This window comes from Macrobrachium rosenbergii, chromosome 51, assembly GCF_040412425.1.
Source record: "Macrobrachium rosenbergii isolate ZJJX-2024 chromosome 51, ASM4041242v1, whole genome shotgun sequence".
NCBI classification, from domain to species: Eukaryota; Metazoa; Arthropoda; class Malacostraca; order Decapoda; family Palaemonidae; genus Macrobrachium; species Macrobrachium rosenbergii.
The window spans coordinates 45,428,575-45,497,382 of record NC_089791.1 but is presented as its reverse complement, the minus strand read 5'-3'; the positions used below and the strand labels follow the sequence as shown (position 1 = coordinate 45,497,382).

The window sequence follows — 68,808 nt, the reverse complement described above, 5'->3', positions numbered from 1 at the left end:
TACTTTCTAACTTGGGGTTAAGCAATAGCCTGGGCGTATTAATTTGCTTATGTGCCCAGTTTAAATTCGCCCCGCTGACCCCGATGAAAAATAAGCCACGCCAAAAATGTGCGGTTTAAAAAGAGCCTCATCTCGTTCACTTAACCCTGTCTCCTAATAGGAACAAACTCTATTCACGAAAGAGGCCTTTGGTAAAAGGATTTGAACAGAAGAAGAAGAAGAAGAAGAAGAAGAAGAAGAAGAAGAAGAAGAAGAAGAAGAAGAAGGGGAGGAGGAGGAAGAGGAAAGGGTGTTGTTGGGCAGAGCATGATCCTTAAAGTCAGGAAGATAAGAAACGCGACCGCAAGAGCAGGAGTGGAGAACGGACCCCCATAGACAATAACTGGAGTTGGAAAGAGAAGGGGAGGAGAAGGGGAAGGGGAGAAGGGGGAGGGGAAGACGAGGAGGTCACTGTCTTGCAAGGAGGAGGCAAGAGATTTCCTAATGAGACAGCTGGACTTAACAATGAGTTGGACCTGTCTTGATGTTGCACGATAACGCACCTCCCCCTCCCTCCCTCCCTCTATGGCATGGCAGGGGCGAGGAAGGAAGGGTGTGTATTTTGTGTGTGTGTGTGTGTGTGTGTGTGTGTGTGTGTGCATGCGTGTGTTCGTGGGGTAGGGGGAGGAGAGGGGGACCTCCCTTCTTGCCCTCTTCGTTATCTTCCCTTAACCCCTACCTCCAACCCGTTAAAGGAGTGTTAAAGATCTGACCTTATTTTGACCTCCCGTCGTTGACCCCATTGTCGAAATTTAAAAGTGATGACCTGGTCCTAGCTAATGGGTTTCCTTTAAGAAGTTATGGGGAAAAAAGGCTTTGAAAGTTCTGGTGTCTCCTCGTCAGTGATTTTTTTTTTTTTTTTTTTTTTTTTTTTTTTTCAAGTCACAACAATGGCCCCTTGCGTTGGCCAATGGCTCTCTAAAGTTTCTCATTCGAAAACTATACCCTGGTTTTGCAATCGAGGCGGTTCCCTTTTGGTTATAACCGTTTTCCTAAAGAGGATGAAGTTTCAACAATCGGAGCGATACATCAACAGCAAGAGATTGATTCATTCCTTCAGACTACGAAGTAAGCCATAAATGCTGATATCTACAATAGAATTCTTTTTCTTCTATTATGTCTGTCAAGGGAGTTTTAGATGATGCTACGATTACGAAATCCTTCAAAGATTCAGGGTAGTCAAAAGAGCTACATTTCTACTCACACAGTAAAATTGATAGGGAATAGGCTTTCCGACAGCAAAACAGAAATCTTTCATTAGTTCATATTTAAGAATTCAACGTAAAACTGACTCAAACAAATGGTATCCGAAACATGACACTGTCTTGTAAGCACACCAGACCAACCCAGTACAATGCAACTGCCATGTAAACAGACTGAAGTAACGTAACAATTATTATTTACTCGTTATTATATCTGAGCAGCCTTACAGAGCAGCGTTGCTTTGTGAATCAACAAAGTTCACCCAAAAAATATTGTTACCTTTGAAAAAAGTTGTAAAATGCCGGTTTTTTTTTTTTTACCTGATTAAATGTATTACTAAGATCAATGCATATCTCGGTCAGCAACGCAGATCTGATCAATGTGAACCTTACCAAAAATGTCCTGAGACAGGCTAAATGGCAAAGAGAAGAAATATATAAAAGATCCAGCTGTTTAGCAAACCGAAAATATATAAAAAAACATACTATCCATCTATTCTGTGAATGAACGAAAACGTCTTATTGAAGTAAATTACTTCCAAAGGGATGAATCTGTTTTGGAAACAAGATAAAAACCGTTTTTAAAAATACGGTTCACTTATGTAAAAAAAAAACATTAATTTTAACTAGAGATCTAAAAGTGTTAAACTATTGTTGTTTTAATTACATAACCACTGTTTCCTCTGCCAAATTAATCTTAGCAATGCAATACAATATACAGCGTCAATTACTATTAAATACGTTGTTTGGATGACTGCACTAGCGGGATACACAACAGATGAACCAAGGTTCTTAAGTATTTCTGACATAACTCGATAAAAATAACTAAAATTTGGTTGTCCCATTACATAAAAGAAATATTTGAAATTTCCGAGAGCCTGCTTAATTTTCATATGAAACTAAAATCAAAATATTAATAGGAAGAAAAAGGAACATAAAAAAGGTTCCTTTGGGATCTAAATTAATTGGAGTCGAAAGCTAAATTCCTAATAGCATTTAACGAGTTCTGTACATCGTAACGCATAAGAAAAGATACTGAAATGTGAGCACGCGATTCAATGTACCTTGGCTGGTTTAGATAAAGCTGGCTTATGCTAGCGATTCAATGTACCTTGGCTGGTTTAGATTAAGCTGGCTTATGCTAGGGAGGGGCCTTGCCCCAAAACGGCTCGGATCTTCGTACAAGGGTTAAGGCGGCCTGGTGTGAGGCCCAAGAGTTCTCCCTAACCAGCAAAGTCGAAATGCCCTTTCTTCCTTCCTCAAAAAACACTAACTATACTTATTTCTTCTAATGACAAATTTATAAAATTTATGTTTATCCTTTTATTATTAACTTAATTTATCTTTGTTTTTTCTAATAACTGATTTCTTCATTCTGTATTTCCTATTATCTTCTGTATTTCTTTCAAATGAACACCATATTCTTTGGAAGCTTGATTTCTAAATCAGTGGCCCCTGTAGGCCTGTTCCATAAGAATAGGGTTCATCTCTTGAATAACAATAATTATTATAAAAAAATATCTGTGTAAAAGTATGTAGCACTTATTGCATTTTGATGACAAATTCAACTGGGAACATAAAATATAACTGGCAGCCTCGCTGAATCAATGGAATTTGTCTCAATTCTTGTACAAAGTTTCATTAGGCCTTGTGTCAATTTTTACATAATCGACGCGATAAGATTTTTATCTTGTAACAGTGCCATGAACAGTGAAAGAATAATCCTGCGATTACATGGCATTACATTAATATAAAACAGAAGATTTTCACTGAAACCTTATGACTCGAATGGCTGGGTGCGCTGGAGTAGTGAAAATGGAAAAGAAACTAAATTTTGTCTCAAGAGCTCTAGAGTAAATAACATTAACTAATAGCTACAACACTCGCCATAATTCAACCTTTATTCTTCGTAATCTATAGCGCCATTGTTCGTTCATATCTCTGTCCTCTGAAGAAAATGCTGATCTTGTCTACAATTTCGGTCGCTTTAAACCCGTAGCAAGTTCCTTTTTTTTTTTTTCTTACTTTTCTACTCCTAAGTGAAGTTTATGATTGATCTTATCAGCTGATATACAACAAGCGGGCTAAAGGCAATTTATTCTCAAACAAATGAGGAAAATCTAAATTTCTCTGAAGAGAATTCATTACCGTTAATAGCTGCGTTTGAACTGGCACAGAGCTTCCCTGCTTGCATTGCTTGCTAATGATCTATATTCATAATCGTAATTCAAATCTGTATACGTTACTGTTGCCTTCTCTCGGCCCCCATCAAACTCTTTATTTCATGAGGGTTGGGATCCTTTCCATTCTCAAGCCATTTTCAACCCTAAACCGGTTAATGATTCAGTTAATTATTTTAAAAGCTAAGGAGAGTTCTTGTAAACTTCAAATGCGCTGGTCTAGCAACCTCGTCCCAGAAGTAAAAACTCAAAGGAGAAAAATAAATGCATGGATGTATATTGTTTTACATACAATAACTATTTTTGAGTACACACACATATGTATGCATATATACATACATACATACATACATACATACATACATACATACATACATATACATATATATATATATATATATATATATATATATATATATATATATATATATATATATATATATATATATATATGGAGCTAACAGTTTTATACTTTTTGTACTTTATTTGAGTATACACTTCAAGTATTTGATGAAGAAACTTGTGCAGCCTTTATACACACACCCACACATATTATATATAAGTATGTGTGTGAGTACAAAGGCTGCACAAGTTTCTTCATCAAATACTTGAAGTGTACATTCAAATTAAGTGCAAAAGCATTAAACTTCCAGCTCCATGGAAGAATTTCTTAATAAACAATTCTCCAAATTAAATATAAATGACATATTCCCATATTGGCAAATCCTGTACGACATTTAAAAGAAGTGATGGCTGACCTTTGTCTTGAAAGTGTGTTTACACAAGACAGCAGATAGGCCCAACCAGAGTCTAAAAGGCAACTCCCACAAATTGACCCGCTCTGACCTTTTCATAAAAAAAAAAAAAACGCTGGTATGAGAAATGTAACTACGCAGGTCTGTTAAAAAATTGTCCCGGCTTAGAACTAAATCTTTATAGGTCACAGTGATTAGGGATATGGATCCTAAATTCTGTTAATTACATAAGAGAAAAGTCTATTTTGGTAGAAATCCGGAATGTTTAAAAAAAAAATATGACGAATCTGTCGTTCCTTTTTGACCTGGATAAATCTTTTACCTTCACTAACGGTTTTTACTGTGCATACAGAGGTCTAGTTAAACTACTTAATTAACATTAATATTGTAAACATATCTGTATACACACAGGCGCCCACGCACATAAACACAGAGGGAATGAGGACTTGCGTACACACCTACGTGCATTCAGACATCCAGACTCACTCACACAAGCATCCTTTCCCAATAAAAATCTCGAGATCTGTGAACCCACCATGCTAATCAAATCTGAATATGCTCACACAGGGTGATGCACACACTTATGTAAGCAGCAGGGTCCTCCTTATTACAGTTTAATTCACACAACTGCACATTACTGCATTAGAGGCTTCATCATAATTCGCCCTGGGTAGTGGGGCTTTCACGAGAGCCTTAAGGGGGACTCTTTATCTCGATCCTCCATCTTCGCTCAGCTGATAAACTCGCGTCTTCTCGTCATCTGGAGGCCGCTAAGTGCTCAGGCGATTCGCACTTGCGGTACGAGTTCATCGTCGGATCTGATGCAAGTCACTTTTAGCGATGGATGACTTTCGTCGGACTTTCCCTTGTCTCTGTCGTTTGACGGATTTTCTGCCTGCGGAAGAAAAGGCTCCTGAGGCAGGAAAGGCTCCTGAGGAAGGGGAGTTTCATGACGAATGACAGCCTCCTGACGAAGAAGAGCCTCGTGACGAAGGAGAGCCTCCTGATACATGAAAGCCTCCTGATAAAAGAAAACCTCCCGACAGAAAAGTCTCCTGACGAAGTTAAGCCTCCCGACGAAGTAAATCCTCCAGACGAAGTTAGGTCTCCTAACGAAGGAGGCCTCCTGACGAAGTTAAACCTCCAGGACTCCTGCCGAGCACTTTATATCGTCGAGGCATCGAGCAAATATGGAGAGATAAGTACCGCTAGTTTGTTGGAAAGTGGTGAGGTGGAGGAGGAGGAGGGTAGGGGAAGAGGCCGAGAAGGATTTGTGGGCGGGAAGGGGAAGGGGGAAGGGGGTAAAGCAAACTGACGCTAATCCCACGCCGATAAGGGCTTGGTGCCATGGGCGTGGATAGGGGTCGGTGCGTACCTTTCCCTAGACGTCAAGTATTGTGAGGGGAAAGACCTCTTGAGTAGTGAAAAGTAACGGAGAGGGAGCTTTAATCTTTCTCTCTCTCTCTCTCTCTCTTCTCTCTCTCTCTCTCTCTTTGCCCCATGAATTTCCATATGCAACAGATGCTGAGTAGGTCACAGGGGAAAGTCAAATCTACCTTTATCTTGAATTTTATAATAATTTGCGGAGTATTTAAATGAGAGAGAGAGAGAGAGAGAGAGAGAGAGAGAGAGAGAGAGAGAGAGAGAGAGAGAGAGATAAATTTGTAAACTAATTATTCACGAGTCTTACCGCCTGCAAAGTAAAATGAAGTTTATAGCAATTCCTTGCGTTTGGATAAAAAAAAAAAAGAAACATTTGTCTACAAATATTACACATAACTCCCTTTCATGCATATGAGTAAATTAATATTTATTTACAGAATACACATCCAGCAAAAAAAAAAAAAACTGTACACATAAAATAGGAAAGAGGAGCCCGAAAGTATTGCCAATTTCTCATAACTTCATTACAAACTTAAATTATTTTTTCGCTCTCATCGACCACACCACGCATCTGACAACATTCCCTTAGGCTAATAAAAAATCAGACAAGATTCAATGATGATGCGATCTTGTTCAAACAACAGTCAGCCAATGCTGAAGAAAATAGCACGTGCGCCCAAAACTATCATGTAAATTCCTGGACTTGAAGGGATAACGCCCATTTGCATACTACGAACAACCCTCTCCACATAGTTCGTCTTACAGAGGAACGTGACACCAATTTATCGATTTCCTTAGTGACCAACGATAGTTCAAGCGAAAATGCAATGCATTACTACCCTAATGCTATTTTCCGTGTATTTTAACACATTTTTATCTATTCATTCATTTATTTTCCTTTACCTCCTCTTACTTCTTCCTAACGAACACCATATTCTTTGGAAGCTTGAATTTCAAGTCAGTGGCCCCTGCGGGCTTGTTGCATATGAATAGTGTTCATCTTTTGAATAATAATAATAATAATAATAATAATAATAATAATAATAATACTGCTTCAGCCATATGTAATTGATAACTGGTATTCCTCGGGGGATGCCATCAATCAATTTGGCTTCTTCAGAGACTTAATGTTCAAGGGCTGACGAGGTTTGTCTTGAAGGAACCACCAGTTGATATCTAGCTCGCTCAATCAGCTGCAATCTCGGGCCTAATTGTGATCCACGTCCACTCATATCAGACGCCCATAGTGAGCCGTAAGTTTTATTAACGGGATATTGAATTTTCCAGTCTGATGTGTTACCCCGCGAAGGACCTCCCAGTGGGAGGCTCCCACTGTTATTCGGTCTGTTGGGTCAGAAGCAAAAAATAATTGTAGGTCCTTACAAGCAAAAAATATCCTACAGATAATGTGGAAGTTACTGTACATCAGCGGGTCTAAAAGACAAAAGCAAAAATCCGAAATGGAAAGTAAGGTAATGAGAAATCCACGTTTCAAAAAGACTATAATATAGTATAATATATACATTATACATATTATATATATACATATAAATTTGTTTGTGTGTATTTTATATATATATATATATATATATATATATATATATATATATATATATATATATATATATATATATATATATATATAATCTATATATAATTTTGATGTTATTTTAGGAGGAAGGCTCACCATCACTCTACCTCCTCTCATCTCTTTTTAATGTAGCCAATGTACACATTTTCCATTATGCCCGTCTCGGTTCTTTCAAAGTTATGACACTTAACCAGTGTCCACGATGCTCGCCTCGCACTCGAGAGGATCCGGGTTCGATATCCAGGCAAGGAAGAGCGATTTTGAAAAACTCCAGTATATATCCTACTGAGAGTGTGGTGACCTTAACGATGGAATGTGCACCTGCTTGTCGGTCGACTGCTGTAGGTCGGAGCTAGGGTGGGGAAGGGAACTATCCCTGCAAATACGTCCTAAAAACTGGATGGGTAGCCCATCTAAAGTCATACCACCAACACTGAAAAATCTCTCTCTTCTTCTTCTTTCTTCTTTCTTCTCTCTCTCTCTCTCTCTCTCTCTCTCTCTCTTCATATATATATATATATATATATATATATATATATATATATATATATATATATATATATATATACACACGTAATATATATAATATATATAACTATATATACATGTATATCTGTATGGGTGTATATGTACGTCATACACACACATAATATATATATATATTATATATGTACACACACACACACACACACACATATATATATATACACACATAGTGTGTGGTTGTGTATGTACGAGAGAGAGAGAGAGAGAGAGAGAGAGAGAGAGAGAGAGAGAGAGAGAGAGAGAGAGAGATTATTAGAATTTAAGGAAATGCAATCTCAACCACGAGAAGGTCAGCGCACAGCAAACCTACTCTCACAAATAGGCAGTCCACTGAGACACTGATGACTGCCCTACTTTTTCAAATGCCCGGCGTCCCTGTTCACATGTTCCTCGTTGCTACATTCAGTAGCTACATTTCTGTATTTTACTTGATGACTTTATACAATATACAATTACCTGGATCTTAAATGTGTACAGAGTGCTGTTAAGGGAATCTGTCCATGCCCTGAAGAACCACCTGACGTGCCCGTACTATCAAGTACCCACCGATCGCACAGGCCACTTTCGCTCTCCAAGGCCACTCGGACATCAGAAGGCTATGATGGGTCCGTCACTAGTACTGCGTCTCTCGCGAACACCGTCCAGTCGACGAGGTCATGCCAGTTTAGAAGCAACAGGTGCACGACGGTTTTGTTTACACAGTGATCGTGTTAGCCTTCTTAAGAGTTCCTCTCGCGATGGGAATGCATGCGTGCGTGAGTACGTGTTCGTAAGTGAGTGATGACACCCAAGAGCTTTCCATCAGGACGTCTCGACCGCAGCCTATGGATTGACGCGTATCAATTTTCAGCAAGGTCAAAACTCCTGCTTATAATCAACTCTGGAAAGACGATCTACCCATCGATGGAAGCATTTTGAGTTGAGGTATGTTTAGAATCTAGGTGTAGATTGTACAGTTTGCTCTGCTGTTATTGTTTTTGTGATTTTCAACAGTGATTTTTAAGTCTCAGTTAAAGAATACGCATAAAACGGACATACGCATGCCGAAGGATATCTGACCTTCAGGTCATCCCTCAATATAGCGTAAATGTTCATGTTTAAATGTGACAGGAACATGAAAAAGCACAATTGAAAATAACAAAGTACAGAGGAACAATTTAAATGAAAAAATAAACACTCGCGTGAGTTTTCCGAACACGACGCAATTGTGAAGGAGTGTCCGTGCGTCTTAACATTCTTGAAGTGACTATTCCAGGAGGGTGAGGAGGAGGACGAGGAGGAGGAGGGGGAGGAGTGGGGGAGGAGGGAGGAGGAGGGGGAGGAGAGTCACTGCCGAAGGACGTCTTGAGTATCGGCCACGGGGTATTAGGGTATACTGGTGTGGTTCGATGTTGCGTATCGTCTTTCCCGGGCACGGGAGATGAAAAACGTCGTGTTCCAATTACCTGCTGCAGGCAGAAGTAGTTGTATGTTTACCGTCATGACACAAGGAATTTATCTTCCTTTGTAAACTGCAACAATCTGTCACATTTGATTAATCATCACTTCAGAATCTATTCATTTCAAAGGACCCTCCCAGTCTATGTTGGTAGCTACCCAACATCACAATAACAACGTTTTTAAAAATTACCAAAAAAACTTGCTATTTGCAAACGCAGAGAGTTGTTTTCAAACTAATCAAAACTTCCAATGCACACCATCCAAATGATAGTTCCTCATTTCATAACTTTATAAAGGGACATACTCTTGCCTTTGGGGAAAAGGTATTATATATTCAGATATGTTTGAATGAAAAGTTTGATTAATCATTTTCAAATAAAGTGAAGTCTTTCCAGTCATCTGGTATATGACTATTTCCAGTTTACTAATGGGTCTACAGGTCCATAAACTGTTCGATTTCAACATTAAATATCACGAAGAAAAGAAAAACGGGCATCAGTCACCCAAAGGATAATAAAACCCACGATTCGACCTTCGAACTAAGAAAAATATTTCGCAAGTTTACGCTGCAACGTAAAAACACCCTTTTAAAGAGAAATTTGTACATGACGCCTGCCATTTCAGTACAGAAATAGTAACAAATTACGCCTTAGGTGAGAGAGAGAGAGAGAGAGAGAGAGAGAGAGAGAGAGAGAGAGAGAGAGAGAGATCCAAGTTTTTCAGTACTAGTATTTGACAACGCTTATAATATAAAAATCTGAATTTTTAACAATGTATACATACTGTATATAGTCTATATATATAATATATATGTGTATATACAGTATATATATTATATGTATACGAGCTTGTTGGCACGCTACGAGCGCTGGAACTCGGTGCTGCTGTCTCCCCTACCCTCCCGTTCCCCTACTTACCCCACCCCACCAGGAGCGGACAAACAAGTTTGCAGGAGGAGGGCGGATGTCTCTCCTACCCTCCCGTTCCCCTACCTACCCAGCCCCCACCTGGGACGGACAAACCGGTTTACAGGGGGTTGGGGGCTGTGTCATGTCTCCCCCACTGTCACCCGGGGGAGGACAAACAAGATCAGGTCCACTCGGATTTTATTATAATAAATATATATTATATATTTATTTATTTATTTATGAGGGTACCTCCAGGTGACAGCCTTCCGGTTCTCAGTAGGTCTTTACGAATGAGGCTGCTAGTCCCATGACCTGCCCTGAATTGATCCTACCCAGCACAATCGAAAAGCTACCGGGTTAAATAATTACCCCCTCGGGTCCACAGAGGCACAAAGTGATTTAATGAAAAGTGTCTGAAGCTTTCTGGAACGCTCAGGAATCGAATCAGCTCGAGCACCTCTGGTTTCCAAGAAGTTATAATCAGCCTAATAGGTAGAGGCTAAAGAGGAAAAAACGAGACAATATTAGCTGTCATATTTATCCTTTAAATAGTGAATTCATGATGTACCCAGGATATAGGCTAACTTCCTTGATAACTGCTATTTCACATAATCCACTAACCGCTACGAGAACGCAAGGCAGTTTCTCATCAAATCAAATCCCGCCCCGCCCCTTCAACATACAGCAATGCTCATCTCTTCTGCAGGCATTTGCTCACTTTAAATATATATATATATATATATATATATATATATATATATATATATATATATATATATATATATATATATATATAATATATATATATATGTAAATATTATATACATTTGCTCACTTTAAATATATATATATATATATATATATATATATATATATATATACATATATATATACTACACTTATATACTGCCTTTTAGCAGATCGTAGGACTACTGACAAAGTGTGTGTCATATCGCACAAAGCTGCCTTTTCAGCACTGATCGTAGGACTACTGACAAAGGAAAATACACACACACACACACACACATATATATATATATATATATATATATATATATATATATATATATATATGTATATATATATATATATATATATATATATATATATATATATATATATATATATATATATATATAATGTCATACCCCTTCCATTTCAGTTTTCAGCAACATAGGGAAAGTGTTATTTTTCTGATATATCATTGTTATCACAACATGCACTTATTAGAGAGATAATCACAACTGATATCAAATAAGCTGAAGTAAACCGCAAAGATTCTGCACAGATCAGTATGACTACTTTGTTGAGGGAACCAAATAAAAAACAAATAGCTACTTTCTGACTGGTTCTGTCACAAAAAAAAAGAGACAGACAGGTAGAGCCAGACAGACAGACAAACAGAAAGAAAAGTCGGAGCGGAATAAGGGCGGGAGGTGGAGGGTGGGGGGGAAGGGGTAGGGAGGAAGGTTGATAGGAATATTGATAACTGCTCCCCGGACATCGCTTTACAGGCGGCCGAAAGTGACAAGGGTCCTGTAGGCAGGCGCGACACCGCCCTCCCGCCCGGTACTTAAATGGTGGGTTTATCCTTTGTTGGGAAGTCATAATGAAAAGAAGGGCGCGGGGTTTACGGCGTCCCGAGAACACAGCCACAGTGTAAACAACCTAGACTGATTTTTTTCCCTCCCAAGTTTTTTTTTTTTTCAGACGATGGTGTTTTTTTTTTTTTTTTTTTTTTTGCGCGGTTCGCTTTCATCCTGGACACTCACTCGGACTGCCTTATCGGGCGAGTCAATTTCTCAAAGCCATTACCTGACGACACTGTCATTCTTCAGGTAAGGAAGCTCTGAGGCTTAAGCCCGCGCGCAATTAAAGGGACGATTATGCATAATATATGCGCCATGTCCTAAACAAGCTTGTCGCGGATTTTTCTGACTGGGGAATAATGAAATGTGAACGGTAATGGGTTAATACTTTCGCTGGCATGCGTTTGCCTTTCCAAAATGTTCGTTCTGAATTCCTACACAGTTTACTGCATCTTCAAAATCAACAGTTACAAGTAATGCAAATTGTACTAAGGCCGAAACACCACTATACTTAATTTCAATAAAATAATATTGGACATAATACTACCTTAAAGCCTGGAAGACTTCAGCATAGAATTGGGATAATACTGATAAGAAAAATAACTGATAAGTTAATTTTAAAAAACTTCAGCATAGAATTAGGATAATACTGATATAAAAATAACTGATAAGTTAATCTTAAAAAACTTCAGCATAGAATTAGGATAATACTGATATAAAAATAACTGATAAGTTAATCTTAAAAACTTCAGCACAGAATTGGGATAATACTGATAAGAACTGTTAATCTTTAAAAACTTCACATAGAATTGATATACTGATATAATAACTTTTAAAAAAACTTCAGCATAGAATTGGGATAATACTGATATAAAAATAACTGATAAGTTAATCTTAAAAAACTTCAGCATAGAATTAGGATAATACTGATATAAAAATAACTGATAAGTTAATCTTAAAAAACTTCAGCACAGAATTGGGATAATACTGATATAAAAATAACTGATAAGTAAATCTTAAAAAATGCTGTTCGAAGTTGAGTCTAAATGAACAAATAATAAAGAAACTCGTTTCGTTTGGGACTGGCTCTGCGCTACTGAAAAATGAGCCATCTTCTACCTTAATTCTTACAAAATATACAACATTTAGTGGGCTTTTCGATGATGGTGACCATCCTACATGTCTTTGTTATATATATATATATATATATATATATATATATATATATATATATATATATATGTATGTATGTATGTATGTATGTATGTATGTATGTATGTATGTATATATATATATATATATGTATATATATATATATATATATATATATATATATATATATGATTATAATCACTTTGTACGTGATTCATTTATAACACACTACCATAGGTGAAAAATAAGACCTACACCCTGTCTCTCTTATTTTTCACCTGTGGTAATGTGTGATATACTATATATATATATATATATATATATATATATATATATATATATATATATATATATATATATATATATATATAAAGAAGAGAGAGAAAGAGAGTGCTCTAAGGGGAGCGGAAAATGGAAGACCAGATTAACCGGCTGACTCTTGGTTTCGTAATGTTCACAGAGTAATTAACGTAGGAAGCAATGACTCTTAGATAGAGGCTCAATAAAAACAAAATTTAAAAATACTGAAAAATTAGCCACGAAGTTAACTCTGAATGTGGATGTTTATTATGGCATGAACTGTAACCTGTAGTACCTATTTTCCTTGACTTTTGCCTTTTCAATCCATTTCCTATCATCCAAAATTGCTTAACCAGTACCTTTCAAGATTCCAAAGACTTGAGGATACCCTCCATTTTCAAGTTCCAAAGCTTCGCAGACTTTTTTTCCTCACTCACTGATGGGAGACTTAACAGGACCTGCCCATGTAGGAATGACGGGTTCCTTAATATCAAATGGACGGAGACAACTGACAAATCCAATACACGAATGCATCGGGAAGTCTACAAGAGTATTATCGGACGGTTAACCAGCCACGTTGCCAATAAGGACAAAACAAATTTTTCATCCCCTTAAAGGGATCGGGGCATTGTTCTTCTTCGGCGTGCCCAGACCCTGTGTCGAATCGTCGATTTGAAATGGTTATGCTACGCTCCTCTACTCCATCTTATTACCTTCGCCAGTGGTTGGTTGCACTGTCTCTGGTACAATAAGGTATTAAAACAAACTGTTTTTGGAACCATGTGATAATATAAAATTGTTTCTGGTACAGGTGGATTTAAAAGACAAATTCGTTTACTATTTTATCTTGTAGGTTTAATATAATTGTGGGAGTTATCGTGACTCGCTACATATGCGACTTTGTTTTTCGAAGGTGTCTTCATATATAATTCAACTGTAAAGCAAGCACAGAGTTCCGTGTGTGTGTGTGTGTGTGTGTGTGTGTGTGTGTGTGTGTGTGTGTGTGTGTGTGTCTGCCACCTTTACCCTTACTCTTGTTTTGAACCCTCTTTAAAGAGTGAGCTAATACAAGCGCGCTGTACACACACACACATACATGCACATATGTATATATATATATATATATATACATATATATATATATATATATATATATATATATATATATCTTATATGTAATATATATACTGTGTATATGTGTATATATATATATATATATATATATATATATATATATATATATATATATATATATAGTGCGCGTGAGTTTGTTCAAGCATATCGCATTAGAAACCTTTTTCATCATACTATCATTCTGATGTCATGTATACGTTTATGAAATTAATATGGAAAACTGGAAAGCAACAACAATACCAAAGGAGGGGAAGGGTTTCAAACAAAAAAAAAAAAAAAGAGGAAAGGCACTGAAACCAAAAAAGGAAAAAAATACTGAATTAGTATTATTATCCTAATATCTTATTAAATCACTGACCCACTTATTATTTTCCTCACGTCAGCCTTTCAAAACATGATACTCCCATAAATATATCTGTAAACACATTAAAGACATATTCTTCTCCCATATGCAACGAAGCTAAGATTAAGATCATGAGTTTTATATAAGCTATGTACAGTACGTCTGCCATACGTAGCAGTAAATTTACTTAGGAGTTTATTTACCCAATATCCGAGAGAGAGAGAGAGAGAGAGAGAGAGAGAGAGAGAGAGAGAGAGAGAGAGAGAGAGAGAGAGAGAGTGCTTACGTACAGTCATTCCGTACTGTCATTTCCGCCCTGACCCAGAATGGTGCCGTTCCTTTTTTTTTTTTGTAGCATTTTAATTAAAACTTTCTAACACACCCACTCAACATTTGGGTTTTTCAAATCGTCATAAAATGTAAATTCAATTACAAAGATATCCCAACTGTTTTGTTCACGACATACTAAACTAATTTTATAATACATCAAGGATCTTTTGTTCGAGTCGTGCCTTTCTGTGTGAAACGTTTTAATTAAAAATTTCCAAAACACCCATTCAATTTTTGGGGTTTTTCAAATCGTCATCAAAATGTAAATTCAATTACAAAGATATTTAAGAAGTTTTGTTTACAACATACTAAAACAACATACTGAACTATCATCATACACCAAGGATCTTTTTCCAACGGAAACCAAAGAAAGGTTGAATATAAGGTTTGATAAAGGAATGCTTATTTTAAAGGGAAGATTCTGTACATTTGGTCGACTGGTTTGATGACAAACAGGCATCACAGAGCAAAGGCCATCGACACCAAATAACAGAGCAAAGGTCATCGGCACCAAATAACGGAAATTTCATTGGGGAAAACCTACACTGGTGAGAAAGAAAGCACTAGTAATGAAATAAACAATAAACGAACTCGTTTACATACAATGTAATTATATAAATATCTAGATAACATAAAAGAAGAACAAGGAAGTCAGACACGTATAACTTCATCACAGAACGCAGAAGGTTACTCAGAAATGGAAGACCTGAACAAAGAAGGCCCACGATATGAAAATCGTCTGGGTGCACAAAGTCAAAGGGGATATTTCATTACTACCGATGAGGAGAGCAACGAACAATGGGTGCGGTTCAACAGAAAACACGTTCATTATTTTCTGTCAAATAAAAGGCAGCAAGTCCTCCGGTCTCCATTCTGCTAGTGCACGCCGTACACCAACAAACGGACGTACACTAGGTAACTTTTTTTTTCCGTCTATGACGGAGTATATTACACCAATGCATTTGGTTCCAAGTTCAACTATTATAGGTGAAATACACCTTAGGATTATCATGAACATAATAATAACAAAAACATTATTCAGCTATATACTTTTACTATTCGTTGACATACTCAAATTCCTAAGGTGTGTGTTACAAAATCATTTTGAATGAATTGTGTATGGTTGCAGATTAAAGAAAATTGTTATTAAATATAAGGTAAATGTTGTATGATGAACATTTGTAAAATAAAAATAATAAAGGAAAGACAAATTTAAGATAGGTTTAAAGTGAGGTACTGAGAAACATTGTTACAGGAAATTTCATGTAATATTGCAACTCGAGACTGTGTATATTGTACACCGAACATTTTTAAATAAAAGATAAAAAAAAAACTCATTCTTATGCAATGCTCACATAATGTCATAATTAACGATAAACGCCATTATGACATAATAATCATCTATTATCAATATTTGCATTATCTAATTAATGACTTAAGAGTAAACTGATTAACGCATCACGTTGTTAAAATTAACTACTAATGCTCTTTCTGTATTGCCCATTACCTTCTGTTACTTCTTTTGAATGAACGCCGCATTATTTGGAAGCTCGAATTTCAAATTAATGGCCCTCGTGGGCTTGTTCTACATGAATAGGTGTCACCTTCTGAATAATAATAATAATAATAATAATAATAATAATAATAATAATAATAATAATAATAATTGAGAAATGTCTTACCTGTGGATGACCTGAGCTTATCAGATGAGGACGTCATTCTTATCACAGCCTCGGATATCCGCTGCAACCGCTGGCCAGACAAGTGGTCGAGCTGACACCTACAGGAAATCAAGAGGATACGCTTGAAAGCAAGCAACATACCAGACGGTAACGTTGTTTCCGAAATGATTCAGAACGGGAAATGATTGCAAAAAAAAAAAAAAAATTTATATATATATACATATATATATATATATATATATATATATATATATATATATATATATATATATATATATATATATATATATCCGATTTTATTAGCCCATTTTTTCAATATGCAATGAAAGTATCAGAGGAAGTGGAACGACAGCCTTATCTTAATCATTATAAGTCTACAGCACATATTTTTATTTACGTATTTATTTATTCGTTTGTACATGTCTCTCTTTCATCGTTTATGACAAACAATGACTGCACCCATTTCAGAAATGTTAGATGGCATTCAGATTCTTAACTGAAAAGGGCTTCAACATTTTCCATCACCACAAAGCTCTTTCTACAAAATACAATCAGTAAGGGCTTAGTTTCACAACGATGCATAAAGGAATGGATACGGGTCTTCAGATGCACTGATAAACAGACACATTTAGCAACCTGTATTTTCGGAGCAAGCACAGGTATGCATGTATAGTGTATTTCATGTGTTGAATCTTGTCCCACGTAATTTTACCACATAATTTTACCACATACAGTGCATGTTCACAACTTTACATCCCGATTATGACAGGTATAACTAATGTAACGTACGTTTCGACTTTATACAATGTTATTAAGAAACATTAAAAATGAAGTATTTAATTTACAGAAGGCTCCAATTCAACCATGACAAGAAGACATCACGATCAAAAAAGGCTCCCCCCAAAAAAATCGACAGTGAAAATATGCGATTTGACTTCGCGTACCGTACATGCAAATTGCTTGATCAACAGACATATATTGCGTCAGACTCCCAATAGGGCAGGAATTTATGAGGCCACATCCTGTGCAGTGTTGATTGTGCAATATGGGAGGGAAGGAGGAATCCCAAGATGGCCAAATAAGATGAGGTGCAGAGGTCGATAGAGACACTAGGGTTGGGCATCTCTTTTTCGTTCTAACTCCTTATAACATATGTATATATATAAACATAAATATGTAAAACACAAATATTTATATATACTATATATATATACATATATATATATATATATATATATATACATATAAATATATATATATATATACATATAGTTCCTCATCAGACGGGTTGGTATCGTTCTGGGATAGCAATCTGCTGCGCCAACGTTCGATTCTCCGACCGGCCAATGAAGAATTAGAGAAATTTATTTCTGGTGATAGAAATTCACTTCTCGTTACAATGTGGTTCGGATTCCACAATAAGCTGTAGGTCCCGTTGCTAGGTAACTAATTGGTTCCTAATCACATAAAATAAATCTAATCCTTCGGGCCAGCCCTAGGAGAGCTGTTAATCAGCTCACTGGTCTGGTTAAACTAAGGTATACTATTTATATACATATTAATATATATATATATATAGATAGTTATCATATATATATATATACAGTATATATATATATATATATATATACCTATATATATAATATTATAAATATAAATAAAAATCATCGCCTCCAACGCCAAAAGTGCGACGCAAGGGGCCAATGTGACATTCCATCTCTTTAACTTTTTTGCGCTTTATCGTCCACAAATCTCCACCTATCTCCATCCTCCCGTCTCAGTTCTCATCCAAGTAGGTCTGGGTCTTTCAACTCTTCTGGCACCTGCCATAGTCTGGGACAAAGGACATGTCCACAGAGAGAGAGAGAGAGAGAGAGAGAGAGAGAGAGAGAGAGAGAGAGAGAGATTAAGGTACCTCGCTGTGACTCACTTGACGGAAACACCATTTTGCTCCACTCAGCTAACTTCCTTCCAAGGACCTTCCTTCCTCCCAGACGAGATCAAGACACGAAACCGCTTTTAAGCGCCTCGCCTGCAGAAGACGCTGACAAAGGCCGCGTGATTATGAGCAACGCAGTAAACGGCACATCCTGTACAGTCCTTCGTTGCCCTAATAATAATGTACGCCCTAATTCAAGGCAGCACAGTTGGCCCCCTGAGGCAGTTCATAGTGGCAGTGGAATGAGGGGAAGGATTTACCGTAACTTGTGGATTTTCGTTCGTTTTCAAATATCAGGTAGGTTGCTGTTGGTACAATTCGAATGGCATCGATGCCTTTTTCCATGATCAGGGTTGCGAATGCTATCGGAATAGTAGTTCTTAAGGTTTAGTTAGAATCACTTTTTCGTCTTCAAATATATATATATATATATATATATATATATATATATATATATATATATATATATATAAATATATACTGTATATATATATACGTATATATACCGGTATATATATGTGTAGTATATATTTGAAGACGAAAAATGTTCTTATAACTTAACCTTAAGAACCACTTATAATATATATATGCATAATAATATATATATATATATATATATATATATATATATACATATATATATATGTGTGTATGGTGTGTGTTTTGTATGGTATATATATATATATATATATATATATATATATATATATATATATACATATATATATATATATATATATATAATATACACATATATAAACAATATATATATATGCGTGTGTGTACACATAAATACGTGAGGGTTACAAGCTGAAACTTTAAAATGAAAGTTATGCCACAGACGTTGCTTGAAAGGAAAAAAATTAAAAGTCACGAAAGCAGTCATAAAGATTGTAACAGTCGTACTAAATACTGTTTTTTCCAAGTTTTCCTCCCTAAATTACAAAATAAATGTTCTTAAGTAACTGGGCAGGCGAAAAAACTTCTCGAAACGTGGTGCAACTGTGCTGAAGCAGTTCACCGAAACATATTTTCCTCATATGTAAGTATTGTTCGATATGTGTATTTCCCTTTTTATTTGTGCGGATCTAAAGCAGTTCGTGAATGTATAAATATATGCACAATTACATTCATCTATTATATAAAGCAAACTACGACCACATGACTTTCCAACTGATATAAATGAAGTATTATAAAAGAAATATCTCCTCCTTTGCATCGAAAATTATCCCAACTTATCGAACTGCCATGATTTACAATTTACTATTCGATGCACCTTCATTTTTTCCATCATTTTCTGGGCATCCGGGAACATTTTTCCGTCAATTTCTGGACTTCCGGGATAATTTTTCCAGCATTTTCTGGACCTCAGAGAACATTTTCCCATCACTTTCTGAACTTCTAAGAACACTTTCCCATCATTTTCTTGACCTCAGAGAACATTTTTCCATCATTTTCTGAACTTCAAAGAAAATTTTTCCATCATTTTCTGGACCTCAGAGAACATTTTCCCATTATTTTCTGGACTTCTAAGAACATTTTTCCATCGTTTTCTGGACCTCAGAGGACATTTTCCCATAATTTTCTGAACTTCTAAGAACATTTTTCCATCATTTTCTGGACCTCAGAGAACATTTTTCCATCATTTTCTGAACTTCCAAGAACATTTTTCCGTCATTTTCTGGACTTCCAAGAACAAAGTATAGTAAAGAATTATCTCCCTTAACCGAGGATATTTATAGACATCCCTTCGTAGTTGTCCTGTAAATATACGATAACTTAACTTATCTGCCTAACAACTTCACCCTTATCAGTATCTTCCTCTACCATTAGGCCCTGTTTATCAGTGGGTGTTGTCTCTCACAGTCAGTGCTCCCAATTTCCGAGCGGATTCCTCATTACAGCTTCACTTGTCTAGTGAGAAAGTTGTGCCCACGTCTTATTCCTAGTCAGTGACATTTACGTTTGTGGATATTTCGTCCCGGATATCTCAAGGTGCATATTTGGGATTTTTATAAAGGACAAGAGCCCGTGCTGCTGCTGCTATAAGACCACTTTAGTCAGATATAAATTGCGATAGCTACAACTATTAGACTAACAGTCGAAACTGTTTTGTTTCAGTCTTGATAAATTCAGTAATCGAAAAGCCATTTTAATAGCGATTTAGGTATCCCTATACAGTAATTTATATGTTCCTAAGATTAGTACATTGTAGTGTGTTCAAATTATCTGTATATTTTACGATTTCCCAAATCTGTGTGTATTAATGTTCCAGTTAACCGTAAATCCCGGTGGCATTTCGTGTCTCCTGTACAGCGCTTCTATAAATCTTTGATGTGTAACACCAATATACATTTGCATAAAGCAATTTCTCTTTGCTCTGTGAATAACTTCATGGCTTTTTGCCTTCAATGATACCTGGTACACACTATGGTACCCTATCTCCACACTGGCTCAAAAAGGATAGAATGAAAAAATGAAGTGTGCCCTATAAAAGGAAACATGAAGTGTACCATACAACTGCGAGTAACTTATATTTCATTGTAATTTGAGGCAGGAAGTCACTGGCGCCACAAAGTAACCGTGAGTTGATTCATATCATGTGCTTTCTAATGTCAATCAATTACGTTTTATTTTGCTTTGTAATTTCCTTTCTTTTCTTTCAGTTCTCATCTCCGGTTTTACTTTCACTCCTTTTGGTTTTCTGTAAAAGAAAACTACTGTGCCGGCTTTGTCTGTCCGTCCGCACTTTTTTCTGTCCGTCCTCGGATCTTAAAAACTACTGAGGCTAATGGGCTGCAAATTGCTATGTTGATCATCCACCCTCCGGTCATCAAACATACCAAATTGCATCCCTCTAGCCTCAATATATAAGTTTAAATTTAGCCATAATCATGCTTTTGGCAACGATATAGGATAGGCCACCACCGGGCAGTGGTTAACGTTTCATAGACCGCGGCTCATACGGCATTATACCAAGACCGCCGAAAGATAGGTCTATTTTCGATAGCCTTGATTAAACGCTGTAGCGGCTGTACAGAAAACTCGACTGCCCCGAAGAAACTTCGGCGCATTTTTTATTACTTGTTTATTCTCTTGATTTTCTTTTTAGTGCTACGTCGGTTTTGCGTTTTGTTTCTAAACCAGTTTCTTTTATGTTATTGTGCTGTTATGCTGGCGAACCTCCTTAATTTTTCTTCTGGTAGTTCTGCTATAAATGATCAGTTATCAGCACCTTTAGGAGATACAATTCTAATTAACCTGACCCTCAACGCAGCCACTGACTGGACAAGGGTAACCGTCTATAAGGGTACTAGTTTTTATATTATTAAATGTTATCATCATACTACTAATAGTAGTAGTAACCAATTCTATTATTAGTATTACTATTAATCTTGTTGTTGTAATCATTATCTCCACCTCGCTAAAATGCAAAAGGAATTGGAATATAAAATTTTGGCCAAAGGCCAAGCGCTGGGACCTATGAGGTCATTCAGCGCTGAAAGGGAAACTGACAGTAAGAAGGTTTGAAAGGTGTAACAGGAGGAAAACCTCGCAGTTGCACCACGAAGCAATTGTTAGAGAGGGTGGAAAGAAAGAGAGTATGAATGAAGGCACAGTAAACAGGAATGAAAGAGGTTGCAGCTAGGGGCCGAAGAGACGCTGCAAAGAACCTTAAGTAATGCCTTCAGTGCGCCACGTGAGGTGCGCTGACGGCACTAACCCCTTACGGGGTAAAGTGCAAAAGGAAATTGCTCTTACTAATTCTCACGCAACGCCTCACCCTGGACCAGACGAAGTGTCCTGCGCAGTGGGGAATTTCTTTCGTGAATGTCACGTGGAGAATCTTTGGGGAATTAGTCTGGTATTTAAAATACGATTAAGCCCCGCCCCGTCCCCGCCCCGCAGCTTCCTTTCTCTTAACGCTGTTATTTCGTCTTTCGAGATTTGGTGACTTTTCTACGTATTGAACCGTTGGTTAGAGATTATTTTGGTTTATTTTCAACATTTTCTTGGGCATGTTGTGACAGATAGACAGGGAGACAGAGATATCTACAAGAACAGATAAAGAGAGAGAGAGAGAGAGAGAGAGAGAGAGAGAGAGAGGTAAATATTTCTTCTCTTACTCGAAAGAATCTAGGACCTTTTATTTGGCCTTTAATATCTGTGAGAGAGAGAGAGAGAGAGAGAGAGAGAGACTGCAAGCCAAATAAAAGTGTTCTAAACTCTTTCAAAGTCACAGAAGAAGTATAGACATGTAAATACGCCGACAAATTGCTTGAGAAAGATGGAGAGAAATTACAAACCAAATAAAAGGATTCTGAACTCAATCGAGGTAAGGGGAGAAATATAGATAGGTAGGTAAACTGCTTATGAGAGAGAGAGAGAGAGAGAGAGAGAGAGAGAGAGAGAGAGAGAGAGAGAGAGAAGAAGAAGAAGAAGAGGATGCCGATTAACTTCCAAATAAAGATACTTAATCTCTCTCCGGGCACCCTGCTGGTTTCAGTGCAACTTAGCGCACTCGTAACATATTATTTACTTCTTCAAAAACCATCCAACGGCTCGAGGAATGTCAACTTATTATCCGGCGAGAGCTCCCTGCAGACATGGCTGGTATTAAAGACACGGCTGGTATTATACGTAAGTGAAAAGATAAACTCAAGATTACTGCCGAGACCGGATATGCTGTCAGAGGAAGCTGATTGGCCATATATTTATCTATTTATTTTGTTTACTTATTTATTTCTCTATTTATTTACTTATTATAGGTTAGTTTTCTTAGTGATTTATTCACTTCTCATCATTTCTGGTTCGTTACTTATCTGTTTGGCTGCCCAGGAAATTTTCAAGACTTATCGAAGTGCATTTTCGATCTGTGCGCATTTGGGCATAAGTTTTTAGTTTTGTGTAAAAGAAAACTATTGAGATGGCTATTTGTCTGTCTGTCCGCACTTTGTCTGTCTGCCCGCACTTTTTCTGTCCGCCCTCAGATCTTAAGAACTACTGAGGCCAGAGGGCTGCAAATTGGTATGTTCATCACCCACCATCCAATCATCAAACACACCAAATTGCAGCTCTCTAGCCTCAGTATTTTTTTTTTTTATTTAAGGTTAAAGTCAGCCATAATCGTGCGTCTGGCACCGCTATAGGTGCTAACAAAGCATGCCACCACCGGGCCGTGGCTGAAAGTCTTATGGGCCGCAGCTGAGAGTTTCATGGACCGTGGCTGAGAGTTTCATACAGCATTATGCGCGGTACAGAAAACTCAACTGCGCCGAGGAAACTTCGGCGCATTTTTTACTTGTTCGATATTGCCTTCTCTTGTTAAGTTTTGCATCAAAACTATCGTTTTTAACATCTCGAGATTTTGCTTATTGCTACGGGCTGCTACAGGAGCAAGAGCCATGTTGGTATAAGGCCACTTTAACTGACAACATAATAACTTTTCTTATCGACTTCGAGGAAGACTGTCGACGATAACCCAGAACTACAACAGAGATAAGGTTCAGCTGCATTTTCAAAAGAAACGCGAGTTCTGACGGTATACTGATCAGGGACATTTGTAACCCGTATATTTTGCATGAATTATTGAGAACTATAGTAGAGTTTAATTATATATATAAAATCTTAAAGTTATATATGTATAGATAGACAGATAAATAGATAGACAGATAGATAGAGATAGATAGACAGACAGATTTATACAGGTATACACACATTTCATATATATACATACATATATATATATATATATAATATATATATATATATATATATATATATATATAAATATATAATATAATATACTGTACATACATACATTATATATATACATACACACACACACACATATATATATATATAAACCAAAACTGCAGACGCTGTAAATGTGTGAGAGAGAGAGAGAGAGAGAGAGAGAGAGAGAGAGAGAGAGAGACCCAGGTCACGGTATCTTCATTTTGAAAACCAAACATGGAGAGTTTTCACCTTTCCTTTTTAGCGTTTCGGAAAATATATTCAAGGCAACAACGACTGCATATTTGGAAAGTCTTCGCCACAGGAGTCCCAGGGTTTTCATGATCACCCGAGAAGAAGAAGAAGAAGAAAAAGAAGAAAGATGATAATAAGGATATGAAGGAGAGAAAATGTCTCTGGTGTTACTAAGAACCATTCCCGTTTGCATCAGTCTTTCAAGTTTGTTAGGCGAGGAAAGATGATAATATTGATAAGAAGGAAAAAAATTCTCATGCGTCATTGTGACCTATTCTCGTTTGCATTTCTCTAAACTTTGTTTCCAGCATTATACAAGTTTAGTTTTATGAAGCTAGGGAGAAAACCTTGTCCTATTTTACGAACGAGATAGAAGAGAACCAGTTTTCACAGTTAACCGAGAGTAGCATTAATGTAAAATTAAGGATACAGAGAAATAAGGAAAAAGTATGAAAGAATTATCTGCAATTTTAATGGTTATTACACTGCCGTTTTTACATACGTAAATAAAGCCTTTGATGCAAGCATTCATCTGACTAGTATCCACTTGGTATAAAAAGCACTTCAAATAAAATTTAATTTCTTTGCTATTTTGTCTTCATCTGAGTGGCTGCTTTACCCTTTATTTATCATTATTTGATCATTATTTTGATTCTCTTAACGTAACTTTTTTCTTGCGTGTTTTCAGATCCATGTTTATTGCTAAGTGATTAATCAGTCATCATTCTAAAGTGTTTGGATCAAAATTTATTGGTTGTCTTTTACACACGATTTCAACTTTGCCACCGTGATTGAACATTCATCTAAATTTAAAAGGCACATTCTTCTATGAGAAATGAGATATACAGCCTTTTAAACATTTCCAAACAACCATTTTCATCATGCTCGTGAATGCAATAATCTTAAAACGCTGCTCAGAAATACCGGACGGAAAACCACGGCGACTTTCCCAAACCGTAAATGCAAATATGAAAAATTATATCGTTGTCGGTAAATTCACCTAGTCACCGTTTTCTGCTGCTGAGGCGAGGAGTATGAACGCAAAATACACGCTTTATGTCACCGAGTACTTGAAGGAATTGCATCTTTGGAAAGGAAGGAAAAAGGAATATAAGATTTAAGCCAAAGGCCCAGCGCTGGGACCAATGAGATCATTCGGCGCTGGAAGCGACATTGAGAGTAAAGGAGGTTTTCAAGATGCAACAGGAGGAAAACCTCGCAACTGCACTATGTAACAATTGTTATCAAAGGGTAGAAAGTAGGATGGAAGAATGAGAATATGAATGGAGATATAGTCAAATTAATGAAAGGGTTGGCAGCTAGGGGCCGAAGGGACGCTGCAAAAAACCTTAAATAATGCCTACAGTGCACCGCGTGAGGTGCACTGATGGCACTGCCCCACAACGGGGCATCTTTGGAGACAATGTTAAAGGTTTTGTAGTCAATTCATACAGTTTGCAAACCGTTTGATATTTCTTATTAACATGAGAACGCAATCTGGAAATGTATGATATTTGTGCAACATGAATGGCGCCGTGTAATGAAGTTTTAGCATTCAGCATTCCCTCTATTTTCCTAACGCCGCCTTCTAGAAAACGACTCATTGATGAATATATTTCCCTATTCATTAATTATTAATGGATATAACTTATGCTGAAATAAAGATGCTTATTATTATATTATTATTATTATTATTATTATTATTATTATTATTATTATTATTATTAACTCCATCTTTCACAGGTTCCATTCGAATTATCACGGCATCATGCAGGTCGAGTACACGGAGAGTGGTGATAGTAAAGTAAGTACTAGTACATAATTGGCATTATCCTGTGAAATGATAACATCGACCCTGTGACGACAATACCTTGTTGTAACTAGGTCAACATTGTTCTGTTATAATGTGCATATCTAATACCATTCAAAGAGAGAGAGAGAGAGAGAGAGAGAGAGAGAGAGAGAGAGAGAGAGAGAGAGAGAGAGAGAGGTTCATTGTAAAGAAATCTGGAATAAGAAATGAATAAGAATTTGCGATACTTATGTACAGTTATTTACACTCTTTCACACAAGTAAAAAGAAATCTTGGCACACATTATACTTACACATCCACACAGACACTGTACATATATATATATATAGTGTATACATACATATATATATATATATATATATATATATATATATATATATACCTTACATATAATATATACATATACACCCTCTATTCTTTCACCAGGATGAGGGAGACAACCCAGAAGATTGCGACGTCTGTTCGTGTCCCTTCAACTCCGAAAACCGCAGACCTCGATGCCTCCCCTGTTGCCACACCTTCTGCACACAATGCATTGCCAAGATGATTGTGTTGCGGCACGTCTCGTGCCCCAAATGCCGTGAAAGACACTATGCCACCAGTGCCAGCCAATTTCCGGCCAATTTCAGCCTGGAATCCCTCATGAGGAAACTGAAAGCAAGGCAGGTGTCATCTTTCGGAGGTGACGCGACATTACCTGGAAAGACGGAGCCATCGAGTAGAATGGAGGAACCTGAACACTCAGTCAGACAGCAAATCGAACGCGTCCAGAACCTGTCTTCGGTTTACCGTGAAATGGGCGACAGACTGTCAGAGAGCAAAAGGCGCGCGAGCGCACTCATCAACGAGCACAAAGAGCAGCTGAAGCGAATAGAATCCGAGGAGCTCAAGCAACGTCGTCAAGGTTTTCAGAAACTGTCCGAAGAGAACGCAGCCGTTTTACTCCTCCTTCAGGAAAAGCTGGAGTGTTTGTCAACGCTGAGCCAAGAAGGTATTGAGAAATGTCTCGGCTTGACGGCTTCCCTTCTCAGCCTGTCCCTGATGCCCACCCAGAAGGAAAAGATGAACCAAGCCCTGGCCGAGTGCGACCGATGCATTTGCATACAAGACGCCTGGCTGGAAAAATGCAAGGTCACCCTTTCAGACGACCGGGCTGCCAAGGCGTCACAAGAGGTGGGTCTCTGACACTTTTGGGAATTGATACCTGGAACAACACCAGCAGTAACAACAATAGTTCATTGTTTCTGCCTTTCCTGCACTCAGGCAGGTAGAGCTGGGTGTGAGATAACCTTACAACTTTTTTTCTTATCACTTCAGCACTGATAATACATAATCCATGAATTCGTTGGAACAGCTATAAAATTTATAAATAGTTATTACATAATTAGGTTTTTTTTATGTCTTTGCATTCCTAATAATTCAAACCTATAAATACCGCATTCAACAACATGTACGGAAATACCTTAAATTCAATTACGAAAATTACAATTAAATTCAGTTACAAATGTTACCAGAATACTTTATTAAATGAAAAGAAAATATGGAAATAAACTAAATATCCATTTAGTTATCTCTTCTTCTTTCTCTTTCTTTCTTCTCTCTCTCTCTCTCTCTGTGCCTCACAGGTGTTGGCAAGGACCCGGGATGCTCTGTCTGTGACGTCTTTGACAGGCGACATCGAACGTTCGCGCCATTCATCATCCATTAAGGTAAGACTTTGTCTTTTCACTTAGCTCTTTCTCCCTGTTCAGGAGAGCGGCGCGCAGGGTTATTAATGGAAATAGCCAGACGTGAAAAGGAGAGAGAGAGAGAGAGAGAATACAGGAGCAAAAGAAGTATTTGCAGTCTCGATTTAAAACTTTAATGTAGAAGAGAGAGAGAGAGAGGCAGAGAGGCAAAGAAGTATTGGCAGTCTCGATTTAAAATTTCAGTATAGAAGAGAGAGAGAGAGAGAGAGAGAGAGAGAGAGAGAGAGAGAGAGAGAGAGAGAGAGATTTAGTTGAAATAAAATAATAATATCTAAAGATATCATTGCTTAATGAATATGCTGTGTCATATTCGTATTACTTCAGATGATAAAAACCTCTGAGTGGTTCATTGATTCACCGACCAACAAATCGACGCCTTGAAGCTTCATTTTATCACAATGATATTCAAATTAAGCTTAAGTAGGGTCTCGTAACTTTCGCTAACATTTACAGCTTGACTCGGCACAAGAAAAAAGAAAAACAAAAATACATTCGCCCTGTCGAGAGATAGAGGGAGGTGGGGGGTTCATGGGTGGAATAAGGGGGTTGGGGGAAGAGTTAGATCTTCAGAAAGAAGTCAGGAAGTAAATGGCTATTTTTATTTCAATTTTTCCTTGGCGTTCCGAATAAGATTGTCTTCCAAGCGGAGACCAATCTTGGCCTAGACTGTATGTCACAGACACAGATGTGGTAGCATAAAATTTTTTTTTAGAAAGTGGGTCTTGACTCCAAAGAAAGCTACAGATTCGGCCTCTTGAAATATAGGATGTTATATGAATCAGCAAACGAGGAAGCAAGGGCAGAACTCCAAAGCAGGGTATTAGGAATAAAGAAAGAGTAGTAATGAAAAAGAGGAAAATCAATTTCAGGAAGCCTCCGAGACTTATGAAAGGAAATATTATTAAACCAGCAAAATAAGAAAATAGTTTCCAGTAACATCCAGGCAACCATCTTCTAATACTATAGCTATACCTACAATTCAATGCTACTTTAAGAACCCATGATCCATTGCCATTTTTTATATTATATCTGCTGATTTATGCATATACATTCAGCTGTTTGTTTATTAACTCTTTCTGTATTTATCATTTACACTTTTTTAACTTGTTTCACATATTGACGAATTCATGGAAGTTACTAATAATAATAATAATAATAATAATAATAATAATAATAATAATAATAATCAATACAACTTCCTCTGGCGAAAAACTCCCAGTGATTGTCTCTTCTCCAGCAAAAACCTGACCAACAATTATCTGATCTCTTCAACTCTTCAACAGGTGGAAGACCTCTTGGAGATGGGGGAGGGAGTAAAATCCCTTCTGAAAGACGGTCGAGTGTTTGCTCTACACCACAAGACAGGAGAAGGAGAAGAAGGAAGACCTCGCTTCGCCAAAGTAAGCCTCCATGGACAGAAAGACCTTTGCCTTCACCACCTCCAAGAAAGGGAGGTTCCACTGGATGCTACAATTCTTTCAGTAAGTCGCGTCAATCGGTGTTGAGCTTCAGTTTGGTTTGCTTGCCATGAAAAGCTAGGTTGGACAAAAGATTTCCCAGTGGTGTTAGTAGGTAAAAACCGCATTTGCAATTGAGTATTGCGATTAGGTTTGCTTACTTCCTTATAAATATATTTGTGGTTTATTACTGCCGTGAAGTTTACTTACTTCTTTAAAAAATATACATATTTAATTGAATATTGCAATTAAGTTTACTTACTTCTTTAAAACTATACATATGTAATTGAATATTACCATTAATTTTACTTGCTTCTTTACAAAAATATATATTTATCTAAATATGTAATTGAATACTACTATTAAGTTCACTTACTTCTTTAAAAATATAAGTTAAAAATTTATTTTTCTTTAGAAGTTGTATACAGTATTTAAATAACGCGACTGAGTTCGCTTATCCCCAAGAAAAATTTAAAACCGAAACAAAACATTTTTTAATCAATTATAGTCAAATCTTTCTAAACTCTTAGATATTTTCAATCACGCAGTCTGCTGGCTTTCATGGCCTCGTTTTGGTAAGTTGCATCTCAAAGCAGATTCTCAAGGATTGCTAAATATTTAAAAAAACATCAATTTTTAGTTCTGTAAATGAATACTACTGAGATGACTTTGTCTGTCCGTCCGCACTTTTTCTGTACGCCCTCAGATCTTAAAAACTTGAGGCTAAAGGGGGTACAAATTGGTATGTTGATCATACAACCTCCAATCATCAAACATACCAAATTGCAGCCCTCTAGCCTCAGTAGTTTTTATTATTTAAGGTTAAAGTTAGCCATGACCGTGCGTCTGGCAACGCTACAGGACATTCCACCACCGGGCCGTGGCTGAAAGCTTCATGGGCCGTGGGGTTGCTATTATAGTCACAAGTTGTGACTCCCAAAGGTTGTTGCTAGTCACAAGTGGTCATCTAACCATTCACTGACCAGACCTCCGTTTGTTAGAAACAACACCTGACTACGTTAGTAAAACAAGACTTTCTCTCCTTTCCTTGTTAAAAATTCCGATTCTTAAACTTACATAAACTTTCCCTTTTCATTCTTTTGATAAAGCGATGTTTTCTATTACTTGAAAGGAATAATCATTTCACCTTTCATTCACGAGTACACAACGCTCAGGTGAGTGTGTGTTTATCAAGCAGTAACTTCGGAGCAAATATTTACTGAAGCCCGAGTTTAGATGACATTTGAAGGTCAAAGTTCATCGTAAGATTAAAGGTCAAAGTAGTCGGACGATGGAAAGACATCGAGGAAATGTACGAAGTGGAAAAAATATGATGACAAGACTCAAAAGCTTCTGGATACTGAATTGACTTTCTAACTTCCTTTTACGTATAACAGAATTCAATTACTCAGGCGACAATATGAATTTAAAATGAGAGAACCTGGACTTGGACTTTCTTTCGGTGAATGCCGATCTGTTCTTGAATGTCGGGGAAATCTCTTCTTACAGTTCTCGACACTCCTCTTTCATCATAAGCAGCTAAATTAAATTTACCAGCGAAAAGGGTCCTCTCGGACTCGCGTAATGAGTGCATCAATTAGATTTATAGACTGATTTGAATATAGAGTTTAGGCCACGGGCCAAGCACTGGTGCCTATGAGGTCATTCAACGCTGGAAAGGAAATTGAGAGTAGGTAGGCCTGAAGGGCGTAACAGGAGGAAAACCCTCGCAGTTGCACTATGAAATATTTGTTAAGAGGATAGCGAGGTGGAATAAAGATAATATGAATAGAGGTACAGTAAAAGGAATGAAAGGGGTTGCAGTCAGGGGCCGAAGGGACGCTGCAAAGAACCTTTAGCAGTGCCTACAGTACACCGCATGAGGTGCACTGACGGCACTAACCTCCTACGGGAATGTTTATGAAATTAGAAAAAATTCCTTTTCCGCTTCCGTTGAGAATTAGTGTAATTTATGTACTTGACACAGTAATTCCCTTAGCTCCTAGTTATTATAAAGGAAAAAGTTCAATGAAATACCTTAAACATTTTCAAAACCGTTGCTAAATTCAAATGAAAATCTAATCCATACTCTCACTTTATTTTTAAGATTTATAAATTAAATTAGAAAACCCTTCTTATGTAGAGAGTTAGGGTGATTTATGTACTTGAAACAGAAATGTCCTTATCTTCTGATTAATATATGGGAAAAAATTAAATGAAATATAATGAACAATTTTAATATTGTTGCTAAACTCAAATTGAAATCTAAACCGTACTTTCACTTTTTTTTAAAGATTTGTAAATTAAATTAGAAAACCCTTCTTATGAAGAAAGTTAGGGTAATTTATGCACTTCACATAGAAATGCCCTTAGCTTCGGGTTACTGTACTGGAAAAAATTAGATGAAATATCATGAACATTTTTAATGTAGTTGCTAAACTCAGCTTAAAATCTAATCCACACTCTCTCTCTCTCTCTCTCTCTCTCTCTCTCTCTCTCTCTCTCTCTCTCTCTCTTTTACAGTATAACGAAATCTACAAGCTCGCGGACACCAAAGAAACAATAACATTCCTGGACTTCGGCTGGGACGGCGCGGAACACGGCCGAGTTCAGATACGCTTACAACCTGCAGACACGGGGCGAGCCAGGCAGTTCGCCCTCCTGTGCACGGGCCTCTGGGGCCCGACATACGCCAACACACGCCTGCTGGCCGTTGGTAACCGAGGAGCTCCTTCGGAGTTCGTCAGGGGAGGCGACTATCAGCACAACAATGGCACAGGGGGGGCCTCGCTCCTTCCAGGCCTCAAACGCGGCGGCGAATACTGGAGACGGCAGGTATCGGGGTCGGTCATGGCGGCCGGCAGCTGGGGAGACGCCTGCAGCGCCCAGTTCATCATTAGCACAAGGAATCCCGGATCAGCCCAGCGGGACGACACCATCTTCGGGCAAGTGGAGGACGGCTTGCCGGTCCTCAATGCAGCAATCAAAGATGGCCGGATCACCAGGGTGAATGTGACTGACTGCGGTATTATGATCCCGCTGTAATGGCCACTTGCAGTCTGCTTGGCAGACTTAATCCCAACATCTACAGATCCTCCGACACCAGAACGTCGAGGGTGATATTCTGCCTCTCGGCGGGAGACGCATTCGGTAGCCTCCGCTAAATGACATTTTCATCGCGAATTTGCATACGTTATCTCCGTCTCCATCTGATCTCTGTCAGTTGAGGAAATTCAATTTTGGGAGAATTCGGCTGGAGGGTACTAATGGAGTTACCCCTTTCTCGGTGTGTGTTTGTGAGAGAGAGAGAGAGAGAGAGAGAGAGAGAGAGAGAGAGAGAGAGAGAGAGGCCTATTTTCACCTGGAAGAACGAAAGTATCGTCCAAATAACGATGTGAATTGAAGTTATGGGTATAATTTACGATGATGTCTGTGAGAGAGAGAGAGAGAGAGAGAGAGAGAGAGAGAGAGAGAGAGAGAGAGAGAGAGAGAGAGAGCCATATTCACTGGGAAGAACAAAAGGATCGTCCAAATAACGATGTGAATTTCATTTATCGTTAAGATTTATGAAGATGTCTTCCAGTCCCACGTCACACGAACCTCCACCGGGCCCCCACCCACCACATCCCCAATCCTGCCCATAATATTCCCCCACCCACAGCATTCTGTTCCCTAGGCTCAACCTCATCTCGTCTGCATGGGGTCAATTAACAATAATCATTCAGAAGTTTTAACAGAACCAGTATTCAGACCCCGAATAGGATCGAATAAAGCTGAAAATATTTGGATCAGCTTTTGCAATGCATGTTAATGGCTGGAAATAGACACGGGGTGCGGCATTGTACACATGCCTTCTGTTTTCCAAGAGTTTTAAAAACATTATTAACTCCGGGTTCGAGACGATCTTCTTTAATTGGTAAATATTTGAGATAAACGCTTTTACCTAAACAACGTAAGTGGATTTGACAAATGAAAAATAGCCTTTAATTTCAGCACATAAATGTACAAACATACACGAAGGAACTTTAGAATAACTAGTGATGTAATGTCAATATGGAAATAAAATAAGGAAAATGCTCTTCCTGTTAAGGACATAGCAATAAAAGAAATAAGACAAGAATAAGAAGAGGAATCAGTGAAAAGAAAATTTATTTCCGTATATTAAACCAAAACCTCATTTTGTGCGGCCTCCTGTTGATTACTGAACTAATTTAGAATGTGGCAAATAATTTATATAAACTTTAAAAACTGCTTTGCTGTAGGAGTATTGCTGCTGTTAATAAAGTTCATTATTTAGTATTGCTGCTGTATATAAAGTTCACTATTAAATACAGCTGCTGTAAATAAGTTCACTATTTAGTACTGCTACTGTAAATAAAAGTTACTATTTAGTAATGCTACCGTAATTAAAGTTCACTGTTAAGTATTGTTGCTGTATATAAAGTCCACTATTTAGTACTTTTACTGTAAATAAAGTTCATTATTAAGTACTGCTGCTGTAAATAAAGTTCACAATTTAGTATTGCTGTTGTAAATTAAGTTCACTATTTAGTATTGCTGCTGTAAATAAAGTTCACTATTTTCTCATGTAGTTTCAATAAAATCCTTTCTATCTTTTTACTTTGCCGTTTTACAAGGAATCCTGCACAGCAGAGAATAAATGTATAAAGCATGACCGACTGACAGATGTGTACTTATGTTACTGTATATACAACCACGTTAGCTACAAGTGCACAAAAAACTATAACCAATAAAAAGTTCTTAATATTAAATATTAGTCATCCAGAAATATAACCCTACGCTTAAGGGACTTTCATAAATAATCGCATCAATGGTCAATGTCTTTTATAAATATAAAAAAATTATAAAAAAATGAATTATCACATTCTAATGAAGCAATGTTTTGTAATTAAATGACTCCAGCATCAAACCACGTTTAATTTCAGGGTCAATTATCCAGACAATATCAAAAGCAACGACGTCACTCCGACTGAGTGACTAATATGGCATCATCCCTTATCTTATCGCAGAGCCAACAGTAGCCCTCGAGATGCTTAAGCCACTGACCTTTATTCTTCATATCTGTGTAATGAGTGGATACGGTTTGATTATCGGTCACCAGGCAATCAATGGGGGAAAAGTTAATCACATTTGTGACGTCTGGAACCACTAGGGAACAACACACTTGATATTACATTAGGAAAATTTTTTGAATGGATTGAAACTTATCATGAGACTAAGAGAGACAAAAATTAAAGCTTATCACTCGAACACATAACCGAAAACAACGAAGTCACAACCCCAACCACAACAATGGCGAAGACAACAACGACAACAACAAAAGGGTGAGAATCCCTTTTAATTTCTCCCTTCTTCTTTTTCCTCATCGAACTGCGTCTGGGCCCTACATGATTTGGCACCCGGTACTAAAACAAGCGCCCCCAGAACAGGGGCCCACAGGGGAAGGGGGGTGTAGGAAGAGAGAGAGAAAGAGAGGGAGGAGGGGGGGGTCGGGCCCTCGGGAAACCATTAGCTGGGCGGCACATAGCCCCAAGATAAACACCCTGACAGGTAAGACAGATTAGTAGGCAGGACCCAAGATAACACTCCTGTTGATCACTGATGGAACATGATCTACATGAGAGAGAGAAGCCCTGTCCAAACACAGCTGTACGCACTGGCGTAGTAGAGTCTGTGGGGAGCGGCTACCTACCTAATGCTCAACCAACCCCCAAAACCCACCCCACACACAATCTAGGCTTTTCCCTATCCTGCAAGACTCATTTTACATAGACTCAGCACTTCAGAAGTGTGTTACAGCGGTTGTCACGCATATAGGTGGAGGGGCAGAGTATGTTGGAGAAGCCCTCTCCACCATCAGACCTTTTCAGAGGGAGAGACAACTCACTCCACCCCAAATCTAAGTCTGTCCTAAGCATTACGGGCTGCTGACGAGCAAGAGCCCGTGCCAGCTCAAGGCTGGCTGAATCTAGCTAGTCTCAGCACCTGAAGATTCAATTTACACAGATTACTCACCTCATAGCCATTCCACAGTTTGGGAGAGGGACTGAAGACCAATCAGAGAGGTGACGACTCCAATATTGGCAATCAGCCGAGCAATATGAGTGTTATGAAGAGCTGAAGATCTTTCATGACGTCACCTCACACCTTGCGATGATCTCATCTCGCACCTCGCACGGACACCACAATGAACCATTTTACTGCTTAATTCATGATCCCCGGCAATAAAACTGATTGTCTCGCGTACAAGACAAAGAGGCTTTTCGAAAGCAATCAGGGGCAGTCATTCCACGACACCCGATCTAAACATTTGGTCAGTCGAGACCCTAAACGGCCAATGAAATCCAATACGCTAAGATTTCTTTTTATGTTAAGTCCTTTGTGAAGTCATAAAAACCCTAATGGTTCTCCAAACAACGGCAAAAACAACGAAAGGCTCAAATGTTCCTAATGATAATCCCTTCGATAAAAAACACCATTGGTCCAGAGGACTCGCCACGGGAAAAAAAAATCTAAGTAAAAACTACGTCTGGCCAGATGAGCATTGAATGAGTATCCTATGGAATAACTCTGAATTCTAATGATGATAATAATAGCAATAATAATAACAATAACAATAATAACAGACCATTTCAGTTTCAGGGCTCACACAATTACAGACTGCATATACTGTACATGTCATCTCCAACAACAGAATCTTACTTCCTCTCGAAACTGCACAGAATTATTTTTCTTAAGCTGAATGCCAATATCGTATTTCATCAAAAGAGAAACGTTTTTGTTTTATTTAGCAAATGTCAGACATTTTTCGGTATATTATACAGCTTTAAAGAAATCTGCTCACTAAATAAACTGAATGCTTATTTTATGTTTCATCGCCAGTGAAATATATTGCTAAACCAGATCCAGTTTTAACTTCCACTTCCATTTTCCATTTGTAATTTAAACAAACCCTTGGTTTTGCTGGGCATATGGTTGCCTTGGTAACCAATCTGCAGACGAATTACTTCACAGATAATACTGTCAATATTCATCCTCATTCCAATGATTATCAAATCTGTAAAAAGTGGTGCTAATTATAAAATTCCTAGTCATTACCATCATCAATATAAGAACGCACTCACGGAAAATATCAACCCAGAAATTAATGATGGGTCTCTTTTCACAGGCACTACTGACAGCAGGCTGTGGGACATTTACTGTAGAATGTCCCAATCTTGGGAATCTAAGACACAGGTTCCTCTCTAGGGGAAGATTATAATATAGAACAGTTATTTATCTTTGTTAGGGAGGCGGGCCTCCTCAACAAAACTCCTTTTAAATTTATTTTTTTATCTTTTTAGTTCCCTATTTAATTTTATTACGGCGTCCATAACCTAGATATTGTAGCGCCAGTTTTAGTAGCCATAAATCAATCAATCAATCTTGACAGCTGATATACAGCGTGCTTTATTCTTCCTCCATCACGGATATTCTGAGAACATTGTAAATAAAAGGTTACAACCCGTTCGATACGTCTCTGTTCGTAAAGCAGTCCAGAAGTCCACACCAGACCTCTGAAACACCCCTTAACACCTTACAACACTTACGGGCCGCCCTGAGGCTCGAACCCGTGCTGGCGTAAGACCTACTTCCTGTAAAACCAACAAGGTGAATGATGACAAGTTAACGAGGCATTAAGGGCGGTCTTGAGTAGAGTGATCTAGCAACTACCTCGTAAATCAAAAGCATAATAAGGGAGTAGAGGAGTCATTTCATTGAGAGTTGAAAGAAATTTTATTGAGATGAATGTGATGCGGCGTAACAGCCTATGATTCCGGCTGAGTGCGGAGGATAATTGAATTACTCATCTGCTCAACCAGTGAGTCAATTACGAGTCTATTATTTGAAATCATCGGCTCCAAATGCTTAATAAGATTGGTATAATTAATTCCGTCTAAAATATGAGTCCTATAAAAAAAAGCAGCTGCTTACTTCAAAGTGAATTGTGGAATACACAACTTGAGGCTACATGAATTTATTCCTTCAGGTTATTTTTCAATCTTGTTGGAATTCTTTGCAATGCAAAATGCAAAATTCAGGATGTTGATATATACGTATCTATGTACTGTATATGCATATATACATACATCCATACATACATATGTATTTATATATAAGCAAAATTCAGGATATTGATATATATGTATGTGTGTATGTATGTACGTACTGTATATATATATACATACAGACATACATACATACATACATATATATATATATATATATATATATTTACATATATATAATATATATTTACATATATATATATATATATACAATATATATATATATATATATATATATATATATATATATATATATATATATATATATATATATATATCACTCATTCGATATGGACTAAACCAACCAATGACACTTCACGCTGAAAACGATATTGCTGACAAAACTGTAACAACGACATCTTTTATATTTGATTACTCGAGACATTTTCTTGAATCAAAAACGCAGTTCATTTCTCGGCCCTCTGAATCATTTGTTACCAGTCGCCATCCAGCCGCTGACTCCCTGGCCTGGAGGCACCATTCAACGGGGCTAGTTTGAAAGAAGAAGAAGAAGAAGAAGAAGAAGAGGAAGAAGACGAAAGGGTTTCAGGATTGCTGGATCCCTTACTCTGATAACAGGCCAACAAAGAGAGTTGCACCACCCCTACTTCTCGAGTCGCTATTCATGAAATCGTCTACAGGAGTGAATTTTAATGTGTGCCTCTTACAGCCATTACGGATATCTGCTGCTGATCTCTCGCTCTCTCTCTCTCTCTCTCTCTCTCTCTCTCTCTCTCTCTCTCTCTCTCTCTCTCTCTCTTTTGAGTAGGGGGTAGATGAACTATAATTTTTTTATTCTTATACTTTATCCCTTCTGATTATTGCAAAATTCAGTAGACTGTTTATCTCTTCGAAATTCTATATTGCTTATTACTAATTATCTCTCTCTCTCTCTCTCTCTCTCTCTCTCTCTCTCTCTCTCTCTCTCTCTCTCTCTCTCTCTCTTTGCAAAAAGGGTGGATGAACTATAATTTTATTGTTATACTTTATTTCGCAGTCTTTTTATCTCTTCGGAATTCTATACTGCTTATTACTAATCATTGTTCAAGAATATAAGACTTTCCAAAATTAAAATACGGAGCATATACAGGTTTATACGAAAACACTGTATCTGAGACAAATGCAAACAAATTACTTATTTCTTAATCGATCAAAATTCATCTTATTCAAATCTCTCTTTTCTAGTGTCTACTAGAGTCTAGCGTAATTTTTTTACATCATTCATCTGTTAATGACAAATAATATAAAAACACTGAATGCGAAAATTTCAATTCGGATAAAAATGCGAATTTTAAACTACATCAAAATAAATATTTCCTAAATCACTTGTTCCTTTGTATTTATTCCGGCGCAAAATCAGTCTACCAATAACGCAAGTCACATAAAAATAAAGAAATAGATTATATGCATTTCAATACAGTATTATAACAGATATGAAACCACATCCAAGCAAACAGATTTATTGTTTTTTAGTTTAGTGCAACACGTCATACACTGTTCTAGTAAACCACATTACAGTCTCTTTTCCTAGGTCCTGAGAAACATAAACATTCAAAACAAAATATAAAAAAAACTACCACATCCACACAAACAGATTTTCTTTTTTAATTTACTGCAACACAACATTCACTGTTTCAGCAAACCACATTATGGTCTCTTTTCCTAATCCTCAGAAAAATAAAAATTCCAAACAAAAAATTTTAAAAGGTCTACTTCAGGATAAGTTCAAAGATGGCATCGTCCATCTCTTTATATGGGATATCTGTCGTTCCAGGCAAAGATAACATTAAGATAAAGCCGATAATGATAGAAAAAAAGGACAACACAAAAAATCTAAGAACTGGTTCCATGGTGGAGATTCCAGATGTCTTAAACCAACACCCAACGCCACCACCCCTCCACCATCATCTCCCACCCACACCCCACCCCTGCTACGCCCATATTAATGTGATTGAGGGCGGCAGATGAATGGCGTTATGTTCAGTTCGTCATCATAACGACTTGTCAACAATCGGGAGGAAAGGGGAATGTGATTACACGTTATTATTTTTTAGTTTCTCTCCTCAAGGGAATGTGCTCAGCCGAATGATTAAATGAAAGAGAATAATCGATACCACAAAAATCGGAAATAAAAAGGACAGCAGCAGACCCTTCGCCTCCCCCTTTCTTTTATTTGTACTAAGCGGGCTTTTTCTCCATACTCCTCCTTCGCAATATGCGTGTTCTCTCCACCTCTCCGATTATTTGTCTATTCCTGGTATTCGCTTCCTGCTCTTCTTTTTTTTTTTTTTCTCACTACAGTAGATCCTGGAAGCAAAAATACCACTCGCTCCTTTCTTTTATTTGTACTTATCGGGCTTTTTCTCCATACTCCTTCGCAATATGCGTGTTCTCTCTACCTATCCGATTATTTGTCTATTCCTGGTATTCGCTTCCTACTCTTCTTTATTTCTTTTCTCACTACAGTAGATCCTGGAAGCAAAAATACCACTCGCTCCCTTTCTTTTATCTGTACTTATCGGATTTTTTCTCCATAACCCTTCTTCGCACTTTTCGTGTTCTCTCCACCTCTCCGATTATTTATTCAATCCTGGTATTCGCTTCCTACTCTTCTTTATTTCTTTTCTCACTAGTTCCTGGAAGCAAAAATACCACTCGCTGTGTAATCTAGGTTCTTATCCTTCGTACTCAAAGTATGCGGACTCAAGCAAGACTCACACAAGACTCAAACAAACGCCATTTGTATTTTTCGCAACTCTGACATAATCATCCGACGTATGCTAAGGAAGCATTTAGATATTATGCGTCTGATAGCAGCGGCGTTCATTTCGGCCAAGATACTTATCTGCCTTGTCAGACAATCTCGCTAAAATCATGAATTTGGAAGGAGCACAATTACTCATGTAAATCCGCTTGCATATATATTTATGCATTTTCATGTGAAGTCTTTTCCTATCTGAAAGGTTGGAACTAGAAGGGTACAGTCATCCAGTTTCTTAGTAAGTCTCTATGGGTGAGGTTGCTGGTACCCCCAAGCGCCTTTTCTTGAGGTCAGTAAACGCTGGTAATCATTTAAAACTGGGGGAGCTGGTGGAGGGCAAGTCGGGAGCGATCCACGGCCCTGACAAATGTGAGCGGAGTGATGTGTCACTCAGCCATGGACCCGCTAAGTTGATTACACCTGCCAAAGGTGAGCCGGAGATCGCCACATCCCTATGCCAGTGTGCATATATATGTATATATGTGTGTGTATATGTTTATATATACATATATACGTACATATATATATATGTATATATATTTGTATATGTATATATATGTGTATATAAATATATATATATATAAATATATATATATATATATATATATATATATATATATAAACTATATATATATATATATATATATATATATTTATATATATATATATATATATATAAATATATATATATATATATATATATATTTATATAATATATATATATATATATATATATATATATATATATATATATATATATATATATATATATATATATATATATATATATATATATATATATATATATATATATATAATCCACTCCGGAGTGGGTTAGCAGCCCCCACCTTGAAGTCCCTAGATCACGTGAACAGATCACGGGAACAAAGAGGCACTGTGCCATACAGCGGCATGAATGGTGCCTATAGTAACAACCGCCATTACACCCCCAAAGTCGCCGGACGTTTGGCCTCGGTGCATCTGGACGCTGATTGGTTCCTCAGGTGCAGTAGAAGGAATCGTCCAATGACCTCTTGCGGGGAGTAGATCGGCGGAGGTAGGAGAAAACGAGGGAGTGCCACAAGACGTGCCCTTGGGGGCCAGTTCGCTTCTTCCCTTTCGCATCGGCGGGTGTGTCTTGCAGGTGCAATCGCACGATTTCCCCTTTCACTAGGGCCTTTACCGTCGCGTTCTCTTAATTAGTAGTAACTCAATAGAAATGGGCCCACTGTAAGTCTCTCTAGAATATATATGCTGTGTTAATTTGAACCAGAGTGTTTGATTTATGCATGACCCACAGTAAGATTAGAATCCCACCTGGCCCAGTCGGGGTCATATATACTGTATGTACACACACACACACACACACACACAAACACACACACATATATATATATATATATATATATATATATATATATATATATATATATATATATATATATATATATATATATATATATATATGTATATGTATATATATATATATATATATATATATATAGAGTATATATACATACTGTATATATATAATAACCACGCGTTATTATAATACGAACTTATGGCTTTTACTTTTCTACCTTACTGAATTGTCACTGACGGTACAGCTACTGGATAACACTCCAGTTCTGTCTTGAGAAACCTGACTTCTCCTTTTAATTCTCACTCGGCAAAACCCTTTATTTATCAAATATAGCATGGTTAATATGAGTTCTCGAAGTTTTCAATGACAAACCCAAGTTATAGAACACCACATAATCTTAGTTTCAATGCCAAATGAAACTGGTTTCCTCGAACACCTATCATTACAAGTGAGCTGGACTCCCCCCCCAAAAAAAAATACCCAGGAGTGAGTTCTCACAGTCCGAAAGGGCACTCCCAAATTAAATAATGAATGAGTGAATCATGAAATTTAGTCTGTAAATCCAACACAAGCCCTGAGGCACTTTCAGCTACTCAGATGAAGCAGGCGTCTACGAACACGGTTCATTATTTTTGCTTGTGGTAAATGAATTCGACAATGTCTTCAAGGGCAAGCTTAAGGCTAGGGTCTTGCCTGTAAGTGCGAGTCCTAATGATAATAAGTTTCGGAGAATGACTAAGAAATATCTTGGGGAGACCTTGATAAAAAAAAAAAAAGGTTAGCCTACCCAAAAGCCTCAAGATGAATTTTCCTAATCTCGTCTTCCTGGAGTAGATCTGAAACTGTTCTACACCCTACGGGGATACAAGAGGAATGTCACATCAGAAGAGGCGAGTGGCCATAGGAGGACCTCCGTTTAAGATGATGAGAGAGAGAGAGAGAGAGAGAGAGAGAGAGAGAGAGAGAGAGAGAGAGAGAGAGAGAGAGAGAGAGTCCTAAGCCATGTGTAAGAAAGAGAGAAAACTAGCAAACAGATAAACTAAATAAGGGCCCTTATGTATAGGTGATACACAGGCAGAGAGAGAGAGAGAGAGAGAGAGAGAGAGAGAGAGAGAGAGAGAGAGAGAGAGAGAGACTTAAGCCACGAGTAAGAAAGCGAGATAACTAGGGAAAGATAAACTAAGTAAGAGCCTTCATGTATAAGTGATACACAGAGACAGACACACAGACAGACAGACAGAGGAACCTCCACCGTCTCTTGGAAATATCTGTTCATCTCCGTCTACTGCAGACGTGAAAGATGCCATTGTCCCGCGTCGCACTTTTCTATAAAATGATGCTGCACGTGCCCTAGGAGGGAAGGTAGGGGCGAGGAAGGGGACTATGATAAAATAACTTCTGGGAGTAGGGAGGGGGGGCAGGAAGGGGGGGGGATTCATCTTTATCAATGCAAAGACTTTAATAAAGAAATTATCCCCAGCAACGGTTATTTCCCCAAATGACAGTAATTATGATTTAAGAGAGCTTTTTATCTCTCGCCGCCCTTCGAGTTTTTGCTGGATAGGTAATTTACGGGAGATTCTACCTTGATCGAGCCCTAATGGCGGTTCAAAACGGGACAATTATCAGATAATTAAAAATAGGGAAGACAGATGCTAGGTGCGCATTAAAGGCTCAGATAATGTCCTCTTGAAGAAGTAGATTTGGGATAAAGGGGAAAGAGTAAATGGATGCCCAATATAAATCTGTGGAATTTAAAGACGACTATGAAATCATTGATAAGCTTTCGAATATGAAGCATCATAAAGGTACACAAGTAATTTAAAGCCACTTCTTTTGTAAACACAGTTCAATTTACATGTGTATGTGTGTATATATATATATATATATATATATATATATATATATATATATATATACATGTGTGTGTGTATATACTGTCATATATATATATATATATATATATATATATATATATATATATATATATATATATATATATATATATATATATATATATATATATATATATATATAATTACACTTTTCTAAGAATAGTTCTGAAACGGATAAGACTGTTTCGAATTTACAGTCTAGTCTAGTCAAATGATTATCTCACTTTCATGGTGAATAAATCTTTTTATAAAAAAGAGTGATCTTGAAACTAACAAAGAATCCGACCGCTTAACATAGATGAACAAGCGGAAATACACCGCTAGTCCAAACTGAATTGAACTGAAATGAATACAGAATTTTGGCCATTCAGCTGAAACGGAAATTGACAGTAAAAGGTTTGAAAGGTGTAACAGGAGGAAAACCTCGTAGTTACACTGTGAATCAATTGTTAGGAGAGGGTGGAAAGTAAGATGGAAGAAAGAGAATACGATAGGAGGTACAGTAAAAGGAACGAAAGGGGTTGCAGCAAGGGGCCGAAGGCACGCTGCAAAGAACCCTAAGTACTGCCTATAGTGCACCGCATGAGGTGCACTGACGGCTCTACCCGCTACGGGGGTGGGGGGTGGTCCTGACTGGACCAAGAAGAATATGTTTATCACAATTTCTTTTCCCTGCACCCGTCCACACATAACACAAGAGAGCCAGACAAGTGCAAAAGGCGTAAGCGATGTATACTCCCACTTCCTATCTCACAGAATGGAACGGCATTTCACGCCATAACAAAGCAACGTGTCGCTGGACTGCGCCCGTGATCAACAGATATTTTACGCGCAGGCGCGCGTGAACTGGCACCCACTACAAAGGACGGACATGGAGAACTTATGAGAGTAAACCGAAGAGATATTTCAAGAAATGAAAAGTACACTATTATGAAAGGGATTCTGTGTGTCGTCTTGAACATTATGTTTGACCCTAAACTGTTGATATTCTACGTTATTCGAAGTTAATGAGGGGCGTTTAATAATAATAATAATAATAATAATAATAATAATAATAATAATAATAATAATAATAATAATAATAATAATATCTGTACGATATGCCAAAAGAGGAATTAACGATGAAGATGGTTTGCCTAAAGGAATGAAACATAACAAATTCCAACGGGTGATAAAAAATGAAGCTATAAGAAATATGGAATCTAAAAATCATGCTAAACTGCAAGATTTCAGATGCATGCAAAAATCGGTTTAACCTACCTAGACACTAATGACAAGGTTACAACGTGAAAATGAACGCTTTGGTAAACCCGTGTGCAGTTATGTATTATTAGGTAAACATCATACTTGGCAAGAGAAGAATGGTATGTACATTAAACCAAGATCTAGCATTAAACAAAATGCCCTCAGCAACCACTCTATCTGCGTAAATCACGACCTTTCAGTAACGTAAAATCTGCACCGTTAATATAAAAGAATCTTCCGTTTGATTTCAGAGGAGGCTTAATCGTGAAAACACTCCCAAAACGAAAAAAGTAAAAGAAATTGTTGTGGCAGCCGCTGCGCTGTTACCGTAAAGAATCATCCATTAAATTTCAAAGGAGGCTTATTCATGGAAACATTTTCCGAGAAATTAAATCAGCTGAGCACTGGCAGATCCAGAAAAATTTAAGGGGGAGGGCACCAATTTTCATACTATACATACATATATATATGTAAATATATGTGTATATATGTATATCTATATATATATACATAATATCTTTAATCGATTTTTTATTTTTTCCCATATTGACATTTCTTATTTATGTTATTATTATATAAATCTTCAATATTACTATTTTATCATTATTTTTCATGGGAGGGCACGTGCCCTGGTTCCCCCTCCCCCGCCCCCCGATCCGCTAGTGGCTGAAAGACACTGTTGTTTCAGCCGATGTTTGATAGTTTTCCAGGTTTACAGAACGATCTTAAATCTCTATTTACCTTATCAGAGAGGTGGGTAAGATTCAGCATCATCATCATCTTGGTCATCGAAATCGGTGAAATGCGAAGAAAAAGAGTATATGGTGGCAGTCTCTGAATCTGTTTTCCGGGCAACATCAACTCAGGACTTCACAGATACTGTTTTGCAGTCTTCCTTCACTGCAAAGAAAAAAAAAAGCATACTGTTACATCGAAATTCTTCAGCAAAAATTAATTGTTCCCTATGCTGTTATTTCTAGACTAGAGAATTCCATCAAGAGATACAATATATATATATATATATATATATATATATATATATATATATATATATATATATATATATATATATATATATATATATACTGTATGTATATATATACACTCATAAATATCTAACTATAATTTTCAGTTATAATGTCCCTCCGGTGATATTCCCGAAGTAGAGCGAACTGGATATTAAACGAAATTTTAGCTTAACATTTGTGTACATGAAATGTCACTGTGATGTGATAAATATTCATATATAATATATATGTATATATTTATATATACACATATATATATATATATATATATATATATATATATATTATATATATGTATATATATATAATATATATATTCATTTATATATATATATATATATATTACATATATATATCAAATGAAAAAACAGAGAGAGAGAGAGAGAGAGAGAGAGAGAGAGAGAGAGAGAGAGAGAGAGAGAGAGAGAGGAGGGGAAGCCAGTGAAATCCTAAAGTTTTATCTACAAACAAAAACAGAAAAAAAAACAAATAAAACCTCCTTTTACAATGATCACCGAATCAGCGACACTCACGAAGGAATTTGTGGAAAAAATAAGCAGAAGGAATGAGAGTGTTTTGGCATACAAGCTAAGTAAGTGTGGGTGCCATTGTCTCAAGGGGACATGGACGAATAGGTAGTGGGTGTGCGGAATGTCGAGAGAGAGAGAGAGAGAGAGAGAGAGAGAGAGAGAGAGAGAGAGAGAGAGAGAGAGAGAGAGAGAGAGAGATGGAAAGTTTTTCTGTATGTGGGTGAGCCATGCGGAGTAAGTATCATAATATAATAATATTAATATACTTTACTTCAGTCAGTAAGAGAAGACAGTTAGCTAAAAAGAAAGTTAGAACAGCAAGAGACAAAAATTAACAATAATAATAATAATAATAATAATAATAATAATAATAATAATAATAATAATAGTAATAATATTGTGAAAGAAAGGTGCATTAGAGGATTCAGCGTGCTGCTGGTGAACCTGTTAAAGTGTATGTATGAAGCGGCTAGTGCCGTGAGCGTTTTTTGCACAGAAGGTTCAGCTTAACTATGAACTTGACAGTGATATATAAATACATATTTTTTTCTTGTTGCTGTATATGTTCTGTATTTTCACTTTAGTCTGATATTATATTAACATCCTGAAACTGACAAAAATAATACAATATAAATAACAGAACAATAATTCTATTAATTTTCCACAGAATCATTAGAAAGAGAATTCTATTTACCATAGAATCAGTAACAAAAGTAGCAAAGGATAAACCTGATAATACTTAAAATTATGTCTTTTCAACCCTCGAAGGAAATTGATAGTTCAAAACAAGAAGAAATTCGCTTAACGCAGAAATAATTTCTCTCAACAAAAGTTAAGTATACCTTAGTTTTTACCAGACCACTGAGCTGATTAACAGCTCTCTAGGGCTGGCCCGAAGGATTAGACTTATTTTGCGTGGCTAAACCAATTGGTCACTAGCAACGGACCTATGGTTTATTGTGGAATCCGAACCACATTATAGCGAGAAATGAATTTCTATCACCAGAAATAAATTCCTCTAACTCTTCATCAGCCGGTCGGGGGAATTGAACTTCGGCCCATCGAGTGACAGTCTGAAGCTCAACCGACTCAGCCAACGAAGGGCTTAATTCTCTCAACAAAGGTGATTAGTTCTACAAAAAAAAAAAAATTCATTCTGGGCATTCGCTTGAGGAGGTAGTAACCTTTAACAGAGCTGAAATTCACTTAACAAAGAGGTAATTATCTCAACAGAGAGGTAATTTGTTCAACAGAAAGCTAACTCTCTCGACAGAAGGCATTCTCTTGAGGAGGGTAATAATCCTGTAACAAAGCTGAAATTTGCTCAACAGAGAGGTAATTCTCTTAACAGGGAGGTCATCTGTTCAACAACAGAAAGATACCTCGCTTAACAAAGAGGCAATTCTCTCAACAGAGGGGTGATCATTTTGTTCAAAAGGAAGCTAATTCCCTCGACAGAAGGATTCGCTGGAGGAGAGTAATATCCTGTAACAAAGCTGAAATTCGCTCAACAGAGAGGTAATTCTCTCAACAGGGAGGTAATCTGCTCAACAGCAGAAAGATACCTCGCTTAACAAAAGCCATTCGCTTCGGGGAGGCAATATCCTACAGCACAGCTGTAATTCGCTCGACAAAGAATTCGCTTCAACACAGACTAAATTCGTCGAACAGTCATTCACTTCAATAGAGGTAATTTGCTCTACAAGGTAGTAATTCCTTTTAACGGAGAGGTAATTCGGTGGCAAGAGATCATCCTTCATGGAAAACTCCGTGGGTTACTTTTCATCCGAGCGTGTCCGAAAGACGGATATTTGGCTGTCCGACCCCCCGCCGGAGGAGAGTGTATTATCCCCACCTGAGCCAGACGAAAGGCGTGATGTCCCGGCGGGAGGTCGGGGCTCGTCCGTCCGTCCGTCGGGCCGCAGGTAGATTAATGACCCCGGTCTATCGTTAAGGTGGGGAAGATAGAGAGAGAGAGAGATCCCCCGCGCGGGCGGGGCAGGGTGGGGGGGGGGGGGATTCCTTTAACTACGGCCATTTCCTGCTTGCTTGTTATCAAGCATATTAACACCATAGTTGTGGTCTAGCAAATAAAAAATAAGCACTGGAATGTATTATAAACTTTAGGCCAAAGGCCAAGCGCTGGGACCAATGAGGTCATTCAGCGCTGGAAGGGAAATTGAGAGTAAAGGTTTAAAGGCGCAACAGGAGAAAAACCTTGCAGTTGCACTATGATACAACTATTAGCAGAGGGTGGAAAGCAAGATGGAAGAAGGGGAATGTGAATGGAGGTACAGTAAAAGGAATGAAAGGGGTTGCAGCTAGGGCCGATTGGACACTGCAAAGAACCTTAAGTAATGCCTACAGTGCATCGCGTGAGGTGTACTGACGGCACTAACCCACCTACGGAAAAAATAAGCAGTAAAATTAACTAGAAAAAAAATTTCTAAATGGGGTGCGACACAAACATCTTTGTTAGAGGCATTTCCTTTGTTTAAAGGACGACGCCAATCTGCCTCGTGATTGCTGCTATCACTGAATATAAGCAGGTGATTATACCTGGTCTACTATCATTATTACATGAAGGTTCCACCCCTTTCATATTTGAAATGTATTTTTTTCTGCCTGCATTGCATCTACATTCGCATGTGGGCAAAGGTAAAAGTTAATGGTGTTATTATTATTATTATTATTATTATTATTATTATTATAGACCTAGAATCGTGGAGAGCCACTACACCTTTCATATTGTTTTTCCATCCTTTTCCTCAATTTTACTTGATTATCTTCCAGCTTATGACCTAGAAATAACGGTTATTATTATAATAAAATAATAATAATAATATAAATAATAAAAATAATAATAATATAAAAAATAATAATTATTATTATTATTATTATCAATTAAACTCAACTGTTGCAGCAATATATTTAAACATTGTTAAATAGAAGGCCCCTTCCAATCTATATTATTTTATTATTATTATTATTATTATTATTATTATTATTATTATTATTATTATTATTATTATTATTATTATTATTATTACTATTATAACGAAACAGCCAAGAAAGGAGTGTCAGCATCACCCCCTACTAACATTTTCTTAAGAACCAAAATGACTTGTGACTGAAGAAGAAACTTCTGTGTGACGATTATTCCTTAGACAACAGATGTCACATTTTCAGCAAATGCTCCTCACATAATATTAATAAGAATAAACGTCATTAATTATCAGGTCATGAACACGTACAAATCCAAAATTTGGATGTGTATGGAGACAGTTCAACAATGTCTTATGGAAACTTTCGCAAAAGCATACGGTATTTCGCAAGTACACATTTTATTATAATCTTTTTCTATTAAAAAAAATTCATAAAAAGCAACAATTCGTTTTTCGTCGAAACCGATGAAATGGAATGAACTTTCTTCTTCAACAGATATTAAGGAAAAACATCTGGAAAAAAACCGACGTTCTCTGTGATAGAAATCATTATCATTACTAGCCGTTATATACATATACTGTACATATACATACATACAATGTATATAATATATATATATATATATATATATATATATATATATATATATATATATATATATATATATATATATATATATATATATATGCCTACACTGATTCTTTACTAAATGAACCCCGTCATTGTTTTTAATTTTGTAGTTATTATTATATCCATCAACAAACAAAGAAGAAACAAACAGCAAAAGGAACCACAACAATTTGTAACCCAAATAAACAGTCACTCGCAGCTACCTGCTAGATGGCGCTGGAGTGTTGTTGACTTGACCCCTAACCTTACGAATTTCTATATCATTATGTAGATAATGTTGGTCCGCTGGAATGCGGCGCGTCAGGTTTCTTGTAGGTAACAGGGAGAGAGAGAGAGAGAGAGAGAGAGAGAGAGAGAGAGAGAGAGAGAGAGTGGGGGTAGCCAACCCTATTCTCCAACCCAGTCTCCATATTTCCTCCCACACAAATCCCGATGACTTTCTCTCACTTGTTCATTCATTTCTGTTTCATTATTCCTGCAGTCAACATACCTTCTTCGTTTCATGTGGATTGAACTATTAGTTATATAACCTGTTTTCATCTCGATGACCATCATTACTGAAACGCCATTTCGTAGCTGTTTTAAATCGATCGTTAAATCTTCAAATGCTATATCTATGACTCACTCTTTTAAATCCCCATTCTTCCTTCCCTCTTCCCATATTCCTCTCCAACAACTCACATCCATTCCTCTCTACCTACCCGTCCCTTATTCCCACCCTCTACCCCTTAATTTTCTCTCTTTCTCTCTCTCTTTCCCAGCACATTTCCTGACTCCGCCCCTGCTCGATATCTCCTCTTATCTGAGATATTTATTAAGTGGATTAGCTAATGGCCGAGACTCTTTTTGTGTAGCTTTTATTTGAGGGTTGGTAACTCACCTGGATTTGTAATGATGCCTGCCTCTCTCTCTCTCTCTCTCTCTCTCTCTCTCTCTCTCTCTCTCTCTCTTTATATTTCGTGTGTATATATATATATATATATATATATATATAGAGAGAGAGAGAGAGAGAGAAGAGAGAGAGAGAGAGAGAGAGAGAGAGAGCTTTTGTTTGTGGATGTGCCACTCACATACCTCGTCTCTCTCTCTCTCTCTCTCTCTTTCTCTCTCTCTCTCTCTCTCTCTCTCTCTCTCTCTCTCTCTCTCTCTCTCTCTCTCTCTCTCTCTCTGTGAAAGAAACTCTTTCCTTCCTTTATGCATGCAATTATTAATCTTCAGTTGCCATTTAATCCCCTTAAGACTAACATTACGCGTTTTCTCTTAAATAAATCTAGGAATATACGAATCACCCTGGGTTCATCAAAAGAAATTAACACTTATATGTCCTCCTTATCTCTCAAGAGGCTTACCGTTTTTGCTCAAAATACGCAGTTTACTCGAAGTCTTGGGATAATAATAATAATAATAATAATAATAATAATAATAATAATAATAATAATAATAATAATAATAATAATAATAATAATAATAAAGCATGTAACGCTAAAGATCTTCTTCCGTAATGAAAATAAAGTTCTACCTCAATCCATTACAAAGTGGTGTTGAAAATGTTGTGTTGAAAAAAGTTTTTTATTTAGACAAGTTCAAAACATTGTACTGTTTTGAATTTTCATAAAATACCGATGTAAGTGGCAGCAACAACAAATCAGCAATAACAACAACAACGGCAATAGTATTAATAATATTACAATCCTGATGAAAAATCTACCAACAGAAATGCAGAAATACGAATATTTGTTAACATGAAGATATTAACGATAACTTCGATAAAATTACTGATAAAGAGTTTCGTTATTAAGAAATAGGTTATGGAGCGGTATGGTTACGATGCTAATCTTGATGATGAAAGTATCAAGTAAATAACGGAAAATCAGAGGTGATGAGAAATTGCAACTGGCGTTGAATTGAATGTAGGGTTTTGGCTAAAGGCCAAAGCACTGGTACCTATGAGGTCATTCAGCGTTGAAACGGAAATTGACAGTAAAAGGTTTGAAAGGTGTGACAGGAAGAAAACCCCGCAGTTGCACTATGAATCAGTGGTTAGGAGAGGTTGGAAAATAAGATGGAAGAAAGAGAATGTGAAAGGAGGGACAGCAAAATGAGCGATAGGTGTTGCAGCTAGGGGCCGAGGGCACGTTGCAAAGAACCTTACGTAATGCCTACAGTGCACCGCATGAGGTGCACTGACGGCACTACCGCCCTACGGGGGCGAGATATTTAGGGACGGAGAGATCCCATGGACTGCCTGGATTTCAAATCAGGTGAAGTTGTTTTCAACCAAACCGGCGTACATTTGCTGTAGTCTCTCCTTACTGCTGATAATGATTGGACGGCATACCAAATCCTTTAGCTGCCATGCCAGATGAAAAAAAAAAAATTGGTTACGTAGGGGAGTGGGCCTTTTTTAATATGGAATGGAATATAGGATTTAGGCCCAAGGCCAAACACTGGGACCAATGGGGTCATTCAGCGCTGTAACGAAAATTGATGGAAACTGAGAACAGAAAGATTTGAAAGGTGTAACAGGAGGAAAACCTCGCTGTTCCACTATAAAACAATGTTAGGAAAGAGTGGATAGCAAGATGGAAGAAAGAGAATATGAACGGAGGTACAGTGAAAGGAATGAAAGATGTTGCAGCTAGGGGCCGAAAGGACGCTCCAAAAATCCTTAAGTAATGCCTACAGGGCACAGCGTGAGGCGCACTGACGGCACTACCCCCCTACGGGGTTTTTTTTAATATGGCAAGATCTTTGCAAGATGTGCCTTCATTCAGTCACTCATACCTAGTCTGATGGGAAAAAATTTTGTCTACAAAACCTATATGCGCATAAAACATTTACTTTATTTACCATTATTACTGTAACTGAAATTTTCTGTTTGCTCATCTATCTTTTACATTCACTGTTCGCCATTCTTGTCTCCATCATTCTTTCCTCTGCCGTTATTGTATTTACTTAAAACTATGAGAGCCTTTCTCACGAAAAGACCTGAATATAAGTTTTTTTTTGGGGGGGTTGGCGATAACCACCAATCGCCACTTATTAACCAACCTTTCAAAGTTTTTAATTGTAAATATCATCAATTCAATAAGCCAAGACAAAAAATATGATCAATTATCAAGAACAACAAGCTTATAAAAATACCACAAAAGAAAGAGGGACTGAAATTATCAAAGAAAAGCAATATATCACAACAAGAAGGAATGAAAGTCTACCTTCCCATGCACTTCCCTTTCCAAAAGACTACATACTGTATATATAACCTTTTCCTCATCCTTCTCAAATCCTCTCCCATTCATAATGTTCCTACCTTATCCCAGCCTAGCTAGTAGTAACTTCTTTCCTATTACTTATTATTTTATAATGATTTTGGCTACCAACTGCCTGTCAACTTGTCTATTCACGAGTTGTTAATTGATCAGGTTTATATATATAAATACATATATAAATATATATATATATAAATGTATATATATATATATCTGGTAAGGATTATTTCGTGAAGGTATCACTGATACGCCAGGAATAGCTAAGCTATAATGGAACCGGTCTCTGATGGGTTAATATGAAATTGATTATATCCTTTCTATACTGTCAAACTAAAACGTTACTTACAAATATAATTAAAATTATTATTATTATTATTATTATTATTATTATTATTATTATCATTGTATCAATATTCAAATGAGATCCAAGTATTATTATTATTATTATTATTATTATTATTATTATTATTATTATTATTATTATTATTATTCAACTGGGAAATAAGTAGGCTACATATGTAAGTTAAATATATATATATATAAATATATATATATATATATATATATATATATATATATATATATATATATATTTAGTCATTATATTAAATAAATGAATTAAAGCAAAACAAAATAAGAAAATTTCAAACATTTCATGTTTTTACTTCTAATACCTTATAATTCTTAAAAGACGTTACTTTTTATCCATCGATTTTCTCATAACCTTAATCCGTAATTTAGCGTAGGAGCCATTTGGCTAGCCCATAGCCTTGGCCCACGGCATGCGACGGAGGAGGAGGAGGAGGAGGGAGGAGGAGGAGGGGGAGGAGGAGGGATAGTCTCGGTGCTGTAATGGAGTTTAAAGCGAACCATTTTTATTACACAACCACGTCGTAAAACTGGAGTCCTCTCTTAGCTTAATGTATAGCTCGTTCTACAGCTATCTCTCCCCCCTCCCCGCCCATTCCCATGTGTGTGCTGACCCCGCTAAAACCCATACATATATATACCCACAAACACACACACATATATAAAATGTATATATAATGTATATATATATGTTTATATACATATATATATATATATATATATATATATATATAATATACTGTATATACACTATATACATATGTATATATATTATATATACGCATATATGAAACCATACTACCTACAATATATTATTATTATTAGTATTATTATTATTACTATTATTATTATTATTATTATTATTATTATTCAGAAGATGAACCATATTCATATGGAACAAGCCCACAGGGGCCACTGACTTGAAATTCAAGCTTCTGGAGTTCATTACAAAAAGTAACAGAAGTTAATGGGAAATACAGAAAGAAGAGGTTACTTATTAAAAAAAAAAAAAAAATTATTAAATATATATATATATATATATATATATATATATATATATATATATATACACACACACACACATCACTTGGAAAACGGCAATACTGAAGGATTCATATACACGTAACAGATGTTCATATGCGCGAGTGTACGCGCGTGCATGCGTCCATACCGCTTGTCAGCTGGTGGCTTTCGGAGAGTCCCAAGATTTACGAGTTTCTTCCCTTGCAAAGATTACCATATGAAACGGATTTTAATGTAGGGATACGCAGGAACGTGATGGATTTACGCCGTCAGGACTACAATTTTCTGATTAGTAGTGATGAATGAAGGAAAAAAATCGTCTGATTTTCCTGCCCGCGTTTCAGATGTATATGAAAAGGCTTCTTGATAGCTAGAATAGCCATATCCACGATGCAGAGGTAACAACAGCCACAGGATGGTAATGGCATGAGCCATAACACGGCAACAGCGACTTAGTAATGGCATAAACCATAACACAGCAATACAAACAGCCACATGGCAATGGTATAAGCCGTAACACAGCAACAGCCACATGTAATTGCATAAGACATAACACAGTTCAAACAACAGCCAGAACATGGTAATGGCATAAGCCATAACACAGCAACAGCTACAGCTACATAGTAATGACATAGGCCATAACACAGCAACAGCCACATGGTAATAACATAAGCTGTAACAGAGCAGTAGCAACACCCAGAACAAGGCCATAACACAGCAATAGCAACTGTCAGAACATGGTAATGGAATAAGCCATACCACAGCTGTAGCAACAGCCAGAACGTGGTAATGGCACAGACAGTAACACAGCAATAGCGGCAGCCAATGCACAGAAAGAGAACCAGCAGCAACACAGCAGTAACGACACAAAACAAAAACAGCTGCTACCACAAACCAGCAATAACACAGCTGTTGCAGCCACAATGGCACGGCAGCTAAAACCAAAAAGAAAAGAATTCACAGCCCAAAATGGCAATAACAACAACAGCAAAAACACAGCCACAGTTATAACCCAAACATATCAATAACCTCTATAAAATATACAGTAAATGACACCTCCCACAACACAGCATCAGAGTCAGTCCCAACACAGCAGCTGAGTCATGATAACGATTATAATTGCAATAATCAAAATCCATCCATATGACAAGATTAACGGTAACGATAATGCTAATGCTTATGGTAATGACAGGGTATAATAATAATAATAATAATAATAATAATAATAATAATAATAATAATTATTATTATTATTATTATTATTATTATTATTATTATTATTATTATTATTATTATTACCTCCAAGAAACATACTGAGCAGCAATGGAATTCCATCTTATCACAGAAAGAAAAAGAATTAAAGTTAAAACTAGGATTCCGTATGCTAGATCGAAACTTCCAATATGAAGCTAAAATCAAAGTAAGATCCTTAATACGACTACAGATGGACGGAAACCCAGGTTATTAATGATAATAACTGCGTAAAAGATGTAATAACAAATTACGAATGTCATTTATTTACTAAAAAATTTATAATTTGATACGAAGTAATAGCGATTTTGTATATAAATATATCTTTTTGTCTCTTTAAGCTTCTAAACCAAGGGATACAAATAGTCCCGTATGCTTGATACAAACTTCTAATATCAAGTTAAAATCAAAGTAAGATCCTTAACCCGACTACAGATAGACGGAAACTCAGGTTATTAATGATAATAACTGCAATAATGGTAACATTAAATAAAAATTAGAATTGTAAAAGAAGTAATAAGCAATTAAGAATATCATTTACTATAAAATTTCTAATTTGATACGAAGCAATAGCGATTTTGCACATAAATGTCTTTTTTTCTTTTAAGTTTCTAAATCTAAACCAAGGGAGAGAAATAGTCTATATTCAGCCCGATCAAAACGATACACCTTGAAATCGCATCTCTCACAATCTCCCGATTCAGAAGACTTAGTGTCACACGAGAGCACTTTTCCTGGCATCTTTCGGTCTCTCACCGCCAACCTTTACACCAAGTAACCAATACCAAAGCCGCACCGGTGTAAAAATAATATCATGCATGTCCTTGAAGGGTATATCACTCAAGCCCGGCCATGCACGACGTTAATGATGCCTCAAATATTGGCAACGTTGTGTCAAGTTTGGGTAGTGACGCAAAAGAAAAAGAAATGTTTGATTGGCATCGCCTTTTTATCCCTCAAAATGCTGAAATATCTCCAGCAAATTTGGACTTGATTTTGACATTAAAAGGAAAAATCAACACGAGTTCGAGGAATAGAATATATTCCACAGACAGTGTAGGGACATCACATCTACAGTAAACACTGAAATGGAGAAATGTTGTCTCAACAGTGAAAATTTGGTCTTGGATTGGATTATAGAATTTAGGCCAAAGGCCAAGCACTGGAACCTATGAGGTCATTCAGCGTTGAAAGGGAAATTGAGAATAGAAAGGGTTGAAAGGTGTAACAGGAGGAAAACCTCGCAGTTGCACTATGAAGCAAGTGTTAGGTGAAGGTGGACAGCAAGATGGAAGAGAGAGGATATGAACGGAGGCACAGTAAAAGGAATGAAAGAGGTTGCAGCTAGGGGCCGAAGGGACGCTGCAAAGAAACTTAAGTAATGCCTACAGTGCACAGCGTGAGGTGCACTGACGGCACTACCTCCTACGGGGAAAAATTTGGTCTTTCCCTCAGAGTTATGTTTTTATTTTATTTTATTTTTTTTTTTACTTAACATGACTGACTTCCTGTGGCAATCAGATTAGTAGGTAAAAACATATTAAGCTAATCTTAAAGATATCACTAGTACCGACATAAAATAAGATCCAAAATGAACACTCAAATTTCATTTAAAAATCATTTACCAAAAACAGCTGCTTTTTATCACTCTACCACAATGTCTGCAGCTGTTTACTTTTCCCTTGGCAAGTGAGAAGTTGAAATGTTAATAAAACTTTTATTGGCTGAAGATTTTCAACGTGAAACGCTGAATAACGCTGCATCCCATTCCCAAGTAAAAAAAAAAAAAAAACTCTTTCGGTAGATTTTGCAATAGTTAAGGCTTAAACGTGGCGAAGATAGGATTATACAAAAAGAATAACAGACAGAGAGAGAAAAACGAAATTAAGAAAAATACAAATTTTCAAATTTAGTAACCCTAAACGAAATGTGTCTACTTTCACATCTTTGATAAACTTTTACAAAACACTAAAGAATTTTTACATTTCGAAGAGCTAACAAAAACAATCATTATTGTTTGGCATATATGCCTTCTTTATGGAAAGAAATATTCTCAAAAGTCTGGAACATTGCTTGAATGAGTACCTGATATAGTCTATATATATACAGTATATATATATATATATATATATAATATATATATAATATATATATATATATACTATATGCATATATATATATATATATATATTTATACATATATATACATCTATCTATCTATACATGTATCTATATATCTATCTATTTATATATATATATATATATATATATATATATATATATATATATATAAATAAAGTTAAATACGCATGTTATTAATCCCTCTCTCTCTCTCTCTCTCTCTCTCTCTCTCTCTCTCTCTCTCTCTCTCTCTCTCTCTCGGACCTTCGCTGAAAACTGTGAACAGATTTGTCCTCCAATTTTGTGTATATTTGCAAATAGAAATTTTATTCTCTCTCTCTCTCTCTCTCTCTCTCTCTCTCTCTCTCTCTCTCTCTCTCTCTCAGGACCTTTGCTGAAATTTGTGTACAGTTTGTTTATAGTTTTGTGTATTTGTCTCTGTCTCTGTCTCTCTCTCTGTCTCTCTCTCTCTCTCTTAGCACAGAAAAACCGATTTATTTACTCAGTTGTGTATTTGTAAAAAAAATTTTACTCTCTCTCTCTCTCTCTCTCTCTCTCTCCACTCTCTCTCTCTCCTTAAAATATCAAGGACCCACTCAGCCTTTGTTCTGTTATGTAAATATCTGATAAGACGGGGAACTACTTGTCAGGAGAAAGGCCTTTAAAACCATCCACCTGGAAATGTCAGCAATGTAATTAGTGGTTCCAGCTGAAGCAAAGGCCACGAGGTGTGAGCCAAAGTGGACCAACTTCCCAAAAGTATACTGAGAGAGAGAGAGAGAGAGAGAGAGAGAGAGAGAGAGAGAGAGAGAGAGAGAGAGAGAGAGAGAAAAGGTACAATTTCCTGTTACAAATATACAAAAATTGTTCAATAAAATGTACACCAATTTTCAGCAAGGTGTGAGAGATGTGAGAGAGAAAGTAACATTTGCCTTGAAGAAGAACAAACTGAGTAACAAACTGTACACTTTGTAAATATACACAAACTGTATAACAAACTAGAGAGAGATTAGCAAGGAGAGAGAGAGAGAGAGAGAGAGAGAGAGAGAGAGAGAGAGAGACCACTAGTGATTTCACAAATGTGACGGCGGTAACAAGACCAGGAATAACGAAAAGCACGGGATAAAATGCATCCCCATTAATGAAAAGTACGGGAAAACAATTAGCAATAACACCGATGTACATAACCATGACCCAAATAAGAAAAATATCTGTTAAAAACAGCAAAAAACAAAGATAATGATAAAATGCATTAAGGGATTTAAATACTCATAACAGTCCAGCCTTCCACAATTGGGAGAGTGAAACCTTATTCAAAAGTCAATTTCGAGAAACCTACGAAAAACTGATGAAGTTGAAATCAATGTGAAAGGAAATCAAAACAATGTAAAAACCTACTGTTTCTGCTCATATGTTCCTGCAACACTCACGAATGTAACTGAAGGAAGCTCAGTTAACTTCCATAATGGTCAAGATTCTACGAATAAGAGCCACTCATCATTGAAGGAATCTAAAGTACAAATAAATGTAAACATTTCAATGCAATAAAATGCCTAAACGGGATGTTTCATTTGCGTTAATTATTTTTTAATTAAAGCAGACAAAAAAAAAAACATTCTTTGTTGGTTTTCACGTCACATTTTTACAAATACATCTCTGACACAAGACTGTTGTGACGTTATGTAAAATTATTCAAAATGTCAATCAATCACAACGTGGCGTTGACAGTGCGCTTAACCATTCTCTCCTCTCTGGTCTCTGACTGCAACACAAGACTTGACTGCTGTATTTTTCCCTAATAAACCTTTGTTTATGTTTAAACAATTAACCTGTATGAGGTTACCAACACATGCAAATAATGCAATACCCTGTGCAAACCTTCTTCACAATGGCAGGAAGCTAACTGGGAAATACTGGGCTTATTACACACCTGAGAACAAGAGAATTCGGAGGCCACAAGACCTCCGCTACGGCTGCAAAATAAACCTATTCTAAAATTAATATAAAATTTTTTTAAACACGCTTTTATTAAAATGCACTAAAAGGTAAAAAACAGTTTTTTGAGACACACCAGGATTTTCTTACAGTTAATCATGTTTACAAAAATAAAAGCGTGGGCGCCAAACATGGAAGGAAACATGTCCAGTCGTTTGAGCGAGGTCAAGTTAAACGAAGTCAAATTGAGCGAAGTCCTTTTGACCTTATAATACATTACGGCATTTTAAGCGATTCCTACCGAGCGGTGTTAGTTTTAGCGAACCTCTAACTTTTTTTTTTTACATTTTAAGCGAAGTTGATATAAATAAAACTATACTAGAAAGAGTAGATAAAAATCAAAATTTACCAGAAATATAGCTTTATTGCTGTAAAAAGAAAAATAAACAACGTTTTAAATAAAAAAAATATTCTAGAAATAAAGACCATAAGTTCTGGAAAGAATAACCATTCAAAAAGTAATAGTAATGTGGTGACTGGTGACCACTTCACACAATTATGAAGTACAGTCGTCTGGGCGATGTATTATACCTCCTCAGAGACGCGGAGCATTATGAGTGTCTGTTGTCTTGAAGGAGACAGGATTTTCTGTCGAGAGTAGTTGGGAAACTACAATTCTGAAGACAATTTAATGAAGGTTAGTAATAAAACGTGAGCATGGCAGGTCATATCATGAACATTAGGTCAGACAGCGGACAGCCCTTTGTTGGCCAGTCGGTTGGCTTCAGACTGTCATTCGATGGGCGGAGTTCAATTCCGCCGCCGGCTGAAGAAGAGTTAGAGAATTTATTTCTGGTGATAGAAATTCATTTCTCGCTAAACGTTCGGATTCCGCAAGCTGTAGTCCCGTTACAAGTTGGTTCTTTGTTAAGTCTAATCCTTCACAAAGCTGTTAATCCAGCTAAAAGTCATAAAACAAGGTATACTTAAACACAGCAGACGCATTTTCTGAGGAATTTAGGTAATAAAACGGGTGTTGTAATATGACGTAATGCCAAAGGTTACTTTGTCTTATGCAAATATTAAAAAAAGTCATTATCATACAAATATATATGTCTTAGCTAAATATGACGTAAAACGTTGTGAGATGGAATTATGGACAACATTGGCAATGTGTAGTGTTACCATTCACCTATTTATTGCACCATGTGCCTTTTATACAGTGTACCTTAAAATGGGAGGAAACTTAATGGCAGAAGTCCATACCTCGTATATTTGCATTAAAATTGTTTTTAAAATACGCTTCGTTCAAACAGCTACAAGTGCGCTACAGGTGCGTTTTCAAAGGTTATTTATGCAATCGTTGTTGGTAATATGCTAGGGGGCGGAGCCTGGCCAATGATGACGGCCGAGGGAGCGGAGCCTGTTTATACTAGTACAGGCTTCAGCAAAAATACCTCCGGGATAACGATTGATGCAGCTGAATGAGGTGGAGTATTAGTGCCCAAAAGCTCTTCGCCTCCTAAGTGGGGTACGTTTCAATTTTGCCCCTGATCCAACCTTTGCTGAAGTTCGTCCGGTAGACCAGCAATGGCATCTTGGAGTATGCGTCTTGGTGGATCATGTGTTGTTTCAGCAGCTTTGCAGACTTTATTTAACCCTTTCTTCGCCGACTATAACAGGATCGGGAGCATGCGAGTGTTCTTCTTTCTCAGGGCAATTTCTATCAATTTCGTATTCCAACGTGGTTATTAACCGTCCTTTGCAACCTTTCACTTCACAACGCCATGTAATTGTCGTTTGAGTATCTTTATCCTTTCTATAAATGAAACCAGTAGAAGCTATTTTGTTTTTACCACGATTGGAAATATAATATCCATGATGAGTTAGCTTCGAATGCTACCAAGATCTGAATAAGTGGTTTGAAATTTTCTAAGTAAGATGACAATATAAAGTGAATTGAAAAACATCAACGGCCATTCAAGCTGTTAACTACAGTAGAATGCTTCTAATATCTTTGAATAAGTGATCTGAAAAACATAACGGCCAATAAAACTAATAACCATTCATGGTAATCGCTTTAAACCAACCTTCGGTGAAATTATCATTCGCTCTTAATGTTTCTTTCAAAATGGCTTCGTTCAACATTACTTCGCTGGAGATTAACTTCGCTCAAAAGGAACAGCACCAGAAGGAAAAGCTATAAAAAAACGTTTTTATTCTTGTAGCATGTCCTTCCATGTCTGGCGCCCACACTTTTATTCTTGTAGACATGATTAATTGTAAGAAAATACTGGTGTGTCTCAAAAAATTACTTTCTACTTGTTAGTGCATTTTAATAAACGTGTTTTTTTTTAGTTTATATCTTTTTATTCTATACTTTTTAGCTTTGACAGAAATTGTAATCGATTTATGATTGTAGCTAAGGAAATTGATATCCTGTCGAGCTAAAGTAGGTTTGAAAAATCCGTAGAGTGATTAACTTATTTTACCGAGTCAAAGAAGGTATGAAAAATCCAAGAGTTTCATACAAATCCTGATACTGGGAGAGGTCACTGTGGGGTCACTAGAAGTCACTGCTGACCTACTGATCATGTAAGGTTGTATTACCACCGGGATTAGAGTAACCATGCAAAATTTCAAGTCCATCGGACGAAGGGAACAGGTCGAAAATTGAGTTACAAGATTTGACCTAGACAAACAAACAGACAAAAATGCAAGCTAAATAAAATCTAATTACCTGTTGTAACTTTTGGGTCATTCTGCCAACGAATGGACAAACATAAATAAACAAATTAAAAGGGCTTAAAATCTGGCCAGAAGCAATTTGATCATAAACAAAATCTATTACCTGTTGTAACTTTTGGTCATTCTGCCAACGATTGACTAAATAAACAAATAAAGGGTAAATCTGGCCAAAGAGATTAGTTGCAATTTGATCATCTGTACAACGAAGAGACTGGTCCAATAAGCATTTAACAATTTTAGCTTGTGAATATTAACACTTTAAAATCAGCATCTCTTAAATTTGGCTTAATTCATAAAACATAAGTGATATCTTACAGCTGTCGAAAGGTAGACGGCGACAGAGACTGATTTGCACTGTTAAAAATAATGTTTCTGCACAAATTACTGACTGAATTAAAGAGTAACGAGGCCATTATACGTTTCTTATATAAAATGCAGATAAAAAGGTCAATGATTAGAGAGAGAGAGAGAGAGAGAGATAAAAATTTGAGGACCTGTCAAAATACTTAGGTGTACGCGAAATATAAGAATTAAAAGAGAGAGGGAGACATTTGAGGACCTGTCAAAATACTTAAGTGTGCGCGAAATATAAGAATTAAAGAGAAAGAGAGAGAGAGTGGAAGAAAATTCATTTAAGCTTTCTCCAACTAGGTTGTTCACTCGAGCATGTAATAGAGCGTTGTCTGCGCAGAGCCTTTTAAACAATTACTCCGCAATCTGATAAGGACGGCAAAAGCACATCTTGCCCGAGCAGAGGATTATAATCCGAGCGCTCTAAATCACCGAAATTAGGCTTAATTGATAAGGCTAATGGCGACTGATTACCGATTACAGGACCCAGCTCCGAAGAGCCTCGGTCTTCCCTCTTAATAACGCACACAGCTGGATCACGGGGGAAATTAGCATATGCAGTCGGGTTTATATTGCATTTAAATGCACTCGGCCCCAAGTTATGCTCCATAATGATCGGTCACACCCTGGGGAACGTGGAGCGTGTAATGCTCAAAAGCAAAGCGAGTTCGGTGTCACACAATATTAGCTTTTATTCGGCTCGGGGATTCTCCTCGGCGATTATTCAAGGGTAATCCAACCCAGGGTTTATAGACGCGGAAGAGTAATCTCCAAGCGAGGATTTCTAGTGTCACACGGACAAGTTTTCCCGAACCTTTTAGCGTCGTGCAGGTGATTCTGGCACCAAGTTGAAATTGAAACTGAACTGAAATATAAAACTTAGGCCAAAGGCCAAGCGCTGGAACCTATGAGGTTATTCAGCGCTGAAAACGAAATTGAGAGTAAAGGAGGCTTTTAAAGGAGTAACAGAAGGAAAACCTCGCAGTCGCACTAAGAAACAATTGTTAGGAGAGGGTGGAAAGTAAGGTGGAAGTAAGATAATATGAACGGATGTACAGTGAAAGGAATGAAAGGGGTTGAAGCTAGAAATTGAAGGACGCTGCAAAGAACAGCAAGTAATGCACCTACAGTGCACTGCGTGAGGCGCACTGATGGCACTGGCCCCCCCACCCCCCGCCATTACTAGTGGCAAAATTAAACGTCGCGTGTTCGTTAATGAGTTGTCACTCAAGCACAAGCATGCACGGCTTCAATTTAACAACAACAATAAAATAAAATAAATAAAATGAAAGGGTTTTTTTGGTGGAAGGTTGAGCGTAAAGACTCTAAAATAAGGCAGAATTAGGACTCGTGTGACTAGATCTCGTGTTGGAAAGCAAATTCCGAACTGGACCTTTCAAGCTAATGCGTGGGGATAAATCCTTCCTCGCTTCTCGATAGTGGACCGAAATTCCATCAGATAAAAGTTGCTCGGGCCGCTTAAATCCGAACGGGAGAGAGAGAGAGAGAGAGAGAGAGAGAGAGAGAGAGAGAGAGAGAAACACATTTTTCAGTAATTCCTCTTTTACTTCTGCAGGTTCCTTCCCATCCTATACCAAAAGATGCGACTGGCAATATGAGTTTCTGAAGTTATTTCTTTTACAATAAATCATTTTTGTACGTGCCTACTTCATCTACTAAATAAATTAATCCAAGAGATACCGCTTTAAGGAACATGCTGAAAAATATAAGAGAGAGAGAGAGAGAGAGAGAGAGAGAGAGAGAGAGAGAGAGAGAGAGAGAGAGAGAGAATTCAGCTCCATTTTTTCCATTGCATTAAGGTATTAGTACAAGCAATGATAGGTCACAAAGACCCGAGATGCGGGAAACCGACACCCAAGAAGATTTCTTCAGTTCTGAAAATAAAGGCAAAGCACTGGCCATGAGATTATGTTTTTCCTTTTATTTCGTTAAATTTACCAAATTTACACGGATAAATGTGTAAATTGTATAATATTAATTGTAGAAGATTCTTTAACAGATTAATATTCCTATCTTCTGACAATTTCTTTACAGTCATCCCGTACAAAATACTCTGCAACATAACACCAAGAGCGCCTGAGTAAATAAAATGCAAAAAACAAGACAATAAAAATACAAAGAAAACGTTTGAGCCGTTTCATAGCCTCAAGGGACATTCTGCATCTCCAGGGCCTCTGTAAATGTTCCCTCGCCTGTGAGAGATAGTGTAATCTGGCAGATAAACAAAAGTATCTTCCCGAGATAAATGTTTATGAAATCTTACCCAGAAAGAGGGCGGTATGGGATGCTAAATGGAGCATGTCGTGAAAACGCTTCAGAGTTAATAAATATACACGAGTGTAAGCGACCGCGTCCAACAATTTTTCGTCTTTCTTTTTCCAAGAGCAACCGTCAGCAAAGGAGAAAGCCTCACGCCCTTGACTTGACCAGGCCCGAAGAAACTAAGGAACATGAGAACAAGAAGAAGGTGGAGCTTGAACATGAAGGAAGCCAATCAGCTTCCTTGCAGTTTTTGACCGAAGTGTTTATATATAATATATATGTATACATATATATTATATATATGTATATATATATATATATATATATATTATATATATATGTATATATATATATTATATATATATGTATATATATATATATAGATAGATAGATAGATAGATAGATAGATGTATGTATATATAAATATATATACTTAAATATATAACTTGTATATATATATATATATATATTATATATATATATTATATATTATATATATATTACAATATATACTGTATATGTAATCTGTGATTTGTTAATATTTATCTCAAAAGGACATGAATCCATGGACACCATCTCCAGTTTCCAATTTAAAATAACTGCTAGTCAGTCATCCAAAATATTCTAACTAATGACTGGGAGACATGATATTCCCAAAAGCCATACAGTCTTTCTTATTGCCTCCCAAAGATACAAAAGTAAGTATATCTTAGTTTAACCAGACCACTGAGCTGATTAACAGCTCTCCTAGGGATGGCCCGAAGGATAGATTTATTTTACGTGGCTAAGAACCAACTGGTTACCTAGCAACGGGACCTACAGCTTATTGTGGAATCCGAACCACATTATGACGAGAAATTAATTTCTATCACCAGAAATAAATTCATCTAATACTTCATTGGCCGGTCGGAGAGTCGAACGCTGGGCCAACAGCGTGCTAGCCGAGAGCTCTACCCACCCTCCAATGAAGAACTCCAAAGACACAAAACCCAGTAAGCTATGAATGGCTACTGGTAAGTCATCCTTAGCTTCTATAAAATACAGCATCTCCTAAATTTGTGAAATACAAGGTGGATATGAGACATAATTGCTAAGACGAACAAATATTCAAAGGTTCCTTAAACCTATTTTCTTTGGCCTCAACAAGCTCTCTTCAGAATGAAGTTGTTATTCTGAAAGATAAGTATTAATATATAAATAAGGTCAACAGTTGAAAGTTTCATGCACCTAAAGAAAGAAGGAAAAAAATCACCATGAATGGACAGTAATTCTATATCTTACCAAACAAGAAATGTATACTTTCACTCAAACACTTTACTATCAACAAAATACAAAATGAAAACACTACGTTTGTTTACATGGAGAATGGATATGGTTCAAACAAAAGCATCACGAAGAATCCCAGTTGTCATTCTGAGTATGTGCGCCCGCTTATGAAAAATATCAACATTATCTACCCAATATAAACCATTCTGCTGCAAAATTTCATTTTCGGCTCGTAACCATTATTCAGAAAAATTAACCATACAAAACCCAAAAATATGAATGAATTTTGTTTCTATTACATTTATTTGATATAAAAATTCTGATGCAATGTGTTTGCAACACTTCTCTAATTTATTTCGCAGTATTCAGGAACTGGTATATCGGAAACACCAGAAAAGTTACTTATACTAGAGAATAAACAGCAACAAAGTATTTGCTGCATAAAAAATTGCCTTCCTTAAATGATCGTGATTTCTGACGTAGTCTCTCTTGGAATTATAAGGATATCGTTTATGAAATGGTTGTGATACATCGTTTACAGCAAAAATCAGTCGATGAACATAGAGAGCAAGGGTACTTTTGCTGTTTGATGAGTTTTCAGAGAAGATGTAGGTTTGTTTGACACACAATTTATCTTGAATTATTTACACACGCACCTACACACATACATACACACCATATATATATATATATATATATATATATATATATATATATATATATATTATATATTATATATTATATACATACATATATATATATATATATATATATATATATATATATATATATATATATATATATATATATATATCATTCTTGTGGTAATGTCTGTTTTAGAGTTTCGACAGGGAAGAAGTGCCAAGAATACACTAACCAGAAATTCAAAATTCCTTGTATTTCTCACTAATTCGCCGCCCAAAATACTGGGTCTTCGTCAAAAGTCCCTTTGACATAGTCTTTACTTTAATATTTTGCTTATCGCTAATAATAAGATTTCCAAAAATAATAAATTAATACACTGCAATTTTGCAAATTTCAAACTCGTAATTTTCGGCGCAAAACACTGCAGCATATGCAGTCTGACAGAAAAGCGAGTTGAATTAAAAAGAAACGTCATTTGCTAGTTCATAACAGCTCCATATCGACTTCAGCCAAACAAATACAGAAGGCAAGTGAAGTACCATAACCGTATTTGTTATTTTGTATTTTCTGAGAAAGGTTCTCTTGACCAGGACCCATCCATCTGGTGCCGGCGGCAGGGGAGCCAACACAAAAGAACAATATGACCTGACCCTATGTGCCGTTTGGATGGATGTTAAGAGGTCAAAGAGGCACGTGACAGGAAACAGGCCCTTTTGCTTGACCTGTAAACATCGAGCGAAAGTAATGGAAAACCTTCCGTCGACGTGGGACCCCTTTCAAGAGCGGAAGCTCTTGACGGAAATGCTATACGTCTGGGACCTTTATATACATATACAAATATACAATATACATATACTGTATATATATATATATATATATATATATATATATATATATATATATATATATATATATATATATATACATATATATATATATATATACGTGTGTGTGTATTTTTGTCACATACATCGTCACATTTTTTATATTCATAAATTTTAAATCATTACATCAACGTTTAATATCCAATTATTATACCTCGGGAATAACTTAAAGCCCAAGGGTAATTGTATTTGGTAAGTGCTTCGTCCCATTACAATTCCCATTCGGTTTTAGCTATTCCCGAGTTATTGTGAACTGGATATTAAACGAAAATTGTGACTTAATATTTGTGAATATGCATACATACATATATTTGTATATATATACTGTATATATATATATATATATATATATATATATATATATATATATATATATATATATATATACAGTATATATAATATATATAATATATACATATACATATATATTATACATGTATATATACAACACAAACATACCGTATATGTTTGAGTGCGTGTGTAAACATCGCCCTAATCTGCTCCAAAGTCTGGCAACAAAGACTACCCAAACTGCCAGTTGTTTACAACTCACAGAAAAATCACAGTTTATCCATCTCATGGCTGTTGCAAGTTACGATCCCCAGTAGCAACTC

The 68,808-nt window shown here is 36.7% G+C and overlaps 1 protein-coding gene across 5 annotated transcripts; it reads left to right on the top strand.

The window, feature by feature from the left end:
* Positions 1–8,299: 8,299 nt before the first annotated feature.
* LOC136833361 (uncharacterized) lies at positions 8,300–34,106 on the top strand. Of its 5 annotated transcripts, XM_067095395.1 has the most exons (7): positions 20,397–20,508; positions 23,624–23,768; positions 26,248–26,308; positions 26,744–27,490; positions 27,943–28,026; positions 29,349–29,546; positions 32,046–34,106. In XM_067095395.1, the coding sequence occupies exons 3-7, from the start codon at positions 26,273–26,275 to the stop codon at positions 32,565–32,567; spliced, it is 1,587 nt and encodes a 528-aa protein (XP_066951496.1). In that variant the 5' UTR covers positions 20,397–20,508; positions 23,624–23,768; positions 26,248–26,272; the 3' UTR covers positions 32,568–34,106. The 5 variants fall into 5 exon arrangements, with proteins under 5 accessions (XP_066951495.1, XP_066951493.1, XP_066951492.1 ...); XM_067095394.1 differs by lacking the exons at positions 20,397–20,508; positions 23,624–23,768 and adding an exon at positions 8,300–8,620; XM_067095392.1 differs by lacking the exons at positions 20,397–20,508; positions 23,624–23,768 and adding an exon at positions 18,675–18,810.
* Positions 34,107–68,808: the final 34,702 nt, after the last annotated feature.

What these genes read in the sequence shown, in the direction of transcription:
- LOC136833361 (XM_067095394.1), top strand. Translation starts at nt 26,273, where the DNA reads ATGCAGGTCGAGTACACGGAGAGTGGTGATAGTAAA. An exon ending in CTGCCAAGGCGTCACAAGAG is followed by an intron (nt 27,491 to 27,942) that starts GTGGGTCTCTGA and finishes TGTGCCTCACAG; the next exon opens with GTGTTGGCAAGGACCCGGGA. An exon ending in TGGATGCTACAATTCTTTCA is followed by an intron (nt 29,547 to 32,045) that starts GTAAGTCGCGTC and finishes TCTCTTTTACAG; the next exon opens with TATAACGAAATCTACAAGCT.